This window comes from Lolium perenne, chromosome 1 (genome assembly GCF_019359855.2).
Source record: "Lolium perenne isolate Kyuss_39 chromosome 1, Kyuss_2.0, whole genome shotgun sequence".
Taxonomy (NCBI): domain Eukaryota; kingdom Viridiplantae; phylum Streptophyta; class Magnoliopsida; order Poales; family Poaceae; genus Lolium; species Lolium perenne.
Genome location: NC_067244.2, coordinates 125,971,341 through 126,043,429, shown reverse-complemented (window position 1 = coordinate 126,043,429; position 72,089 = coordinate 125,971,341). Strand labels below are relative to the sequence as shown.

The window sequence follows — 72,089 nt, the reverse complement described above, 5'->3', positions numbered from 1 at the left end:
TGCTTATATGCACTCTTGGAGGAGAAATTTCCTGTAGGTGTTAGCTTCCAAATCAAAGTGTCTTGCCCAATAGCATTAACTATCGGGGTCCGTAGAATATCACTAGCTATCTCATGAGTGAACAGAGAGTTAATAAGATCAGCATTCCAAGCCTTTTGATTCGGTATCCAAAGATCTTTAACATTAGCAGGATAGGTAAAAGGGTGCTCTTGGATAATTAGATGATCATAAATTTCTTTCCATCTCGAAAACCAAGGAGAGCTCCACACAGAACTATTACCATCTACAATCTGATAGGTAGAGGCTGAAATTAAGAGGGGTTTTACCTTGAGAATTGCAGCCCAAAAAGCCGATTTTGGTTTGTTTGATTTGGCTCTCCAGATGGACGTGTCGTGGTGATATTTTGCCTTCAGGATCAAAGCAATATGGCTGTGTGGTTCTTTTGCCAATCTCCATGCCGCAGAAAGAATGAGCCCTTGGTTGATTGCCTGCAAGTTCTTGACACCTAGGCCACCAATTTTCTTTTCAATGCAAATGTCAGCCCATGCTCTCAGACACAAGCTCTTCGTAGTAGGTTCATCTCTTACACCGGTCCACCAGAAGTTTCTAATAATCGATATGAGTTTTGCAATGAACTTCTTTGAGAAAATAATATTAGACATGTAATAAACAGGTATAGAGGCAAAAACAGATTTAATAAGAGTGAGTCTTGCAGCATGTGAGAGCCTATTTGCCTTATAAGCTGAAAGTTTGGATTTAAATTTGTCATAAACAAAGTTGTAAGCTGTAGACCTATCTTTTGCAGGCAAGATGAGAGGATGACCAAGATGAATGGTGTTGGCATCTAAATCTGGTACCTGGAAAATTTGTCTAATATCTTGTTTGGCCAACAAAGTCACATTTTTACTAAATAAAATGGCAGATTTGTTCCAATTGGGGACCTGACCTGAATTCTGACAAAATTGACGTAAAATGTTGGCAATAGTAGATGCCTCCTGCACATTAGCTTTGCCACAAACCAGCAAATCATCGGCAAACATTAAAGAGTGGATAGGAGGGCATTCCGGTCCAAGAGAGATACCTGATAGTTGATTGGCTTGCAATGCATCTTGAAGTGCCAACGAAAGTTCATTCACTGCAAGAACAAAAAGCGAAGGGGACAGGGGACAACCCTGTCGGATGCCTCGACTACTTTTAAAGTGAGCAAAAGATTGACCATTTATAATAACAGAAAATGTTGGAGAGGAGATGCATGCTTGTATAAGATTTATGAAATGACTGTGTAGCCCTTTACGTTCCAAAGCCGAGGTAATGAAGTGCCACTCTAACCTGTCAAAAGCTTTTGCCAAATCTATTTTGATCATGAAATCTTGGCTATCCCAAGAAGATAGAGAGAAAGAATGTGCAATTTCTTGAGCAATGATGATGTTATTTGAAATTCGCCTACCTTCAATAAAAGCTTGTTGCGAGTGATGCACATAATCCGGTAAGTGGCTTTTTAAACGATTTGCAAGAGATTTTGCAATAAGTTTGTAAATCACATTGCACAAGCTAATTGGCCTAAAATCAGAAGGTAAATGGCAAGCCAACTTTTTTGGAATGAGGGCAATATGTGTGTCATTGAGATGAGCTGGAAGATTACCTGTGAGGTAGAAGTTTTTAACCAAAGCCATGACATCATCACCTATCCAGCTCCAGGCCGCCAAGTAGAAGGCCACATTGAAGCCATCTGGTCCAGGCGATGCGTTCTTTTTCATAGATTTGAGTATATCCCAAATTTCTTGCTTACTTGGGACCGAGTTAGTGAAGTCCTGTGATTCATGTGGAAAGGATGTGCTTGGCAATACCCTGTCATTGTTAGAGCGATTCGAGCAGAAAATATTTTTGAAATAGCTTACAAATTCAGATGCAATGTCATTGGGGTCATGAAGAGAATTACCATGGACATCTGCAATAGAAACGATTCGGTTGCGTCTTCTACGCTTAAGAACAGCATTGTGAAAGTAGGAAGTGTTCCTATCACCTTGAGTTGCCCAATGCTTCTTTGCCCGTTGCCTATAGTATTCTGTAAGTTTTGTCATGGTTTGCTCATATTGCCCAATAAGCGTGGCTTCCATTGCGTGATCCTGATCATGTATTGGCTTGATCTGTATGGCATTGATTTGATCTTGAAGTGTATCTAGTTGTTGTTGTATGGGTTTCTTCTTTTTACACCATCTCTTCAATGTTCCTGCAAGGTTAGTGGTCCTAGCATGGAAAGGCTTATTAATAGAGGAGGTCCAAGCATTCTTTGCAATGCCTTGAAAATCATCTTCAAAGGTCCACCAATTTTCAAATTTGAAGTGAAGTTTGGGCCTACGGAATTGAGATTCGGTGGAAACCAAAATAGGAGCATGATCACCAATAATGATAGGCAAATTAAAAACATTAGTGTTCGGAAACAGCCCACACCATTCAGCATTAGCAAGACAGCGATCAAGTCTTTCAAAAATAAGGTTCGAAGAGAAACGCTTGTTCGACCAAGTATAAGCCGGACCGCTGTACCCTAAATCAAAAAGACCACAATGCTTGACATATGAATTAAAAGCACGCATGCGATACTTATTTACATTAACCGAAGTAGTGTCTGCTTCAGACATGATGTCATTCATATCACCTAAACAAACCAATGGCTTTCCTAGATTATCATTTGAAAAAGAGGAAATTTGCTCCCAGATCATCCTAGTGTGGCGATGATGGGGATCACCATAAACACAAGCCAACGCAAAATCCACATTAGTAGCTATATGTCCAACTACTGCTAATATCATATAGTGGTTGAAAAACTTGATGGAGACATTGACTTCATCAGACCAAATCAGCCAAAGCCCACCGGAGAGACCAGTAGATTGAATCACAAAGCTATCAGCACTATTAAAACGGGAATTAAGATGGGAAGATTTATACCTCGAAGATCTGGTCTCTGAGACAAAAGTTACCTGCGCGCCCGTGGAATGCATAAGCCTGGCAAGATATTCCATCTTGTTGGAGTTGTCAAGATCCTTGCCCGCCCCTTGACAATTCCAACCGATGATTTTCATGCTGCCTTAGGGGCTGCACCTGACCGGCTGCCCCTCTTCTTCTTCTACCCGTCCAGCCGGAGAAGCAGTATGAACTGAGTCGTTTGTGTACGGTTTGGGATCTAGTTATGTGAGGATCGAGAGATGGATAGAGGGAGAAAGCCAATTGTGGAGAGATTGAAGATTGTGGAAGGAGGACCCAAGGTAAAATCGGTGAGCGGAGATCCGGCAAAGGCTTAGGTTGAAGATTTGGGATCTGGTTATGTGAGTATCAGCTCCAACAAGATACGTAATGGAATTTTCCTCTTTGTTTCTAGAGTTTCCTGAAGAGAAACTTTTGGGAATTTTGACTATGGAGAAGAAATGAAGGGATTACTCTTTGGGGGAGACACGGATCTAGCTTGAGAAATCAGAAGTGGAAAGGGATTAGGAGGGGATCACCAGTATTCAGGAGGTAGAAGACGGCATATCGCCAGGTTCGGCATGTCGCCAGTCGCCACTCGGGCCAAAGTCACCATCCCTGATTACACGTGGTGCACTCTTCCTGCTGCAACGGATTGAACTGAAATGGCGATCGCATTGGTTAGGGTTTAATCTCCCCTATCCATGATAAGGTGGTTATTTGCTTAATATTTCTTGTTCTCCTTTAGTTACTAAGGACTTGAGAATTGGTTTTATCTGATTCCAATAGACTTCTATTATTATCCTTTATCCATCATTAAATTAAGTAGGGTGGCTATAGTTTTTTATAGTTAACTTTGGTTATAAGGGTGAATGGTTTCTCACCATATAAAGTACAAAGTTTGAATCTAAAGTTTTTCTTATGTTCTTTAATTGAGAAATTAGTGGAACTAGCAAAGTGGCCCGCGCACATGCGCGGGCGGCCATCTTAATATATATGTATGTTATTTTTATAATTAAAAAATCATGCAAGCATGTCGCAACAATTTTGAACATGTATGAATATTGTCTCTTATATTAATTTACCAATATAGGAAGCTCAATTGGGGCACCATGGTGCCCGGGCACCAAACGTGTATTTCGTACATACCTGGAGTGTACGTGTCTAAATTACACATACTTAAGGTTTACATACCTAGCATATACACATACAAGTTACACATATCTAACATTTACATACTTAACATACACACATGCAAGTTACACATACCTAACATATATATACACGTATCAGTGTACGTACACCTTAGGTATGCAATATCTTAGGTATGTATCACTTGAGTATGCATATCTTAGGTATGTATACCTTAGGTATGTGTAACTTAGGTATGTATACCCTCAGGTATGTGTACTACAAAGCAAAAATATGCGTATGTACGTATGGTGCCCGGGCATCATGGAGCACCAGTTAATTTACCTAAGGTGCTAAAATGGTATACCTTGTGATCATCACATGATTTGTAGGAGTTCTCAGCTAAATAGGAAAAAAATCAATGGTAGTATTGGTTGAATTGAGTCCAATTTTTTTACACACTATTCAATTAAGTGGTTACATATAATTGAACCAAGTATTTCCTTATAGTAGTCACCTTAAAACATTATTTGGTTACGATTTCATAACAAATACGATAGCACTGCTCATAGCTACATTGTTCATGGTTATGAATCAAAATGAAAACACATATTGTAGTTCAAAGCAATGATGCAAGATATTTCTGTGAAAACCTCAACATGTTAATTTATTTTATGTAATCATAATTTGCTAGCGATGCATCTTAAAATATCAGATAATGTGCATAAAATGAGAATGAAAGAATGAGTGCATCTTACATGGATCATGCGTTTTTTTAATCCCAACACACAACTGTACATAGCATACACAACATTGATGCATTGTATAAATCTATTATCTATAAAAAAAAGAAACACAGAAAGCTAGATATTCCAGCAAATACTACCTACAAATATCATGCTTGAAACTTATAGTTTCCACGGATTCCCAGAACGATCCGAAAGAACAGAGAGCAAGACTGCAGAGTCTGTTATGTAGCATTCTGAATGAGATAGCGTACTTCATATTCTCGGACTGCTCTCTCAGTTATTCTAATTCCGGTTTCTAGATAGTGCATAAGCTAAATCTAACCATTGGAAAAAAGGTCATGTAAATAGAATTATTTTAATCACAAAATACTACTATTATAATTAAGGAGACAACACCTGTATGCTCACCTTGGTTTTCATATGGAACTGTCAAGCGCTAGATGATTGTATATTAGGACGCGAACTGCTCATAGCTACATTGTTCATGGTTATGAATCAAAATGAAAACACATATTGTAGTTCAAAGCAATGATGCAAGATATTTCTGTGAAAACCTCAACATGTTAATTTATTTTATGTAATCATAATTTGCTAGCGATGCATCTTAAAATATCAGATAATGTGCATAAAATGAGAATGAAAGAATGAGTGCATCTTACATGGATCATGCGTTTTTTTAATCCCAACACACAACTGTACATAGCATACACAACATTGATGCATTGTATAAATCTATTATCTATAAAAAAAAGAAACACAGAAAGCTAGATATTCCAGCAAATACTACCTACAAATATCATGCTTGAAACTTATAGTTTCCACGGATTCCCAGAACGATCCGAAAGAACAGAGAGCAAGACTGCAGAGTCTGTTATGTAGCATTCTGAATGAGATAGCGTACTTCATATTCTCGGACTGCTCTCTCAGTTATTCTAATTCCGGTTTCTAGATAGTGCATAAGCTAAATCTAACCATTGGAAAAAAGGTCATGTAAATAGAATTATTTTAATCACAAAATACTACTATTATAATTAAGGAGACAACACCTGTATGCTCACCTTGGTTTTCATATGGAACTGTCAAGCGCTAGATGATTGTATATTAGGACGCGAACACGCCATGGTCACGTCGTCGGCATCATCGCCACAATTCACCGGACGCTTCTGGCTTCTTTTTCCTCATTTCTAGTATGATGCTTAGCACAACGTATATGGTTCTCTTGATATCCAGCCAAGCTCCCCTATCTTCACCTCCAACACATTCCTCTCGGCTGTCATGATTTATCACCTCAGCTTATCAAATATACACAAAATTATTGGACATGTACTGCCGAAAATTAGATTGACCTTCTATAAAAAAAATTGCATATGCAATCATCAGACCATTAGATCTAACGCTAGATAACTGTGCAAAGTGCCAGATAATTAAGATCGTAGTAGGCGTGCAAACCTGAATTGAGCTTGCCTTGCATCGTGCCCTGCCGAAGCTTCGCACCTGAATGTTCAATCTAATTTTCGTATAAATACGTACACTCCCGGAGATCTCTATATATGAGGAAATCGATCTATGAGGAAAATCATCAGAGTAATCCTGTAGTGTAGCGTCTTGCGTGTGCACCGTGGTTTGATAATTGCAAGTGTAAGCCAGATCGCAACCATGGCCACTGATGAATGCACATGCACTTCGAGGAGGTCAGTTGTTAGACCTTGGTCGATGTGTATGTGTTCTTGGCCGGCCGGAGACACCATGGTGAATTCTACGCATGCACACTTCAAGGAGGTCCGACGTTAGGCATTGATCGATGCGTCGCCAGCCGGCCGGATGCACCAAGGTGATTTCCGCCGTGGCGCGCGTCAAGGTGCTAGGGGAGGCCGTGACCTAGTTTTCCTTTTTTTGATTGATTGATGAGAGGTCTTAGGTAACTGTTAGTCAAATAGATTACTTTTAACATTTATTGGCTGTCATCGGCTAAATAGTATATAGACGGTCAGATGTTTCTGATTTTTTAATAATTGCCTCTTTCTGATATCCTATTACTTACATTTAATTTAATACTCAATTAAAATTAGCTATATAGTATTAGTAATTTTCTGGACCAAAAGCAGAAGTTATTACCTACATAAATATCATGTTGTCAATGCAATAATCATCTAGTACTAATTTCTTATATATGTTAATAGATTACTTTTAACATTTATTGGCTATTATCTGCTACATACTCCCTCCGTCTCAGTTCACAAGGCTTGTATTGCAAAATATATATCATTAGAAAGCTTAGATGTTTTACTTCGATATAATTTTTTATTATGCAAATGATATTATGTTGGCCAAATTGACAACCTAGGGATACGCGCAAGCTCTATGAATTGGGACGGAGGTAGTAGTTATATTGACGGTCAGATGTTTCTGATTTTTGTTGGATTTTCTAGAATAATTGTCTTTTTATGATAGCCCGTCATTTACATTTAATTTAACACTCAATTAAACATTCGCTATAGATTAGTAATTTCATGGATCAAAAGGAGAAATTATTACCTACATAAATATCATGTTGTCAAAGCAATAATCATCTAGTACTAATTTCTCATATATGTTACCAGCATGCGAGACATTTGATATTTGTGTTATCATAAAATAAATTCTATGAAGAAAACACGTGAATTAACATGAGCACATAAAACTAAATATATCTTATGCAATTAGTAAAAAAATGATATCAGTAAACATACCTAATTATGAAGCTTCGATCTTGTGTTTACTTAGCCTAATCATAATATATAGCTTTGTGATCAAGCTCGGAGATTTCATGTTCAATAACCGTTCTCGTGCATCTGCGGGGCTTCTCCCCTTGCGTCCAAATTTGCAGTTATTTCAAATTTTGAAGATAACCAATATACTGGATAGATGGAGATACCTGGAGGTCCTTTTATAGGGACTAAGACAATGAAACTGAAGTGTACGTTCTTCATTTAGAGAAGAAAATAAAAGCAGATATACTGCCTATTCAGTAAAGATAGAGCTGAACACTATCAAGAGATAGACTACAGAGAAGCATATGTAGAATACCAATGAGGCACTGAAGGCCATGGTCGAGCAGGCTAGCTACATGACTGTAGCGTTCTTCAACTGGAAAGTTTGCAATGTATGTCCAATAACAGGTCAGCCAAGAGCAACCTTTGTAATTCAGGCGAACCTCTACCGATTGCCAATTTCTCCCTATGCTCATGGGGCAAGTAAAGTATTGAGTTCATTCATCCAACTCTTGCACCAAAGAAATCTTGTGCAGATGGATCCTATCCCTTTGGTTACTGAAAACTTACTTCACTGCAATGAAGTTTGTACAAAATGGCGCAAAAACACTTATTTTATACCTGCGTTTGTAAGTGAAATAAAATAATATTATTTTAAAAAATAGTGTATGTAAGAGAAATAAAGTAATCTTATTTACATTATATATTTCACAAAACAAAATATATAAGAACAGTTCAATTTTATGTGCCACAAAACTGAAACTTCACAGCAGAGCAATTTATGTCATAATAATTTCTTGCTTTGGGTTGTCCATCTATCTGTGCATGATGCAAGTCTTAATTCGATCCATCCATCCATCCACAATGGCACCATACACCCTAGAGCGAGCTGATAAATTTGTATTCGGCATATATGTGTTGTAATATATAAGGACAATTCAAATTTATATGCTAGAAAATCTAAACTGCGCACCTTTAATGAAAACTCATGTGCAATTACCTCGCTTTGGGCTGGCCGTCTGTGTGCGCACCATGCAAGTCTTGCTCCGATCGATCGATCCATCCATCCAGTATGTATTGTACAGATGGACTGTCCGGCTGGGTCTTGCACAACGCATGTCTTAATTCATTGATCCATCCATACACTGATAATTTTTTACTAAAAAAATAAAGCTCAACTGTATTTATCTGTTTGGACTGCCCCTCTGGATCGTGCACAATGTCTTAATTCGATCGATCGATCCATCCATCCACTGATAAATTTGTAGACAGCACGTGTGTTGCAAAGGAGACTATGCAACACTCAAAGGAAATTAAAGCTCACCTATATTTATCTTCAAATCATCCATCCTGTATGGCTGGAGGCTGCAAGGCGTATGCGGTATAAGATTGAAACCCTCACAGGCACTGAGGTGCATGCACTTAGGGATTGTCGAATTTGAATACCCGGCCGTGTGCATCCATGGGAACCTTGAGGCGGCGGCAGCATGCATGGAGACTATCGGAATACGACGGCCGCGGCAGCGTACGTGTGTACAGGAGGAAACGTAGAATACGTCGGCGGTGGCCGCAAAATCATCTGTTTGCTTGCGATGGGTGATTTGGGTGATTTGTTTTGACGGGGAAAGTCTCCAGCGATCTAGGTATGCTCTACAACGATCTAGGTAGGATTCATATAATTGGACGGCCACGCCGTGGAGAAAATAGGAAAGGTGAGGGAGAGATATTTTTCCTACGTAATGGCAGTGGTGGGTAATTTTCGTTAAGTCCAATCCAATGGTTAGCCTATAAAATCAACGATTAGATGTCTCTGATTATTGTGGGATTTTCTAGTGATTTCTCTATTTTCTGGTGAGCCCGTAATTTACTTTTAATATATAATAGATAGATATAGACGTGGTAAGATTTTACTTGTGATCACCAAGTGATTCACAACTTAGGATTGAGATATAAACCTAGGGTTGCTTACTAGTGATCTCCCTATAATTTCATGTGGTGAATGATATCTACTTATCATATAGGTTTTAACTTATGGCTTATTCTTCTATTTCTCCATAGCATGATCATGGCATTATCATGAGCAAATTATTCTCAATGGCTTCTACTCCCAATTCTTAGCGTATATGATCATTTGGGAAGGACTTCAGTACTAACCTAAGGTTAGGCTCCTTAGAGAATGATGTGATCATCAACATCTATGTTTAACATAAATGGGTTCTCTCTATAGTGAATGTCCTAAATAATATCATAGGGTTCTTCTTGAAGATGATGATTTGAATACATGGATGTATATCCAAGGTTTAGCTAAAGGTTTATCATTGCATCTCTAATAATATAGAACTCTTACTTCTCTAGATTTGATGTATAATAAATTCGAATAGATAAGAATATATACTTCTAGAGTTGAGCTCCTTGTCATGTTTCCAAGAATTAAGTGGAATGAATACCATGAGGTTCATGGTAGGAACATGAATTAGTTTAAGACATGGAAAAGATAAGTGAAGTATAGTTTCTCTATTTATTGTTACTTGATTTCCACTTGAAGAGATGTTCATATGTTGTGGCAAGGAATACCATGTTATGATCTTTAATAAGATCAAGCAATTGATCATTGATTAAAGTGTTGTTGTGTTGGTTTTAATTCCATTTGATCTAATCCCTTAGATCAAATCATTTCTACCCAAAACAAGGTTTTAGCAAAGGTCACACTGAGGTTTATAGCACTTGGCTTGATGATCTACTTCAATTCCATCACGGTCAAGTAAAACTTCAATTACTGTGACTGTTTTACTTTAAAGCGCGAAAATTCCCCGGATTTTCTATGCATGAATGCAATGCACACCTCTGTTTCCTCTCTTTTTGTAACCCCAAATCCTGGGATATTACAGTCTCTCCCCCTTAAACTAAACTTCATCCTCTAAGTTTGCACTCCCTCACGTTTCGGAGTGTGGATCTGACTTGTGCAGACTACATCTTTTCTCGAACTCCGTGATGTTCTCACTAGATATAATTGAATATATCCCTTGTCCAGATTCTTCTTGGAATCCAATAGTGTCTGTCTCTGAGCCATGGCTTCTTACTTTAATTCTTTGATTTCTTCCAACTCTATAAACTTGTTTCCTTTCTCTTTGAGGGTTCAATGATTGAGACTTCTTCTAGTGCTAATAGTCTTAACTGAAGACTAATTTGATAACATACTCCTAATTGGTTATCCAAAAACTTGGTTCCACAAGATTTGTTTAAGGTAGGTTTTGTTTCCCATTACCAGCTAAAGCTACAGTAATGGTAATTAGTAAGGTATTTACCATGGAAATGGTGTTGATGGTTTATTTCCCTAGAAATGGATTAGACTCATTTAGTCTATCCAATCATGGATTATGGTTGATACCTCTAATTATTTTGGTTCCTTTAGGTTTCATGAAAGGAATCTTGGTATTAGTCTTAGGTTTTGGTATGGTCAAACTCCTTCGATCTTTGTCCTTCTTGAACTTTATTTGGTCTCCGATATTTCCTTCGTCCAACTTCATTAATCTTAGCTTACTTGATTTTTCATAATTCTAAGTAAATATACTCACTTTCTCAAGCTATTATTCAATTCTTACTTCCTCGAGATATGAATCTAGTCTTCTGGTCTGACATCCTTCTGAAAGTAGTGTCCAATAATCTTATGAAAATAAGATTGAACTTCCTCTCAGTTCAGACCTTCTTCTTCTATCTTGGTCAAAATATTGAGTTTTGGTACATCCAACTCAATCTTTACTCTCCCCCTTAGAGTTTTCTTATGGTCTTCAACTCCTTTTCTTCCAACTATTGGACTCATGGTTAGAATATTGGTCTAGGTCTATCTTATGGTTTGTATTCTTCTAAAGTTTCACGAAGAATCTTTGTGGTGTATCCACTCAATTGTGGACATCCGACGTGAATCCTTCGACTAAATGATTCTAGGTCTTAGTTAGTTGGTTGTCCAAGTTTTATTTGTTCACAACAATTGGTATTAATTATACCAGCTGTGGCTCTTTGCTATCCAAAAGTGGACTCTATTCTAGGTTCTAGCTAACTGGACGAGACTTCTACTGCTTTATCTCCCAGTACTGATCCTATACCAACTGTGGTCTTCTAATACAAGCTATGGTCTTCTAATACCAGTTGTGGTCTTCTTATATCTGCTATGGTTTCATAGGTCATCTTCCTTCCTTCAGGGTTTATTTTGCAAGAAAACCACTATGAATATAGTATCCAAAGTGATTTTCCTTGCATTCCCTCTTCCATAATGACTATGGTTCTACTTCTACTTCTCCATATTCACCATGTTTCTCACCTTCATGCTTCTTTCGTACTAAAGTAATCCTCTGTTGAGGCTAAGCATGAGTTTTGGTTGGTACTTTATTCAAAGTATTGTGGTTACTTCCCACAACTTTGCTTCTTTTTCTGACGAACCTTCCTCTTGTCTTCAAAATCTTCAGAATTCTTCACTTCCTCACACGAATACCATTACCCTCTAGATCTATAACATCAAGTAAGAACTTGATATTGCAACATGCACTTGCATATCAAATTCAAACTTCATGTATTGATCTAGTCAAACAATGAAAATCCAATAGAATCCAAGAAGATTCAACTTTGTGCTTATAATACACACCATCATAAGCCTGAACAAAAGAAGCCTGGTGACCGGGTGTATACGTGAGCACGCATCCATTGGTTGACACGTGTCACATCTAGCAATCCACTGTTACCATCACTGTTGGGTTAGCAAACCACATCAGCACTAACAACACTTCCAAATCACGTAGGACCCACCTTTTTGAATTCAAATAGTGGGCCAGATGCACTTTCAAATCACGTAGGACCCACGCCAAGCACGCTCAGCGATGGATAAGACAACGTCAAGGCAACATATCCAATTGACGAGAACCGGATCTCAACGCAGATCGTGTGGCATCTAGAGGGTGCTCACGTATACACCTAGTCACCAAATCCCCTCTCTAAGCCTGAATATAATAGTTGAGTAAGACATCTCTAAACATCAGACTGAGATGTGTAGTATACAACACCACATAATTTAGGTTTATATCGTGATACTTAGCACGTATAAATGGCATACTACTAGGAGTCTTGACATTTACCTGAATTGCACAATTGCAATGAGGTAAACTTGAAACAAAGTGGTCTAGGATAATTTAGGGTTAACCTAATTTCCTTTGGAAGTTCCTAGATTAACTTTCATTTTGTTGAGGACTACCTCACATGATATATCTAGATTCTAACATTTCTACTCTAAACGCATATCTATTGGAATATAGCTCCTATACTTCCAAGTGTTTCTATCATGTGGCTATAGTTCTGGTGTACTTGGCACAATTGCTATGGTTTTGGAACATATATCTTAAACTATTATTTAACACTTGGCTTCTTATCGTACTCCTCCTAAATATTTATGATGTTCTAATCCATCACATAATGACTCATAGGTGAATCATATGTGATTACTATCTCTACCATATAAGTAGACATCTTTTATTCCAATCACTCTTCCTTACCTTCCATGATTGACTCATCATGGTCTATACTACCTCATATATCTTATTTTTATCACTTACTATCAGTTGTTTCACAAGTTTGAATTGAATAAATTTTACTTATCCATTACTTGTCTTGGTATACACCTTCTAATAGGATACCTATTTTCTACACATATCTTCATCACTTGATATCATTCCTATTACAGGTCTGGATAACTCTTACTTAATCATAACATGGTTTGGTACACATCTTCCAATAGGATATCTTCCTTATGGTTGTATCCTCTCTTTGGACTACCATGTGTTGTATACCAATTGTGGTCTACTCATATATTATTTTAGGGTCTTAATGGTGTGCTATATACTTGAGATTAGCTTTTACTTAGGAAAGATAGGTAAGAAATGTTGATTCAAGTGTGTCAGGATTATTCTCAAGTGAATATCCATCTCAAGTCATAAGAAGAATTTGGTTTAGCTAAGACAACTTCCTATAGACACTACCAATCCTATAGGTCTCCTTTTAAAGGTTTTTAATCCTATGGTTAAAGCATTTGCTCTGATACCAGTTGTGGTGACCCATCATACCACTGCATGGTGTAATATGCAAGTCTGATATAACACCAATGAAACACCGTTCCACTAGTATTACATCGCTCAGAGTGGTACAACAGAAACATATGCGGGTCCAAGGCATGTCTATAGAATTACAACTCCGATTCTTTACATAAGATCAACATAGCCTCCTCCTTTACAATGAGGTAAGACTGCAAATAAACTCCAGAAGAACGACTCGTAGTCTAATCCAATCACGAACTCTACTTGTAGAGGTTTTGACTAGCTATAGAGGCTATGAATAGATTCTAGCTAAATATGAGCTAGGTTTAGGAAGCTAGTTCCCTTCTATTGCTAACCTAGGTTTTCTCCTTGTTGGATGTGGTGTTTGACTCTTCTGTCAAGGTCCCGTCCCTTGAAGAAGTTGTTGACTCCTCGGCCTTCGAGTTGCACTGTAGATCCTCCTTCGATGCCTCCATATCTAAGCAGGGGATTTAAGAGTGGGACGATTACGAGCGTAGTCAACAAGTTCATTATAGGAAAGAGGTGTTTAATGCACTAGCTACAGCATTAGACCAGAAAGTCTAATACCAATGCAAGGTTTCATAACCATTTCTTCAAAAGGTTGCTTTTATTCAGAAGAACTATGTCCGTCAGCCTTCACCGGTTTACTAGAACTTCATGGAGTTCCTTTCCGGCGGCGTTCGCAGTTCCATAACCCAGAACAGGGAGTGACATGTCACGATTCATCACACTCTGCAGAGGTGTTTTGCTTTACCCATAAGAGATCTTAACCTTGGTGCCAACCGGGCTCGAGTTTCCAGTCAACACTTCCTTTGGTGAGAGGCCCGGTATAAAGGTCCTAGCCAAATTATACTCCTTCGCGACCTCGCACACCCACCCTTTGTTGCAATTCCGACCTTGGGTCCTCGCCGGTCAGCGTATCCATTGGATACCATCCGACCTCGACTAATACCAGGTTCGACGACCTGATACCTTCGCCGGTCGTTGCAAACCATCATAGACCGCATTACCGTGGGGACTTCAACGGGACCCCCACCTTACCGCTTGTCCTTAACTGGATCAAGTGTCTATGGTAAGCACATCCGTTGATGAACGAGATGAAGAAGCACAATTGACTACTCTGTCCCGCTTCAGATCTTATGGTTAACACGAGTTTAACGACACAAGAATCACTGGACGACATTTGTTGTTTAATCCTAGATGGATACAAACCCTTGCGATGGAACCTCCACCATACTCATACCATGGTTCCATTGCCCACCACATAGTCATATTCATAGTTATGAAATTAGCATTTTGCTTTTCGTGCAAGAGTGATAATCATAGTACTTTGCAAGTAATTTGGTAAAAATACTCAAATGACATGAGCAAGCGATGAACTTGCCTTTCTTGACTGCAAGATTATGTAGACAAGGTCTTCGATACGCAATAACTCCAAATTCTGAAAATAGCATCATCGTCCGGTAAGGACGATGTTTAAAAGACCGGCAAGGATGCAATAATGCATAATTATGAGATGCAATCGTTCTAAGCGTGACCTAACCTCGATGATTTAGGATTAGTGAGTTGTTATGATTGATTTAGGGTGTGTTGAACTTTTAGAGTGATTCACAAACAAAGTTCTTATTAGGATTTTGTTACTTGGTATCATAAGTAGAGCAATACATCACAACAATAGTAATAGTGGCACATAACAATATGATTTGGTATAATCTTAACATGTATGAACAGTTGTTGGTTTTAGTACTATATGGCATGGTTAATGGTTACTTGTTATATTCTCCAAAAGAATAACTTTTGAAGAACATGTTCTTTAATAAAGAACAAGTATGACAATTGGGTTGTGGGTTTCTATAGTTTATTATGGTTCCAAGTAGTTTCTGGAGTAAGTATTAGATAGATCACAACAATGTTGGATTCATCGACACCTAGGGCTTGTAAGGGTGAGTTAAGCCTAGGCATCCTAAGCAATTATTTATATGGTTGTTATCAAGGTTGGTTCATCTTGCTGGTGATAGCTAGCTAGGGTTTATAGGTCCTATTAGGTAAGGTTGATGACAATTCTTTGTTTTCTTTAAAAGAATTACTTTTTAAGAACATACTTCTTAAGTATTAAGAAGTATCTCATTTAAGGTTGAGATTGTCCAGGTTTTGCTGTTGGATTCACTAAGTAAACAATAGTTGATTCCTAAATAGGATTGTTTATAAACACCTAACACTATTAGGGTTTAGTGAGTATGGTAAATGATGCAAAATATTAAGCATGGTTGCTATTAGAGTTCATCACAATGGTGTGATGCTAACTAGGGATAAATAAGAAGGATGGCTTTGGTAATAGGATCTAGGGTTTAGACTTGGTTGATCCTATTTGATCATCTAGGTTTGATTTGGATGGGAACATGAAATACCAAATTATTAGTGATAGGTCTCTATTATTTTAGGAAGGCATGACAAGTATTTAGTTACTACTATGGATTTATAAATGTACGGATGAAGCCTGGTGACCGGGTGTATACGTGAGCACGCGGTGAGAGATTGACACGTGTCTAACGGTGTTAGTGTTACCCGTGAGATGATTTTTCTGAATCCCCCACGGCGAGTGACAGTGCGATTCCACTGGAATTTCCGATTCCCAATTCAAGGACGTATGCTTGTGGCTATATATCACACTTTAACACTAACACCAACGAGCACTGCTCATCTCCGATTCCCAAATCAAGGAAAAAAAAAATCAATGTTGCCCCTGACCGTGGCTCCGGAGGAAGGGCTGCTGGCGGCCGGCACCTGCTGCAGCTGTAGGTCGGCGAGCAGGGCCTGGAGCGCCTGCTGCAGCAGCATGTCGACCTTCTTTCCGGTGGCCTTGCGGAGCCGGCGCCGGAGCCGCTCGGAGTCGCCCGTGGCGAGCAGGCGCACCTTGTCGCTGCTGTCGGCTGCTGCTGGTTCGCCGCCCACGCCCTCGCTCCTCCACGCTCTGGGCACCTACGCAGCGCCGCATCTGCGTCCAATCTGTTCGGGCTATTGCCTGCAAGGAGCGGAGAAGACCAGCGGGAGGCGGACGGCCGGCGAGCCCCATCCTCTGCCGCTCCAATGGATGTGCTCGACCTTCCTCGAGGCAGCCGCCCCCGCAGCTCCGTGGAGATCCCCGAGTGGCCGAATCCCTCCTCGTCCCGTGCGGCGGCTCCCGACGAGCTCAATTCCGGCGCGCGGCGACTCCCGACGAGCTCAATTCCGCGGCTGGAACACTACAAACCCCACCCCTCACAGCTCCTGACCATGGCAAGCGGCGCCGCATCCTGCCGGGCGCGCCTCGCCACCCTCCAGTCCGGTGGCGTCCACCACCATGAGCTCGCCTCGCCACCCTCCAGTCCGGTGGCGTGGACCACGCCATCCCCTCCTCTCCCTTCCTTTCTCCAGCAAGGGGATCGCTACAGATGGTAACATTTTCCTTTTAAAATGCAGATCTCTGAATGAACGACAGAGTAAGTGTATTGGAATGCGAACACCGCAAGAACTCACAGAACTACAAAAGGAATAAATATTAGTACGAATCAATGAATACATACTTTAAATATTAGGTGACTGGTAGACTTGTTATATCAGTTACTAACTACTATCCTCAATACATAATAACTTAAGAGACACTTCCAGGGGTTGAGCACACCTCACAACAAACTGTAACAGAAAGAAACCCGCAGCCAAGCAGCAGAGGATGGCATGCCAATCAGAAAATGAAGGCAAAAGGCTAACGGTGACAAAAACACAGAGTATTCTAAACGGCATTAATTGATCATGAGAACCTCATCTCAAATCATATCTTAAACATAATCTCTCTTTTTTCATCCATTTCTAGCTTAGGTGATGACGCCCTGTATCGTGGGTTGACATGTCTGAAGATATGTGAAAAGGAACCAAGCCTAAGTGCTGGTACTATGCAATATTTCACTTGATGCTTTTATTTTTTGTTTTGACTTACTATCATTGGTACAGCTGCTTGACGCAAACTATGATAAAACAAGGATTTGTACTCATGATTCCTTATTTGGGACAAAATTGCTTTCCAGCCAAGGGGCCTGCATTTTCTGATTTGGGATAGGCTTAAACTGGTCGCAACTGGCAGCTGCATGGACATGAAATGGGCTTGGTTTCTGCACTATTGCACTCTAAATGGCATAATCCAACCGGCATCGTGGCATGACTCCACTTCCTTGCAGAATTTTTGCAACAGTGCTGTTGATAGACTAAGATTTTTCTTTTCATTACACAGAGAACAGACCTACTTCCTGATAAAGGGAGAAAAACTAACTTTTGTGTCACCAGGATTTCAGCATTGCATCGATGGAGTGGAGATTTCAGTTCATCCTAATTTCAATCTAACAAAACTAAAATTGTACTGGAAAATACGCGCTCTAGAAATTGTAGGACAATCAACAGGGGAAAAGGACCTTCTGAAGGGGGCCGTCGTGGTCAGGCTGGACATGGTCGCCATGGTCACCCTCGAAGCCGGCAGGAAACGGGGAACGGCGAGGAAGAGAGCCGGCCAGTCGCAGATCCGCCTCACCACCACCCACTTCCACACCGCCACGCCGCCGCCCGCCATGGAGGACAAAGGTGCTTCCCATGGTGGTGCTCGCGGCGTCCACCCCGCGGAGGAGCTCGGCGACGACCTTCCCGCGGCGGCGCTCAGCGGCAGCCTCGCCCGCTACTCCCCATGGTGGTGCTCGCAGCATCCACCTCGCGGCGGAGCTCCTCCGGCGCGCGGCGACTCCCGACGAGCTCAATTCCGCGGCTGGAACGCTACAGACCCCACCCCTCACAGCTCCTGACCATGGCAAGCGGCGCCGCATCCTGCCGGGCGCGCCTCGCCACCCTCCAGTCCGGTGGCGTCCACCACCATGAGCTCGCCTCGCCACCCTCCAGTCCGGTGGCGTGGACCACGCCATCCCCTCCTCTCCCTTCCTTTCTCCAGCAAGGGGATCGCCTCCATTCCCCATGGCCGGCCGGCTACAGTGATGGTCTGAGAGGGAGAGAAAAGAAAGGATGATGTGATGTATGGTTCATAGCGTGGATACTAGTTTGTTTGTTTGCCCCGCGCCGTTTGTTTCCGTTTGTGAGACACGCATCTTAAAGCAAATCCAACGCTAATAGCTGCGTGCTCACGTATACACCCGGTTACTAAATCCACTCTCTATAAATGTAAAGAAGGTAACAAGATCACATACTATAATCTAGGGTTTAGGTTTAGAGGTAATTAGGGTTCACACCTAAAATAAAGGAACTAGGATTCCTATTGGTTTAGGGTTTTAGGGTTTTACATGAAATGATAAGGTTGTAGTTTCATTCAATAAGGAATTAGGATTTCCTAATTATCCTATAGTTCTTAGGTTAATAACTTCATTATAAAGTTAAAGTGATTAATAACTTTTAAATTAAATAATATTGGATTTGACATTTTATTATTTTTAAAGGATTAATATTTAAGATAATTATTAATCATGGTTTAAATTCCAAAAATGGGAATTTAATAAGTTACAATTAAAGAAAATTAGTTTCAAAGTTTTCTTTATTTACTTGCTAGTTTTTTATTTATTTTAGAAACTTTTCTTAATTATTGAATTTTAATTGAATTTAGAATTGAAAGAAAAGGATTAATTAAGAAGTATTAAACAATTATATTTAAAAAATAAAATTTTCATATTATATTTTTTTGGATAGATTTTATTTTTATAGGAATTTTGATATCTCATTTATATTTTTATGAGTTAAAATGAATTTTCTATGAGTTTGTAAAGTTTAAACTATTTCTGGATTTTCAATTAAATGAAAAAGGCTAAATATACCGGTTCATCTCTATCTACAAGGCCTGACCGGTGGGGTCTTTGACCAGGTCCATGGCCATGCAGGCAGCGACCGATCAAAGAACATGGGATGGCCCCACGGCCATGTCGGCCTTGCCGGCGGCCAGTAGGAGACGGCGCCGCCATTTTAAGGCTCACCGGGACGTGGAACAGGCTTTTCCGAACCCTCTCTACGCACTGAAGCTGCTGGTGGTGTTGGTTGTGCGAAGGGACCACCGGAGCTAGCTCCGGCGATGAGCTCCGCGGCGGTGCACCCCGGCGAGGAATCAAATCACACTCTACGGTTGATGAAAGTACCTAAATAAGAGGTCTATGAACGCGTATGCTCACCCTGGTTCTCATGGTATGGTCGATGGCGCCAATAGTTGACGGAGATGACCGGAAAATCGCCAATTCTGGCGAGGTGCTGCGGAAGGGGCTGTTGAAATTGGGCCACTCCCTAGCTCCCCTGGATGCGTGCTTCCTCACAGAGGATCTACACGTCGAGACGCACCTCCTCGACCTCCTCACGGATGCTGGGGCGTCTCCAGCCGTCGGATTCTTGCTCGACACCGGTGAAGGTTTCCAGATGAAATCGAGGAATAGAGAGGGACTCAGAGAAAATGGAATAGCGGAGAAAGTAGCTAGGGTTTCGGCCGTTCTGTACGTGGTTTTATAGACCACGACGAGGTCAGGGGCGACGTCACGGTGATGAGGACGACAGAGATATTCCAGCGATGCCAGTGTGTGATGCGGGTGCGAATCTTGGCAAATTCGGATGGCTACAGACTCGGAGCAACTTCAATCGAGTGCTGGGTATGGTCTTGGCGTCCAGGTTGATCCTTATCGACGACGGTGAGGTGGTCGGCGAAGTCGGTCACTGTGTCTCGGTGGTGACCATGCACATAAGGAAGGATAAGACGGTTTCCTCCCTCACGTATGTTTCACGCGGCCGAAACGGTACTGGGCTCGAATGGTTTGGCTTGTGGGCTGCTCGGTGGGTTGCACCGTGGACTGCTCGCCAGGTAGGTCCAGGTAAATCCTTTTCTCTCTTTTCTATTTCTGTTTTCCTTTTCTGTTTTTATTTCTCGTTGATTTAAATTCTGCTTGAATTCAATGATGTTTTGTACATTTTTATTGTTTGAATTCTTGTGTAATTCACCCAAGATACTTTAAAAATTATTGTTGTGTATTATACACTTTAATATGGGTATTGAAACATTGGTCTATTAATTACTATTTGGCTTTGAATTAAGTATCCATATGGCATGAATTTGAATATCATCTTAGAAAGATTCAAATTAGTTTCCAAATGATAGTGTTCTTATTTGATGATATGTAGGATTTTATTTGGTATTACTTTGTAAGAAACAAGTTACCAAGTAATGTTTGTTTATAGATTTCTATTAAGCAAGTGACTTAATGGCATGATTTCATGTGCCAAAGTCTTTTTAAGTATTTGATCTCTTTCTGAGAATTTGATCACTTGCATATGATCTTATGGGACAACTTATTTATGAAGGTCTTGTAAGTTTTAATATAACTCCCTTCTCAAGTTTAGCACTAACACCTTGAAATACCTAGAGTAGATACTACTCTCGTTATGGTTTGGTTTTAATTATAAGGATAAGTGGTTGATAACCACACATGGGTTTAAATATAGGATTTAGCCTTAGGTGTCTCTTATGTTTAATAATTGAAGCATAGGATTTAATTAATGAACAATTAGGGTTCTAATCATATTCTCCTAATGATACATGGTTTGAATCTCAAATATGGCCTAGGTTTTAATTGTGATCACCCAAGTGATACACAAACTAGGGTTGAGATAGAATTCTAGGTTGTAGATATGTGATGACACCATATTGCATTGGTTAGTGTTTAATCTCCCCTATCCATGATAAGGTGGTTATTTGCTTAATATTTCTTGTTCTCCTTTAGTTACTAAGGACTTGAGAATTGGTTTTATCTGATTCCAATAGACTTCTATTATTATCATTTATCCATCATTAAATTAAGTGGGGTGGCTATGGTTCTTTTTATAGTTAACTTTGGTTATAAGGGTGAATGGTTTCTCACCATATAAAGTATAAAGTTTGACTCTAAGGTTTTTCTTATGTTCTTAAAATGAGAAATTAGTGGAATATAGATGTGGTAAGATTTTACATATGATCACCAAGTGATTCACAAGTTAGGATTGAGATATAAACCTAGGTTTGCTTACTAGTGATCTCCCTATAATTTCATGTGGTGAATGATATCTACTTATCATATAGGTTTTAACTTATGGCTTATTCTTTTATTTCTCCATAGCATGATCATGGCATTATCATGAGCAAATTATTCTCAATGGCTTCTACTCCCAATTCTTAGCGGATATGATCATTACCCAATTTGTAATGATCAAAGGTTTGGCTTCCTAAAGTATCTTATGCATTAAGTTTTCTCATTACCGAGATCAAGTATTGTCTTGATCATCTAGGGTATAGAACTTCATTAGTTAATGGATATAGTCTTATTCCATTTGGTATTTGGTGATCTCACTACTCCAGGATGAAATGGTTTATCCCCTAATTCTTTAGGTCAAAGGTTGTCCTTTATTCTTAAATAGATAAAACTAGGATTGGTATGAATGGTCTCTCATTTGGGAAGGACTTCGGTACTAACCTAAGGTTAGGCTCCTTAGAGAATGATGTGATCATCAACATCTATGTTTAACATAAATGGGTTCTCTCTATAGTGAATGTCCTAAATAATATCCTAGGGTTCTTCTTGATGATGATGATTTGAATACATGGATGTATATCCAAGGTTTAGCTCAAGGTTTATCATTGCATCTCTAATAATATAGAACTCTTACTTCTCTAGGTTTGATGTATAATAAATTGGAATAGAGAAGAATATATACTTCTAGAGTTGAGCTCCTTGTCATGTTTCCAAGAATTAAGTGGAATGAATACCATGAGGTTCATGGTAGGAACATGAATTAATTTAAGACATGAAAAAGATAAGTGAAGTATAGTTTCTCTATTTATTGTTACTTGATTTCCACTTGAAGAGATGTTCATAAGTTGTGGCAAGGAATACCATGTTATGATCTTTAATAAGATCAAGCAATTGATCATTGATTAAAGTGTTGTTGTGTTGGTTTTAATTCCATTTGATATAATCTCTTAGATCAAATCATTTCTACCCAAAACAAGGTTTTAGCAAAGGTCACACTGAGTTTATAGCACTTGGCTTGATGATCTACTTCAATTCCATCAAGGTCAAGTGAAACTTCAATTGCTGTGACTGTTTTACTTTAAAGCGCGAAAATTCTCCGGATTTTCTATGCATGAATGCCATGCACACCTCTGTTTCCTCTCTTTTTGTAACCCCAAATCCTGGGATATTACACGGCTCGCGGTCCGACAGGAAGCCGCGGGCCGGGCGGTACGTCCACATCGAATTCGCGCGCCGCCGCTCGGAGGAAAACTGGCAGGTGCCATGACCGGACGAAAACCTGCCTGGAGGAGGCTGGTACCTCAACTCCAGGCGCGTGAGGGTCCCCCCCCCCCCCCCGTGCCACGCGAGGGCCGAGAGCGCCGTGACGAGGTGCGCCGCCGCCGAGAGATCTCGCCGGCCGATCTCCGAGAAGATCCGGCATACGCGCTGAACTCCTACAACTGGATCTCTTTCGGGACGTGGGAGTTCGACACGCGCCGGCGAGCTGGATACCTCGGCGACCTCGACTAATTCGACCGCGAGATCGCCGGGGAAGAAGAGGAGAACGACGCCGAGGACGAGGACGCGGACGAGGAGGCGGAGCGCATAGACAACGAGCACGATGACGGCGGGCCGGCATGGGATCCACAGACCCAGCCACCGGACATTAGCGAGGACGAGGCCATTTCCATGGTACTGGCAATAGCGAGCTCGACGAGCTCAACGAGCTCGCTATATGGGACGAGTTCACAATCCAGCTTCACGAGTCGGCACTCCGGCTGCTGCTCCTTTAACAGTCTAGGATCTGTGGCCACCTTCACTACAGCCTCCTGCGCTGCTGACGACCTAGCCGCAGTTGCCGCAGAAACCGCTAGAGATGTTCCAAGTAGGAGTATTGGCGCACTATCATGTTTATACTTGGATTTTGTTTCCCCTAATTTAGTAATTTTACATTAAACCCGGTGGATATGTACACTTCCCCTAGTGCAGTATAAAGGCTGCTGGCTTGATGTTGTACACACAACGTGTGCTTAATTAAGGGGTGGCACAATCAGCAACCTAGTAATATCTAGGAACTTGAAATTAATAATACAAGTGGTAGGACATGTTTAATTAAGCTGTGACCTTGGTGCAGTCAAGACTCAAGAGCAGTAGGCCGGGAGTATTAGAAAAGAGAACACAAGTGGCAGCAGCAGCAGCATTAGCCATAGTTGATACGGCGCGGGGTCCGGTCGATCTCCCGACGGCCAGTCCAACACCATCATCAGCCACCTGTAGCTTGCATCATGTTTGAACACAACGCATACACACCCGCCGTGTTTTGCCTATGAATTTCTCGAAGACTAGCGATCACTTACTCAATTGAACTAGTCTTCCATCGCTTGTATTGTATTAGACACAACTGTAATTTTTTAGTATTTACCATCAGAAAATGAAACACGCGTGCATGATTGAGGTGGAAATGGGACACTACCCATACGTCAGTGGCATGACGAGGTGTCGCTAGGCATTTGGTTGGTTGAAAAACCCGTATTATTATTACCACTGATTTCTTCGCGAGTGGTAGCCTTGTCAACTAAGCACGATTATTGGCAAAGCACAGCTACCCGTGCGTCGGTGACTTGACTGGCTTGGGGAGCTTTTTCTGTATCGGAGAAGCGCACTTCAACGTTGGCGTCACGTGCATCATCTTCTTTCAACATTTTCTTTCCATATTGTATGTAGATATGTCTGTATCCACAACAACTAATATGAAATGGAGTGGAAGCATCGCAGGTGACGATCAGAGTGAAGATTGAGGAGGAGCATCACAGATGGTGGCTAGCCAAGCTCTTCCGTGGAACCGCCTTTGGCTTCAGCCGGTTCTCGCACCGTGGCACTGTGAAGAGTGGGCTAGCTAGGGTGTTGGGAAGGAGATGCCACCTTTTGTTGGCAGACCATGTTTAAAGTTGTACTAGTAGATGTCTGGAGTACATCTTTCACGATGTATTCTCGGAAAAAAAATATTGTCAACACAGCTTTCGAATAGATTTAGAGCAAATAATCTCTGTTCAAGATATCATTCCACAATAGAAATAGTTTCAGCAATACTACTTTCTGTTTTAAAACAAATGAAAGACTTCCCACCTTTGCATTAATTTAAAAAATAGAGTTGTCCTGGCGTCCTGTTAATTAACAAGAACCGACAAAAACTAGGTTTCAGTTCTAGTGCTACTCCCTCCGACCAATAAAAGTGATCTTATATCTATTAAAATTTAGATATATCTCGTTTGATAAAAGTGTCTAGATACATTTAAATTTTAATAAAAACCTAGAATAACATTCAAAGGATAGAGGAAGTATTATTAATATAGGCAAAACAGTACTTCAACAGGATAACGTCTGATGTTCATATATATACATTGATTCGACTGTGTAGGTTTAACACACGTATGCTCCAAGGAACATGCCTTGTCCGATCCTACCAAGCCGGCCAGTCGGCCAGTCAAGTCAATGGAGCCCCAAAGCTGGAGCAGCACACTAGGTACCTTCGTCGCCTCGCTTATCTTAATCATCTCTCTGCAAGTCTCCATCAGCCTCGCTTATCCGTATGCCGGCGCTGGGCCCTGCAGGCACCCACTTCTCCATCTAGTCTAGTACAGAGAAGACAAGAGAAAAGCGCAATCCAACACAATAAACATCTCACTTATTCCAGTTAAACAATGATCATACTAACTTATTCTAGTTCTTGTGATACGACTTGAGAGACATGAGCGTTGCCACGGTCTGGCGGTCTATTGGGCGGAGGCCGCGGAGCAGTTGAACGCACATGACTCCACGGCCTAAAACTATCCTAGTACATGAACCTCCCGCTAACAGACGAGCGAGATGTCGCACTCTGTAATCCAGAGCCTGATTTTCTATGCGCTTTTGCATTGCTTGCATGAGTAGTATCCAACTGGAGTCTACGAGCCTGGATGTGTTCCAGAAGACAGGTTCTGTAGCATCTTGGCGTGAATACGAGTTTGCTTACGAACAAGCCCATAAACTTTCTAGCAAGTGAATCTTAGGCTTGTGCTAGCTGAGTAGATGCACTTGACATGTCGCTGTGAAGTTGCACATACTTACGAGAGCAGTTTTTTTTTCCGATAAAAGGTGCTTCCATTACTTTTAGAGAAAAGTATTACATCCGGCCTCTGCATAACAAGATGCATCCAGCCGCACACACACGTAGTATCTGTCTAGCACACACATAGTTTTAGTCTAGTACAAAAAAACTGAATAAACACCAACATGGAAACGCACCTAAGACGCGGAAGGCTCTATCTGTAAATTACGCCGCTATTCATGTTGGAAAAAAATACTCATCCTCCAACCGTGTAGATACCTCCATAAAGAGATCGCGACTCTCTGTGCATTGAAGCAAAGTCCACGAACAGAACCAAGCGGTGGATCGGTAGATAACCTACAAACAAGAAGAGTTAATAATATGGAAAATCTTGTCATTTCTACATAGCCATAGCGATCAAATAATGGCAATTGCCCCCACCCGAATAAAAGTTTTGTACCTGTGTTCCACCCCATTGAGCCAGCTGCCAAAAAGATTAGCAACACTTTGAGGTCCATAAAATGCGTATAAAATGTATTGAATAGTAATTATACCGAATCAACATATGTTATTCTTTGTTAAGAAAACCACGGAACACTCATACCTCAGTCAGTTTGAGAAGTTACGGTTGGATGTCGGTCGGGTCGGTGGTCGTGGCTCCTGTTAGCATTGGTTGTGTTACATTGGAATTGAGGTACCCACCACCATAGAGTGATGTTAAGTATAGAATTAAAGCCAAACCCTTCCTTAGTGTCTTGGTTCCATAGCTCTTTCTTAGATTTGCATTTTTAGTTTGTCTTTTGTATATAACTCTGTCTTTTTTTTGGTTATAATAATATCTTGGTCTGTTTCTGATACATATCGGCGAGAGAAACGAGACCACACCGATGCCGGAGAGAGCAACCGGAGCACCGCGATGGCCAGCACCATCGATGGTAGAGGTGGCAACGGGGCCACCGATGGTAGCCAATATATGCATGTGATTGCGGATTTGTTGTAATATATATATATATGTATGTGATTCTTCTAGTTATTGTGTGATGGGGATACGCCCAAGGGGGCACATCACCAAGCTCACTCGCCAGATGAAGAGAGCCGAAGGCGGTTCCAGTCGGCGGGCGACTGGGCCATGCGCTCTAGCGACTGAAGACCGGAGCGACTGGATCGGCAGAAGGCCCATGAAGCGTAGCGGTCCAAATAGCCTTATACATGTAAACCCTAACTGGCTGCCTATATAAAGCCACCAGGGTCACCCCCTAGAAGAGAGGACCTCAGATAATCTCTCCTTAGATCTAATCTCCCCCTCCGTCTCCGGCGGCTACCACCAAGCAAGTCGCCTAACGCTGGCGACACTATGATCATATAGTAGATTTCTAGCAGGACGTAGCGATCCTCCACCGAGGGGACGTGAACCTGGGTACATCGTGTGCCGACTCGTTTCCGGAATCTCCAACGCCGCCTTGCCCTACATCTCTCATGTGCTACCCCGTAGCATCTGCCGTGGTCAAAACCTCGACAGTGACGCCCACCGTGGAGCATGCGGCGCTTGGAGTGGTGATCCGGGCGGGATCCATCATCATCAACACTGGCCAGATCGACATCAACAAACAAACAGCAGTCAGATTGCATCTGTCTCTGGCTAGACCAGCGCCCCCACCGTAATAAACGTTCTGAATCTGTGATCAATACCGTGTAGCCAATTACCAAAAATATTGGACACACTAGTTGGGGGATACAGATCTGAAGCTATTTGGATGCATGACCATATAGACCTGGCAAAGCGGCATTGGAAGAACAGATGCTTAATTGTCTCATCTTGTTGACAAAAAACGCACTGTGAATTCCCATGCCAATTTCGTTTCAGAAGATTGTCTTTGGTTAGGATTACTCCACGACGCAAATACCAGCCAAAGATCTTAACTTTTAGCGGTATCTTCATCTTCCAAAAATTTTTGTTCTTATCAACCGGTATATCTGGTTGGAGGATGGCATTATATAGTGAACTTACAGAGAATTTCCCATTGGAATGTAAGTTCCAACGAAACTCATCATGCCCTTCCGACAGCTGAACGGATGCCAAACGCAGCAGTAAGGCGTTCCATGCAATAAGTCTCGGACCGATTAAATCTCGTCTAAACGTCACATTTGGTGGTGAGGTTGCCATTACAGAAGCAATTGTATCACTTTTGCGACGGACAATGCTGAAGATTGCTGGATATTGTTCTGAGAGGGGCCTATTCCCTAGCCATGTATCCTCCCAAAACCTTATCTGCGATCCATCCTTTATAATGAAAGTACCAAATTTGAAGAAAAATTTCTTCGCGGCCATTAGGCCAGCCCAAAAATGCGAATCTCCCGGTTTCCAAAGGATTTGGAGATAACGCTTTCTCTCGTATGTACTTCCTTCTAACCAAGGTTTGCCATACGCCATTCTCGGTAAGGAGTTTAAAAAGCCACTTCCCCAATAAGGCTGTGTTCTTGGCCTCGAGGTCATGAACTCCTAACCCACCCATATCTTTAGGTTGGCATACAACAGACCATTTGACTAGTCGATACTTCTTTTTTTCACTATCCCCTTGCCAAAAGAATCTCGATCTATAATAATCGAGTTTGTGTAAGACACCTTTTGGCAGGATGAAGAAGGAAATCATATACAACACCATATTGCTGAGTACAGAATTAATGAGAACCAATCTTCCTCCAAGAGATAGCAATTTACCTTTCCAACTACTAAGTCTCTTCTGTAGTCTTTCTTCGACCAATTTCCATTCAGCTATCGTCAATCTCCGATGATGAATCGGAATACCCAGATAGTTGATAGGAACTATCAACTATCTGGGTATTCTTAATCCTTAATCTCACGTGGTTTCTTATGTGCATACCACGGAGGAATCGATCCATGGAGCGAAGGCGATCCGGCGACTGGTGAGTCTCAATTGCCCCGGTCGAGTTCAACTTGACTGGCCTCCCGCGTACTCGTCTAAACGCGGACTCGCCAACACAAACTCACATGTCGCCGACTCGCCCGTCATGTCGACTCTGTCCAGCTAAGTTTATTAACATTCGTACATGTTATATCAGTCCAAAACAAATCCGCTTGTTGGTACAATATGCAAAGCCGACCACACCGTCGCATACAATCCTCTAAGGAACTACAAAACCATAATTGGTATCGGTTTCAGTTTTGTCTGATGTTTATTCGCGTCCGTCGAAGTAGTGAGGCTGGGTACCAAAAGGCCAACCTTGTCTCTGGGTTCAACGGCTGGCATCGCGTCCCTGTTACCCGGCAAGCGTTTGATGCTGGAGGTCTGCTTACTCATGAAAAGATACGCATAAACCTTTCATAATGTTAACTGATCCATTTAACAATTCATGTTTTATCTACAAGTCGCACGTCTTTACAGTGTTCAATATATTTCATAAATACACCTTATTGCAGTTGTACTTGTTTCTCTTTCTTAGCAAAACGGCCTGGTGTCTTTCTCGCCACTCACCACGCTCGGGGACTTGGCGTGCTCCAGACAGCGCCGCTCGCCGGTCGCCCGAGCTCGCCATCCGCCACGCTCGGGGACTCGGCGCGCTCCAGACAGCGCCACTCGCCGGTCGCCCGAGCTCGCCATCCGCCACGCTCGGGGACTCGGCGCGCTCCAGGACAGCGCCACTCGCCGATCCCCGAGCTCGCCACTCGCCACGCTCGGGGACTCGGCGCGCTACAGACAGCGCTCCTCGCCGGTCGCCCGACCTCGCCACTCGCCACGCTCGGGGACTCGGCGCACTACAGACAGCGCCACTCGCCGGTCGCCCGACCTCGCCACTCGCCCGCTCGGGGACTCGGCGCGCTTCCGATAGCGGCACCTGCCGACCGGCTGTCGCCGACTGGCCCACACCGACTGGCCCTCGCCAACTAGCCCACGCCGGCCAGCTCGACACCGGCCCGGCTCTCGCCGGCCGGCTCTCGTCGGCCCCAGTTCACGCCGACTGGCTCATTTCGACTGCCTCATGTTTCACGATTGTTTCCTCTGTTTCAGGAGCCCGTCGCCGATTCACCTCGACCCATCGCCAAGCCTCTTCACGCCCTGCCTCAAGCCCGCGCCGAATCCACGACGCGCTCGGGGACTACTGATGGGGATACGCCCAAGGGGGCCCATCACCAAGCTCACTCGCCAGATGAAGAGAGTCGAAGGCGGTTCTAGTCGGCGGGCGACTGGGCCATGCGCTCTAGCGACTGAAGACCGGAGCGACTGGATCGGCAGAAGGCCCATGAAGCGTAGCGGCCCAAATAGCCTTATACATGTAAACCCTAACTGGCTGCCTATATAAAGCCACCAGGGGCACCCCCTAGAAGAGAGGACCTCAGATAATCTCTCCTTAGATCTAATCTCCCCCTCCGCCTCCGGCGGCTACCACCAAGCAAGTCGCCTAACGCTGGCGACACTATGATCATATAGTAGATTTCTAGCAGGACGTAGCGATCCTCCACCGAGGGGACGTGAACCTGGGTACATCGTGTGCCGACTCGTTTCCGGAATCTCCAACGCCGCCTTGCCCTACATCTCTCATGTGCTACCCCGTAGCATCTGCCGTGGTCAAAACCTCGACATTGTGTGTTTAATTAGATGCATATATGTATATATGAATCTCATGTATACGAATTTATTGGGGCTTCATTAATGTGAATAGATTTTTTATGCATATATGTGTTTAACTGTCAAAATTGCTGAAATAAGTTTGATAAGCGAAGAAGCAGGACTGGTACCGAGCATGAGAGGTGGGCTGGGTACCTAATAAACAAATAGAAGCGGGTGCAGCCTACACGCGGAAGGTAGTGCGTTACCAGTGGTGCGAGGCAAGCACGCGACTAATAGGTTGGTAGCACCAAGCGGAGAGGGCACGCGACAGATAACGGGCTTACTAGTCGTGTGTCACAGTCCTCCGCGACTATTAGATCTTTACCACTAACGAGGTACCAGTCACGCGTCAGGGCCTGCGACTGATAGTCTAACTTAACATGCAACAGGTAGGCTTTTTCCTACTAGTGTGTTGCAGCTCCGACCTGGCTGCAGTGGAGCCAGGATAAGGTGGTCGGGGATTTAATAGATTCACCTCATGATACATAATGTTTCTAAATATATGACACTTAGAGCATCTCCAGTCGCGTCCCCCCAAACGGCGTCGGATTGAGCATTTAGGGGACGTGTTTTGTTCGTGCCGCGTTTAGGGGACGTCGCTCCCCAGTTGCGTCCCCCAAACAAAATTTCGGAAATTTAAAACTTGAGCGAGATTCGATTAAATTCATCCAAATTTGGCATATATTACATAGATTCGAACGAGATTCGACTAAATTTAAACTAAACCTAATCTAGAAGTACTTGCGGCGACCGGAGGCGTCGTAGTACTGGTGGAAGTTGTACATGTCGTCGGTGACGACCTCTTGCTTGACGCGCTCGTCGGGCTCGTCGATGGGCTCATCCTTCACCAGGCCGCTTGGTCCTGTCTCGCCATTGTCGGTGAGGTCCACGAGTGGTTTGCCAGTGTCGCGGATGGACATGGCGATCACCGTCTCGAGGTTGCCCCTCCATGCGACCTTGTCGTTCAGTAACGCCAAGTACGCCGCTCGCAGCCCTGGGCAGTCCTCGGGGTCATCGTTGCTAGCAATGAGCCGCTGCTGCCGCTCGTACTCCACCAGCAGCGCCGCCTTCGACGGTTCCTCGTTGTCCTGCTCCTCCTTCACCTCCGGTTTCGGGATGAGGAGGGCACCGCCGCGCCTCTCTTGCTGCCGTCGGCTGCGGCTGCCGCCGCGCATCGGATTGACGGGCATCGCGATTGGGGACGATGTAGGGCGTGGAGCGGTATGACGAGGTTGACGTCGATCGGGCCGGTCCTGAGGAGGAAGAGTTGGAGGTGGACGAGTACGTCCTCCTCGGCAACCATTGCGATGTGGGAGACCGTGGCGGTGAGGACGGCGCCTCCAACCTTGGAGCGTCGTTGTGGATGCCGTTGATGACGTTCTGCAGGGTGCGCCCTGGAACGCCCCAGAACAGGGCGCGCCCGTCCCTGTTCCAGCTCTTCGGCCCGTCGACGAGGCCGGTAGAGCTGCGCATCTCCATGTCGTACTGCGCCTGGATGTAGGTGCCCCATCAGGCGTCGTTGTTTTTGGCCGCCCAGGTCGGATCGGCCCGCTCTTCGGCGTCGAGTGCAGCCCGCCGGGCCCTGATGGCGTCCATCCAGCGCTCCGTGCCCGGCATCGGTGGCGGCGGGACGCCTATGCCGTTCACGGCCATCTTCCAGCCGCCCCTGCTTGGCAGGCGCATGTCCGGAGGGACGGGATATCCCGCGCGGTACAACGCCCACGCCTCCTTCACGGTGAGGCTGCCGCGGCCAAAGCCGTTCGCCGCGGCGATCTTGCGGGAGGACAACGACATTGCTTGGAACAGCGAGGAGAAAATCTGGGGGCGGCGAGGAGAAGATTTGGGAGCGGCGAGAGATTGGGATGAACCGCACGGCCTCTTAATGTACAGCGGCGGCAGCGGGTGGTTTCACGCAATAACGCCGACGCGGACGGCCATGCGGCCATGCACGACGAGACGCGTCCCTGCCTGGGAAAACTGGGACGCCATTAACGTCGCTTCACCAAAGGTAGGCGGCGGGGTTTTAGGCTTCCAAGCCGCTGACGCGTCGGTCCCGCCACGCCTCGCCTCGCTTTTCGTTGTGCCCGGAGCGTCTCCTGTGGGGCGGGGATGGGCTCGGAGCGCCAGACACCGTATCGGGCCGCGCCGGACGAAAAACTGTTTTGGGAGACGCGGCTGGAAACGTTTTCTTTGTACAGCGCGCCACAAATCATTTTGGGGAACGGTTTAGGGAAGCGACTGGAGATGCTCTTAGGAAGTTTACAAACGGAGAGGGAGGACTTGTTTGGAAAGCTTCTTCCACCTCCAAGGCTTCAACACCATAATAACTTCCTATACACTATATATACCACAACCAAAATCTAATCATCAAACAACTAGTGCAGTTATGGGCTGTATATTTTAACCCGTTCCCTCTTATGTCTAGGCTGGATAAACAAGAAGGCCATAGGCGTGAGATTAATAGGTGGCTGCAATTATATTTTTAATTAAATAATGCCTTAGCTGGAGTTTCAACTTAAGAACTCCTACTGTTCAAAATAATGCCTTAGCCGGAGTAGCTTTGATACCATATTAAATTAATGCACTAATCATTCAAAAATCCTAACTGTTCAAAAGATTTAGGCTATATATTTTTAACACTATCCACTGTTTAGAACAGAACTTTCCAAGTACTCCCTCCATTCTGATTTATTCTACATTCTATAAAAATAAGATAAATTAGTGTTGCATTTATTAGTACTACTACTTAGATATGTGAGTAATCAATCCAAGCTATATTGAAAATAACAACGTCCAATAAAGAGAGTAAAACCATCTAGTTTTCAGTGTTGTTGCTGACTAAAAGCTAAAATGTAGAGTATTTTGGAACAAATTTTAAAATTAAAATGTAAACTATTTTAGAACGGAGGGAGTACATGAGTGTTGCTCGGCTCGGGTCCTTCAAAGTACAATTCCCTACTAGCCGACTGTGGCAGCTGGTGTCTTACTGGCCGGGTTTGGTACGTGTGCTCGAGCAGCACCAAACCAAAACATGCACGCTACACAAAGGAAGGTAGTAGACATGGCATGGCTAAGAGCATTTCCAGCCGTCTCCCCGACGAGCCTTCAGGACGTCTTTTTTTCATCCTGATAGATGAAAATGACCCAGCCGTGCACCCGGCTCCTCATTTTCGCTCGAATTTGGGCTTTCATCTGTCCGGCGAGCTCGGGCCATCCCCGGCCCCCCGGGGAGCGCTCGGGGACTCCGGACAAAATGAAAGCGCGGGAAACATAGAGAAAACCTCCCGCGCGGATGGTGGTCCAGACTTGTCGGCGACAGAGGCCAATCGTCTTCCGCGCGCTTCAAAAGCCTGCCGCCGGTCAGACTTCGCCGGACGCGTCGCCTCGGATTCACGCGCGGCTCCCTCTTTTTATCGCCGAACCTACCGCGTCCCGCCACATTCACCACCGCCGTCTCCCTCCTCTCCCCAGCCATGTCTTCTCTCCCCAATCCACCTCAACCAGCGAGCAATGGCGGGCCACGGCGCGGCAATGCTCTCTGAAAGATGGATTAGCAGTGGGACCGGCATCTCGCTCTCTGAAAGATGTGGTGATATCTCAAAGAAAAAAAAGCACAACAGTTGAAGTGATGTATATATGCGGATCGGCAGTTCGGCACTCCGTACCCACCATGGCGTGAAAGAAAGATGCATCTCTCTCTCTCTCTCTCTCTCTCTCTCTCTCTAAACGCACGAGATCTTGCACATTACAGTAGAACAATGCAGACCTGAGAGGGAAGCCATGGAAAGTGGCCCGAATCTTATAAGGTTTCATGTGGATTTTCCAGCTGCTGAATTGCCTGAAGCTGCCGGTTTCCAGGTAGCTATGTTGAAATGTAGTGCACGTATAGGGGGTCAACATGACAACATGACACGGCCTGTAGCTGTCTAGTTGCCTTAGCTTCTCTATCTAGTCAACTATGTTTCTCCTAATTCTGCATGGATGGTCGTACTATCGCCGCTTTACCGCAATCATCTGATATCACCACACGTTCAGGGAGGAAACTCCTGTCCAGCTTTTGATCAAAAGAGATCTTGGGAGGATCACACGGGATAAATGGATAAATCAGGATAACATCACCTGTACGATCAAGATGGGAACTTTTAGGATGCCTTGAATATCCCTTCGTAAGGTGGATTTTGTTTTTGTTTTTCTTTTTCGAGAAAATACAAAAGTCCTGCGTCTTGATGCATTGATAGGACAAGAGAGTTACGTGCAACTTGATCAAAACGGGAAACGGTGGGGCAATGGCTGATGCATTAGGGTCCTGATTCTGAGCCACTGTTACATGAGCACACCCACGTACTGCTACCGACGACTCTACGTTACCAAATTGGCGAAGATCCTTGTTGCCCCATCATAGACATTTCAAGAGGTTTGATGTACTTCCGGAGAGAGTATATAATTGAAACAAAAAATTCCATCCTACAACAATCTGTAAACGAACCGGTAGGCAGCGAGCAGCGTACGGGCTCCAGGAGGGAGGCGACTTCTGAAACCCATCTAGGGTTCCATCCTCTCGTCGGAGACGCTACCGGTCTGCTCCACCTCCGGTGGCCTTAGGGCCTTGGAGGTGTGGCGGACCACGGCCTCTCGTCGACGGGAGGTTTCTTGTTATTTTTTTAGGTTCTTTTTCATTGTCTTCTTTGGGATGATGAGGTGGCGGCTACATCTCGATGGCAGAATAAGGTCCTCTTTGCCCTATCCTCGCTCCGGTGGTAGCGAAGGGCGCGTGAAATTTTGTGTCCAGCGGATCTCCTCGGATCCGGCCCATCTTCGTGTTCGTCGGTGTGGTTATATGTTTAGCCTTTCCGATTTACGGTTCTCATCATTGGCGTTGGTTGCTGCTTTGCTGTATTGGTCCTTTGGGGTCATAGCACGACGAATTTCCATCTGTCTACTACAACAAGCTCTGCTTTGACAAGTTTTGCCCAGCTCCGATGATGGAGGGGCGAGGACGGCGGAGCGCCTTCGGCTCGCTCCAGTGTTTGTAGTCTTCGCTAGACAGTTCAAAGATCTTTTTGTAATTTTTATTACTTTTGGTGTTCTTTGTACTGTTTTTGATGATAATTAATAGATTGGTGGTCCTTTTCGCAAAAAAAAATCTATCTATGAAGATGTAAGAACTTTAGATTAGATCTAGATTTTCTCGTGGAGAGTTGAGGACGTTGGAGCATTTCCAAATGCTGCCACATCGACAGCCAAATTTTCTCTCTTTTTATAACAGCTTAGTAAGAAAAGTGCAGCTAACTTGGGCTATGAACCGAAACATGCATCTCGTCCACACATTACATTCGAGGAAATTCAGTTATAACACGAACGCATCATACCTGATTAAACCATCTGAAAGGAAATTTCTTCCGAAATTCTTGCGCTTCGATCGAACAATATATGTCTGTTTTATTGGAACCAAATTAAGAATTAAGCAAGATATATCGAAGAACAACGAAACGGCTACTACTCACCATTTATTTAGAGGTTATATAATTTACATGTATTAAAGATCCCTCGCGCAAACATAATCTTTACATGGGGATTTAATCTACATCGATCGAAGGAGGTTGCGGTGCATGACCGGTACTGCTTCAGTTTGCCACATTCACAGCCATGGCCGGATTCTACTCTACCTATGCTGTACATCGTTCCATTTAGCTAACTATTTCATGCCAAGGCGGCACTTTTGTACGTCTCTTCATCGAAGGAGGTTGCTAGCTTGCTAACTTCGGTACAGTCTTCCGTGCGACCATAAGCGATCGATGCATGGAGTGTGCTCGGTCATGTAATTGTGGCGTCGCGCTGACTAGACGCGGATTGGCGCGGCGGCGCGCAGCAAGCCGCTGTTTTGCTGATCCATGGCTATCTGGCGCTGGTCGGACTCCTGGCGCTGGATGCGCAGGTGCTCGTGCTGCCTGCGGATGAAGCTCTCGGCGCGGTGCAGGAGCTCGTCATGCGCCATCACCAGCACGTCCCTGGTGCGCCACCCCTGCTTCGCCGCTACGGGAGAGGACGACGACGCCACGCTCGGGTGCGGCGGCGAGGGCGGGATCATCGACGCCGACTTCCGCATCTCCCTCCGCACGGAGACGGCCGTGTCGGCCGTGCGCCGCATCCGCGGCAGCTCCTCGCCGCCCCACGTCTCGCTCTTGCGCACTGCCACCGGCCGCGCCGCGCCTCTCCGCACGATGGACTGCCACGCCGAGTCCATCGACACGTCGTCGGTGCCAGCGGGCTCGGACGCAGTCGCAGCGGCGGCGGCGCCTACCTCCTCGATGTGCTCCACCTTGACGCCGGGCGTGGCCTCCGCAACGACGGCTGCCCTTGGCTTGTCCTCGCCTACCGACTGCTTGCGCACGCGGGGGCGGCCGGCCGGGTTCTTGGCTGTTCTTGCTTGCCGTGGCTGCCTCACCGAGACCAGGTCCGACGCCACGACAGCGTCCGGAGCGGCAGCAAATAGGTCAAGTTCAAAGAGGCCGTCCATGGTCGCTGATACGTCGCCGCCCGATGAGGAGGATACGACCGCTCCGGTGTGGTGTCGATAGGAGAATACGAAGAGGCAGACGATGATGACGTTCGCGGTGATCCAGAGAAAGGGAGTTGACAAAAGGAGGTCAGAGGGGAGAGGCGCGGTGGGGCTGAACGACGACGCGCCCGCCGTGGCCGACAGGACGGCCACGACCACGGCGACCGCCGCCGACCTGAGGAGGATGGAGCAGGTCATCTCTGGTAAGAGTAGACTGCGAGGGAGAGGGGGTGGTGTCTGGAGGAGGGGAGCAATGGATGGATGGGTTCATTCGTTTATATAAGCTGATCGAGCCGGCATGGAGTCGGTAGTGACTAGTGCCACTTCTCTAAAAAGCATAAAGCTAAATCTGAAGTTATTTTCTATTTTTCAATCACAGCTAACTCCCAAACTAAAAGTTTGTAAAATACACTTTGGGGCATCCCTAGATCGCAGCACTCAACCCTTACAACATAGCTGCAGCTCACGTGTAACTTATAGGTCAGCAAGTAATTCAATGGTCAGGATATTTGTCTCGGGTGCAAGCCTGCAACTTATCCGCCGCCGCCCTCCACCCTCACCTCCCTTACCTCTCGCCACCGCCAGTGGACGGCGATCCTGTAACATCCTATGATTTAGGGTTACAAAAAGAGAGGAAACAGATGTGTGCATTACTTTCATGCATAGAAAATCTGGTGAATTTTCGCGTCAAATAAAACTTGTCACAGTAGCCGAAGTTTTACTTGAGTTGATGGAATTGAAGTAGATCATGAAGTCAAGCGCTATATATAAACCTTAATGTGACCTTTGCTAAAACATTGTTTTGGGTAGATCTATGGGTTAGATCATATGGAACTAGAACTATTACACAACACCTTAAGTAAGGATTAAATACTAGATCTTCTAAAGAGATCATAAGATGATATTCCTTGCCATAACATATGGATATCTATTCAACTGCAAATCAAGTAACAAGAAAATGGAGAAACTATTCTTAACTTGTGTTTTCCATGTATTTAACTAAATTATTGCTCTTATCATGATCCTCATGGTATCTCTTCAACCCTAATCTTGAACTCATGACAAGGACATCAACAAAAGCCTTGTCTATCATGCTTGTATCTATTACAAATCCATCTACATCAAACCCTAGACAGTAGAGAATTATATACATTCAGTCAGATGCTATCAACATCATCTTTTGAGTTGGAACGCTATGATATAATCCATCTCAATGAGAAGTGGTGAGGCAATACAACTATAATGGAATACAACCAGATTTTTAAAGAAGTAAAGTAGAAACTAACCAAAACGAAGCTAGCCAAGTCGAGACTTAACCTATATACTTAAGGAGATCATGTGAGCACATCATAAACCCTAGAGTAATCATTGCCTATATAAGAGAGCTCGGGATAAAGTGTTACACTCAAGTTAGTTGAGCCAACACTTGGTTTTGAGGGAGAGAACTATACATATATCCATATGATCGTATCATCATTCCTTGATTAGAACTCTAAGTTATTATTATAGTCACCTTCAAGTAAGAGAAGTTATTGATAGTAATCTTAGTTAGGCCTATTCAAGAGAATATAAGAGAAGTGGTATACTCTAGTGTTGGAGCAAACACTTGATCTAGGAGGTGAGATCCCTATGTCACTAAGTGATACCTTAGGAAGCCAAACCCTTAATCATCACAACTTGGTAATGATCATAAACCCTAAGAACCTTAAGCAAGAATCTATTGAGAGTAAGTTGATCATGTTCATTGCATGATTATTCTTTGGAGATATAAGAGGATAAGTTAAACCTTAGTATGATAAGCAGATGTCATCCATCACATGAAATAATATGGAGTCTACTGATGTCTACCCACGCTTCTTTTCCTGTAGACAGTGTTGGGCCTCCAAGAGCAGAGGTTTGTAGAACAGCAGCAAGTTTTCCCTTAAGTGGATCACCCATGGTTTATCGAACTCAGGGAGGAAGAGGTCAAAGATATCCCTCTCAAGCAACCCTGCAACCACAAAGCAAGAAGTCTCTTGTGTCCCCAACACACCTAATACACTTGTCAGATGTATAGGTGCACTAGTTCGGCGAAGAGATAGTGAAATACATGTGGTATGAATATATATGAGCAGTAGTAACGGCACCAGAAAATAGCTTGATGCTACAACTGGCGTGTGGTTGATGATGGTAATATTGCAGGCAGTACAGATGCAGTAAAACAGTAAACAAGCGATGATTGCAGTATTCGGGAACAAGGCCTAGGGATTATACTTTCGCTAGTGGACACTCTCAACATTGATCACATAATAAAACCACTCTACACTCTGTTGTTGGATGATGAACACCACTAATTGTGTAGGATTACACGAACCCTCAATGCCGGAGTTAACAAGCTCCACAATATTCGATATTCATATTTAAATAACTTAGAGTGCATGATAGATCAATAGTGATACAAAACACATTGTAATCATAAAGGGATATAAATAAGCACTTCACTATGCTATTCATAACAGTGAATAAGTATTCTGTGAAATATAGCCTAAGAGACCCACACGGTGCACACACTGTCACCTTTACATACGTGGGACAAGGAGTCTCCGGAGATCACATAAGTAAAATCCACTTGACTAGCATAATGACATCTAGATTACAAGCATCATCATATGAATCTCAATCATGTAAGGCAGCTCATGAGATTATTGTATTGAAGTACATAGGAGAGAGATTAACCACATAGCTACCGGTACAGCCCCTTAGCCTCGATGGAGAACTACTCCCTCCTCATGGGAGACAGCAGCGGTGATGAAGATGGCGGTGGTGTCGATGGAGATGCCTTCCGGGGGCACTTCCCCGTCCCGGCGGCGTGCCGGAACAGAGACTCCTGTCCCCCAGATCTTGGCTTCGCGATGGCGGCGGCTCTGGAAGGTTTCTCGTACCGTGGCTTTTCCGTATCGAAGATTTAGGTCAGGGACCTTTAAATAGGCGAAGAGGCGGAGTCGGAGGGCTGACGAGGCGACGACACAGTAGGGGGCGCGGCCCACCCCCTGGCCGCGCCGGCCTGTCATCTGGGGCCCACAGGGACCTCCTCTGGTGGCTCTCGGGTGTTCTGGAAGCTTCGTGGGATTCTAAGATGTTGGGCGTTGATTTCATCCAATTCCGAGAATATTCCTTACTAGGATTTCTGAAACCAAAAAAAGCAGAAAACAGGAACTGGCACTTCGGCATCTCGTCAATAGGTTAGTTCCGGAAAACGCATAAAAATGATATAAAGTGTGAACAAAACATGTAGGTATTGTCATTAAACAAGCATGGAACATCAGAAATTATAGATATGTTGGAGACGTATCAGCATCCCCAAGCTTAGTTCCTACTCGTCCTCGAGTAGGTAAACGATAACAAAGATAATTTCTGAAGTGACATGCTACCAACATGATCTTAATCATACTATTGTACAACATATGAGATGAATGCAGCGATTCAAAGCAATGGTAAAGACAATGAGTAAACAATTGAATCATATAGCAAAGACTTTTCATGAATAGTACTTTCAAGACAAGCATCAATAAGTCTTGCATAAGAGTTAACTCATAAAGCAATAAATTCATAGTAGAGGCATTGAAGCAACACAAAGGAAGATTAAGTTTCAGCGGTTGCTTTCAACTTGTAACATGTATATCTCATGGATATTGTCAACATAAAGTAATATAATAAGTGCAATAAGCAAGTATGTTAGAATCAATGCACAGTTAACACAAGTGTTTGCTTCTAAGACAGTAGGAAATAGGTAAACTGACTCAACATCTCTACACCTATAGTGTAGCAGTTTTGAATTTGGATTTACCACCTCTATTTCAACTTTCCCGCCGGAGCAAGCCAAACTCAATCCCAACCATTGATTTGCTATCTTTCACTGCTATCCACCCTCCATCGGACGTTATTCTCCTGGATCCAACGGCTAATATTTACCGGATTCGCTGCACCGCTTTCCACATGTGCCTGAACCAGCCCGCACGTTCTAGATAGCTCTTGACTGACTCGGTATGGCGCCGGCCAAATTTGAATCCAGTTTGCCTGCGGAACTCCCGGACACCATACACAGCCAGCGCGCCAAAGCTAGCATCTCCATCCCCTCCACCTATTCTCTACACCCTGCTACGGTTGCATCTTCTTGCTTTGCTTTCGCCTGCATCTAGCCTGTGGGATCTACGGGTGGGAGCTGAAGTGCATAGGCAACAGGTAAGCACATCGCTATCTTTCTTTTCTGTTGGTTCCAGATTTTCTTGGTCATTTATCACATTGGAGTAACGTCACAGTCAGTGCTTCTGGCTAACAACTTCTCTTTTTCTTGTACATTGCAAATCTCCGCTTTTTCTGTCCTTGAGGTGGCTATGTGTGTTTATGCACGTCAGGTGTTTGTGTTTTTGTCGGAACTGCTGATCAGTGATATACCAATAGGAGTAAATGGGATTAGTGTGTGGTTGTGAATTTGCATACCAGACTCGAATGGATAAGTTGATTGGTCCAAATTTTGTACCTTTTTTTGTCAGTTGGTTCAGTACGTGTCTGCCATTTGAGACTCATCAATTTTCTTTCCTTTATTATATCACATGGCATCGTTAGATAAACTGTTCTGATCTGTTCGTAAATTATATGCTCTTACATCTTGGCTTATGTATATGTCTAATACCGAACATGGTGTTCACACTTCTCTATAGATTTGGGTTTTGCAACTTCAGAAGACCAGCCTCGGCGTCCCGCATGACTCTGTGTCAACATTCCGGCCTGAATATCAGCTCATTTGCTTCACATTTATCAGTGTCAGGTACACAATCCTTACCCTAAAAAAAGTGCATAATCTTTAATCCTGGGTCTACTGTTCCGATCACAGTAAATAAATAACTTTGCGGTCTCCTGAGATGTACAGTAATATAAGATGTAAACTGATTTCATCCAGTTATTTGCGCTCATCTTATGAGTGCGGATAGTTACATAGGAGGTCCGCTCAGTTGGAGGTACAAAGTCATTAGAAAAGATTAAACTGATTTCATCCAGTTCTATGTGCTCATCATATGAATGTAGGTGATCACATGTGAGGTCTGTTCAATCGGTATGAGGTCTTTTTTTTTTTTGAATATGTCACAGTAGTGGATAATTCAACATTATTGGAATGGTAGTGTTCTATGTCTATCTAATCTAATCATCTTCTTGAATATAGCTTAATCTTTATTTATTTTCTGGATGGCATATGCTTTGTTATGTGTACTCATACATGGGCTAATTTTACTGAGCTAAATCATCATGTTGTTGAACCAACAGATGTACCGATGAATCCTGCACAGCGTAAGCGCTATCGTGACCGGGATAGATACTTGGGAATGACACCAATTCAAAGAGAAGCTTATTTACAGAGGAATCGTGAGTACAAACGAGCTAAACGAGATAACAATGCAAGTGGTAGTAGTGCACAGTTCATAACTGGGCAAACAAATATCCAGTCAAATATGTGCCACCCAGATAATGGAACTTGTGGCACAGTTAGTCAGTCTGGAGTATATGCATCTTCTACTTCTCTTGAATATCAAGATGCAGATATTGCATTGAAAAATAGCAGTCAACGTAAGCGGCAACGTGGCACTAGCTGGTACTCACACTTGACACCAGAACAAAGAGAAGCATACTTGCAAAGGAATCGTGAGTATAAGAACAGAAGAAAGTCTCAGTTAGCAGGTTGTAGTAATCCACACGATAAGACTGATTGGGTAGGTTGCAGTAATAGAAAAAAATAGAGCTGGACAAAGTGACAGCTTACTTAGTCAACATACTTATATGGAAGTTCATGACCATATGGTTTCTGAATCTGAAGATGCAATCTACGTCCCAATGAATATTTTTCCTGCTAACCAAGGTAATTTCAGCACCAGATAACAATGTTTTTTATAAATTACTTGTACTCATAATTATTGTTAATTATGGCCACCAGTTTTACTAAAATGATTCGTATCATCAGGTAATATCAGTGAAAATGGAGATGACATGACAGTTGAATATGGGCAAACCCAGGATATGCTTGAAGGCGATGATGAAGATGATGAGAGCTATATATTATGTGGACGAGGTAAACGTGTTAATACATATGTAGCCTAATTTTTTTTGTTTTTTTTTTTTTTGCAGACATCGTGATCATTACATACTGTTTTCTCACTTTCCCAAGAAAATGGACAGGTTCTGAATATGCGTCCTATCAAGAACCAAGCCGTGCAATTCGTGAAACACAAGCTGATCCATATGATCACATATATCAGAATTTACCAAGTGGTAATCATGTCTTGGAGGCAGTACCTAATTGCAACCATTGCGGCGCAAAAAGGTTTCAGTATGAGAAACCAACATTTTGTTGTATGGGAGGCAGAGTCACGATAGTAACTCCAAGTGTTCCTGACGAACTGCGTCGATTGTACACAAGTCAAGATCCAGAAGCTAAGTTTTTCCAAGATAATATACGGTACTTCAATTCACACTTTTCGTTTACCTCTCTTGGTGTTATGTTAGACCAGCGATATTGCAATAAAAGGTCTGGAGTTTACACTTTCCGTGCACAAGGTCAAATGTATCATGGAATTGACCAATTGGTTCCAACGGGGGATGGCCCCAAACATCTACAACTATACTTTTATGACACTGATCTGGACTTGCAACATAGATTCCGACACTCCCCTAATCTTGATAGAGTTCTAATCAGAAAGTTGACGCACATACTTTCACATAGTAATCCTTATGCCCAAGCATTTCAAAGCCTTGGTTCAGTCTCAAATCTCGATGAATATCGAATTGAGCTTAACACAGACATTTGTTTAGATCAACGAGTATATAATGCACCCACTACGTCACAAGTAGCAGCAATCTGGGTAGAGGGAAATAATCCACAAGGTCACTTTGAGAGGAGTATAATTGTATATGGTAAATCAGATAAGCCACAATACATAAAAGCATACCAAGGTTGCTACGATCCACTGTCATACCCACTTTTCTTCCCGAATGGGGAAGTTGGTTGGAACCTGAATATACCGAAAGTTGGAAAAAATGCAACTCTTAATAGCCATCAAGTAAATGACCTCGATGAAGAAGGTAAATAGTTATATATTTTGAGGGTGTAGTCATTTCTATTTTTTTTTCATAATTTAATGTAAACATTTTGCGTTGTATAGGGCAAGAGTACAACTCCGGTTCTTGTGTTTCACCAAGGGAATATTATTGTTTCAAATTGCAAATTCGAGACAGAGAATTTAATGTCTTACTTTTTGGAAAACGACTCACTCAACAATACATTGTTGATATGTACATAAAGATTGAATCAATAAGATTGGCATTCTACTTAAAACCATCAAATCAAATTCTCATACGAGCAGATCTGTATCAAGGGTTGGTTGATAGTGTTGTTGCTGGTGAGACCCGTGCATGCATGATTGGAAGGCGCATTGTACTCCCTCCCTCTTTCATTGGGGGTCCGAGGGACATGCGTCGAAGGTATTTGGATGCTATGGCCTTGGTGCAGCGGTTTGGGAAACCAGATTTATTTCTAACGATGACATGCAACCCAAATTGGGAAGAGATAATAAAAGAGCTCGCACCCGGCCAATCGGCGCAAGATCGACCAGACTTGGTAGCACGGGTCTTTAAGGCAAAATTAGAGGATCTGAAGAAGCTTATATTTAAGAAGAAATTCTTTGGGGAAGTTGCTGCTCACGTGTATGTGATTGAATTTCAAAAAAGGGGACTTCCCCATGCACATTTCTTGATAATTCTGAAGTCAAATTACAAAATAAACAACCCTGACCAGTATGACCAGATTATATCCGCCGAAATTCCTGATAAAGTTAAGTATCCAGTGCTGCACGATTTAGTTATTAAACACATGATACATGGTCCATGTGGTGTTCTCAATAGAAAAAATTCCTGCATGCAGGATGGAAATTGTAGATACCACTATCCCCGCCCATTTTCGGAGGCCACGTTGCAAGGAGATGACTCATATCCAATCTACAGACGCAGGGATGATGGTCGTCAAGTACGCATAAGGGGAGCAGTTTTGGATAACAGATGGGTTGTTCCATACAATCCATACCTTCTTATGAGATACAATTGCCATATCAATATTGAAGTTTGCTCCAGTATTAAGGCTGTCAAGTATTTATTTAAGTATATATATAAAGGCCATGATCGTGCTTCTTTTATCCTAGAATCTGCAGGAGATACAGTTATTGATGAAATCCGTCAGTACAGAGATGCCAGGTTTATATCACCTCCTGAAGCAATATGGAGGATTTTTTCTTTTAATCTCAGCGAGATGTCTCCTCCTGTTCTACAATTACAACTTCACTTGCCAAATATGCAAATTGTTCGTTACAAAAATTCTGACAATTTGATGGTAAAGTGTTGTGCTCCATAAAGCCTCCAATCTCAACTTGTAATTTTTTCTGGCACATGAGAATTTGTTGACTGCTCATAAGCCGTGATAGAGCACAAGTCAACTATTGGCTGGCCAGGGCAGACATATGGTCCATGAAAATTTGTTTTTAATTTGTATGTACAACATGTTCTGGAATGTACAAATATTATCTATGAAATACTGAAACTCACGTATCTCCCATACATTTACTCATCTGATGCGTGTAAATCTTGTCAGAAGTAAAAGCATGTTGAGTTTGGCCAAACTTCCAGAAAAACTATGGAAACCTACAATGTCAAATCAATCTTATTAAATATATCGAGGATATTTTCATGTTATATTGATACAGTGTAATAATTTTTTATAGTTTTTTCAGTAAACTTAATCAAACTTTACTTTAGCTGACTTCAGAAAAAAATTTATACGCCATGTTTTAATAAACATAGGTAATATGTATTATTCTCATTTCTTTTGCCGACGTGCGCTGCACGTGCATATGTACTAGTAAAAGTAGAAGAAAGGCCCTTCGCAGAGGGAAGCATGGATTGCTATATTTGTGCTAGAGCTTTTATTTTGAAAACATAAAGAGAGCATAAAAGTAAAGTTTTGAGAGGTGTTTGTTGTTGTCAACGAATGGTAATGGGCACTCTAACCCCCTTGCCAGACAGACTTTCTAAGAGCGGCTCCCATGAAAGATTTTTATTTTTGGGTGGCACTCCTTCCAACCTTGCTTTCACAAACCATGGCTAACCGAATCCTCGGGTGCCTGCCAACAATCTCATACCATGAAGGAGTATCTTTTTATTTTAGTTTTATTTAGATGACACTCCTCCCCACCTTTGCTTTCTCAAGCCATGGCTAACCGAATCCTCGGGTGCCGTCCAACAATCACATACCATGGAGGAGTGTCTATTTTTTTTGTAAAATTATGAAGGTTAGTTAATTTGGGACTGGGAATCCCATTGCCAGCTATTTTTGCATAATTATTGGATAAGCGGATGAAGCCACTAGTCCATTGGTGAAAGTTGCCCAACAAGATTTGAAAGATAAACACCACATACTTCCTCATGAGCTATAAAACATTGACACAAATCAGAGGTGATAAATTTTGAATTGTTTAAAGATAGCACTCAAGCAATTTACTTTGGAATGGCAGAGAAATACCATGTAGTAGGTAGGTATGGTGGATACAAATGGCATAGTGTTTGGCTCAAGGATTTGGATGCACGAGAAGTATTCCCTCTCAATACAAGGCTTAGGCTAGCAAGGTTGTTTGAAGCAAACACAAGTATGAACCGGTACAGCAAAACTCACATAAAAACATATTGCAAGCATTATAAGACTCTACACTGTCTTCCTTGTTGTTCATACCCTTACTAGAAAATATCTAGACCTTAGAGAGACCAATCATGCAAACCAAATTTTAGCAAGCTCTATGTATTTCTTCACTAATAGGTGCAAAGTATATGATGCAAGAGCTTAATCATGAGCACAACAATTGCCAAGTATCACATTGTTCAAGATATTATACCACTTACTACATGTAGCATTTCCCGTTTCCAACCATATAACAATTAACGAAGCAGTTTCAACCTTCGCCATGAAAATTAAAAGCTAAGAACACATGTGTTCACATGAACCAGCGGAGCGTGCCTCTCTCCCACACAAGCATGCATTTATTCAAACAAAAACAAAAACAAAAACAAACAGACGCTCCAAGTAAAGCACATAAGATGTGACGGAATAAAAATATAGTTTCACTAGAGGAACCTGATAATGTTGTCGATGAAGAAGGGGATGCCTTGGGCATCCCCAAGCTTAGATGCTTGAGTCTTCTTGAAATATGCAGCGATAAACCACCGGGGCATCCCCAAGCTTAGAGCTTTCACTCTTCTTGATCATATTGTATCATCCTCCTCTCTTGACCCTTGAAAACTTCCTCCATACCAAACTCAAAGCAACTCATTAGAGGGTTAGTGCATAATCAAAATTCACGTGTTCAGAGGTGACACAATCATTCTTAACACTTCTGGACATTGCCCAAAGCTACTGGAAGTTAATGGAACAAAGAAATCCATCCAACACAGCAAAAGAGGCAATGCGAAATAAAAGGCAGAATCTGTCAAAACAGAACAGTCCGTAAAGATGAATTTCTAAGAGGCACCAGACTTGCTCAAATGAAAATGCTCAAATTGAATCAAAGTTGCGTACATATCTGAGGATCACTCACGTAAATTTGTAGAATTTTCTGAGTTACCTACAGAGAATTTAACCCAGATTCGTGACAGCAAGAAATCTGTTTCTGCGCAGTAATCCAAATCTAGTATCAAACTTGCTATCAAAGACTTTACTTGGCACAAAAATGCAATAAAATAAAGATAAGGAGAGGTTGATACAGTAGTAACAACTTCCAAGACTCAAATATAAAACAAAGTTACTGTAGCAAAATAAACACATGGGTTATCTCCCAAGAAATTTTTTCTTTATAGCCATTAAGATGGGCTCAGCAGTTTTAATGATGCACTCGCAAGAAATAGTATTTGAAGCAAAAGATAGCATCAAGAAGCAAATTCAAAACACCTTTAAGACTAACATGCTTCCTATGCAAAGGAATCTTGTACACAAATGAATTCATGAGGAACAAAGTGACAAGCATAGGAAGATAAAACACGAGTAACTTCAAGATTCTCAACATAAAGAGGGGAAACTTGATATTATTAAAATGCATATAACCATGTTTCCCTCTCTCATAATAACTTTCAGTAGCATCATTGATGAAATCCACAATATACCCATCACTTAAAACATTCTTATCATGGTTCATATGCATAGAAGTATCATTAATTTTGGCATAAGAAGAGTTCTTCTCATTAATAGTAATTGGAGCAAGATTATTATCAAGAATTTTAACATGGTAAACAAGTTGCATATTAAGGGAATTGTTTTTGGCAATCCAATCATAACTATGACAAGTTTCATAAGGATAGTTATAGCCTATATCATAGCATTCTTTATAATAATCATCAAAGATTGGAGGCACAGTGTCATCATAAGAAATAGAATAATTATCTTTCACACTAGGTTCATCTGTGACCATACCATCATTGTTACTAGAAGGAGATGTATCAAACATATAATGATCAGTAGCAAAAGGATTTTCAAACACCTCATCCCCAAGCTTAGAGCTTTCTATATCATTATGGGAGGAAACATAGACAGTACTGATACTATGGCAATTATTAACATCATCATTTTCAGAATTAGTTTCCCAGAGATTTGCAATATCAAAAGTAGTGTGCTCTTTCAAATCATGATCAGTAATGTAGGTAAAGGGCATAGGAAGATCATTGTACTCAGATTCATTATCATAATAATCATTAGGAGCAACATACTTACGGTTACCTAGCGTTATCTCATTCACGCGGGATATGCCGTTACCTCTTTCTCTTTATTCTCCTTCTTCTTCTTCTTCTTCTTCGTTCCCTTCTTCTTCTTATTCTCTTCCTTCTCCTCGTTCCCTTCTTTAGGAGGAAGAGGCTTGAAGGGTGGCTTGTCCGCATAACCTGATTTACTTTCAGAAACAATAGAAGAAACTTGGGAGGATTCCTCCTTTTCATTAATTAGTTCAAAACACACAGCGGTCCTATCATATTTTGGCAAGGTGTCATCTTCTAAAATATTTTGTATGTAAGTATTTGTATGGCTATTATCAATGCAATAAGAAAATCACCCATGCAGGACATCATCAATATCAAGATCACTCATATGTAACAAAGAGATTTTTCTTGATAGCTCTTCACACCACAAAAATAAAGTAAGTTCATCATGCTGATTAGGAGTAATTTCATCATCACAATACAAATTTACAGCACTCATGGGGTTCAAATTATCATTGGAGGAGCATTGAAAATTAAAATGACCCACTCTATGGCAAACTTCACAAATAAAAGGATAGAGGGCACAAACTTTTTTACCAAGATCATCTAGAGCCCTAGCCCACTTTCTAGTTTTTTCATTAATATGATGGATACAATATTCATCTTCGATTTGATTAATTCCACAAGGTCTATGCATTCCACAAAAACTAACATGCTTATAGGAAATAGCAGTCTTAGGAGTTTGAGCATGTTTATTGCAATCATTAACAACAATTTCATTCTTCATGCAAGCCTCTTTAAAAGATTCATGATACTTATCGAAATTCTTCTTAGGCAATTCAAAATGAGAAGCAAAGGCTTTATAAAGATTTGCAGCAACTTGAGAGTCAAGACCATAAGGAGCGCTCATATTTCGAAATTTATCAGTAACCATAAAGGCTTTAATGCATTCATAATCATAATTTATACCTGACTCTTTACCTTTGTTGTTCTCCCATCCTTCAGCGTTCTCCTCAATCTGATCAAGAAGATCCCACCTAGCTTCAACCTCCTTGCTTGTGAAAGATCCCTCCGAACAGGCATCTAGATAGTCCTTGTGATGTACTGAAAGCCTCGCATAAAAATTATTAATAATAACATTACGAGGAAGCTCATGAATGGGACATTTGAGCATTAGTGACTTCAATCTCCCCCATGCTTGGGAAATACTCTCTTCATCACGAGGATAAAAGTTATAAATGTAATTCCTATCAATATGCACTTCATGAGGAGGATAAAATTTAGAATAAAAGAGAGATACAATTTCCTCCCAACCAAGAGAATGACTATTCTTTAGCAATTTATACCAATGCGCCGCTTTACCAGACAGCGAAATAGAGAATAGTTTCTTCCTCACTTCATCCATAGAGATACCTGCACACTTGAATAACCCGCATAATTCATGCAAAAACAGTAAATGATCTCCAGGATGGACAGTTCCATCCCCTTCATAGCGGTTATCCATAACACGTTCAATAATTTTCATGGGTATCTTGAAAGCATTACTTGTAGTAGGTGGATTTAAAATATCACAAGCATCATTAGAGTTATCGCATATGGGAGATAAAGTATTATCAGAGCAAATTTTCTCCCCTAAAGATGGGAAGCTAAAAAGATCATAAAAACTAGCTTCCCCAAGCTTAGACTTCTCCATAGCATTAGTAGTGATTGCGTTCATACTAATAACATTGCTACTAGCATGCAAATGAGGTTCCATAGGTTCTTTAATTTTCGCATCACACAATTCATGTCTTAACTTAGGAAATAAATTAAAAAGCTCATAGTTGTTTTCCATTATGCCTTACTAGTGTAAAACAAGAAACAAAAAGATGCAATTGCAGGATCTAAAGGAAATAGCTTCGAGTACTTACAACGGCGCCAGAAAATAGCTTAGTAGCCGAGATCCGGAGTTTGAGTACCTTTTACCTTTCCTCCCCGGCAACGGCGCCAGAAAATATGCTTGATGTCTACCCACGCTTCTTTTCCTGTAGACAGTGTTGGGCCTCCAAGAGCAGAGGTTTGTAGAACAGCAGCAAGTTTTCCCTTAAGTGGATCACCCAAGGTTTATCGAACTCAGGGAGGAAGAGGTCAAAGATATCCCTCTCAAGCAACCCTGCAACCACAAAGCAAGAAGTCTCTTGTGTCCCCAACACACCTAATACACTTGTCAGATGTATAGGTGCACTAGTTCGGCGAAGAGATAGTGAAATACAGGTGGTATGAATATATATGAGCAGTAGTAACGGCACCAGAAAATAGCTTGATGCTACAACTGGCGTGTGGTTGATGATGGTAATATTGCAGGCAGTACAGATGCAGTAAAACAGTAAACAAGCGATGATTGCAGTATTCGGGAACAAGGCCTAGGGATTATACTTTCGCTAGTGGACACTCTCAACATTGATCACATAATAAAACCACTCTACACTCTGTTGTTGGATGATGAACACCACTAATTGTGTAGGATTACACGAACCCTCAATGCCGGAGTTAACAAGCTCCACAATATTCGATATTCATATTTAAATAACCTTAGAGTGCATGATAGATCAATAGTGATACAAAACACATTGTAATCATAAAGGGATATAAATAAGCACTTCACTATGCTATTCATAATAGTGAATAAGTATTCTGTGAAATATAGCCTAAGAGACCCACACGGTGCACACACTGTCACCTTTACACACGTGGGACAAGGAGTCTCCGGAGATCACATAAGTAAAATCCACTTGACTAGCATAATGGCATCTAGATTACAAGCATCATCATATGAATCTCAATCATGTAAGGCAGCTCATGAGATTATTGTATTGAAGTACATAGGAGAGAGATTAACCACATAGCTACCGGTACAGCCCCTTAGCCTCGATGGAGAACTACTCCCTCCTCATGGGAGACAGCAGCGGTGATGAAGATGGCGGTGGTGTCGATGGAGATGCCTTCCGGGGGCACTTCCCCGTCCCGGCGGCGTGCCGGAACAGAGACTCCTGTCCCCCAGATCTTGGCTTCGCGATGGCGACGGCTCTGGAAGGTTTCTCGTACCGTGGCTTTTCTGTATCGAAGATTTAGGTCAGGGACCTTTAAATAGGCGAAGAGGCGGAGTCGGAGGGCTGACGAGGCGACGACACAGTAGGGGGGCGCGGCCCACCCCCTGGCCGCGCCGGCCTGTCATCTGGGGCCCACAGGGCCCTCCTCTGGTGGCTCTCGGGTGTTCTGGAAGCTTCGTGGGATTCTAAAATGCTGGGCGTTGATTTCGTCCAATTCCGAGAATATTTCCTTACTAGGATTTCTGAAACCAAAAACAGCAGAAAACAGGAACTGGCACTTCGGCATCTCGTCAATAGGTTAGTTCCGGAAAACGCATAAAAATGATATAAAGTGTGAACAAAACATGTAGGTATTGTCATTAAACAAGCATGGAACATCAAAAATTATAGATACGTTGGAGACGTATCATCTACTAGCGAGCAACACTTAATCATTTTCCACATTTTAAGCAGAGAGATAAATGAAGGACAATAAGACCTTCTGTAGCCAAGCATCTACATCAACCCTAAGCATAGCTTGAAGTAATCATCCTACCCATGGTGAGGAAGAGCACACCCTAGCCTATCCTCCACATTTCCATTCTACGTATGCCTCCATTGGTAAGCATAAGAAAATGTCCAGTAATAAAACCGTATACTCAAACCCAAATAGTAATATCAATCACTCATTCTGCAAACTAAAGACCAAACCATGATTGAAGTGACAAATTAACAAATGTCTTACAACCTAAATCACAATTTCATGAGATACATGAACCATGATGAGAATAGGATCTACTCTAGGCATTTCAACCAAGGTTTAAGAAAGCCATATTATGAGTTTGGCATAAACCTACACTAAATTCCAAACCCTTAGAAATAATCAAGCACATGAAATCATGCCTATGAGATCATATTCTCAAATAATTTATGAATCCTTCCATGCCAAAGAAAACACAACAAACATCCTATCTATTATTAGGTACTCTGAAAAATACTATAAACATATCTTGGATTCCAAAATAAAGAAAATGACAATAATGGTTATCAACATACCCGCAGAAATATTGAGTATGTTTGAAAATACCATCATGATTAGTACTCATAACAAGATTCCTCAAATTATAGTTCTTATTTGGAATACATTATCAATAATACAAATCTTTATAAATAGTTGTGAGATAGAATTGAATTCAAACAGGAAATGTAAAATAGCAAATGAAATACAAAACAGAAAATACAAAACAGAAAATACAAAACAGAAAAGAAAATAGAAAGAGGCTTACTGGCCATAGCAGCCCAGAACCAGCCCAGGAGCAAAGCCAAACCACACCAGCCCAACCCAGCCAAGCACACGCCTAGTCCACCACAACTAGCAAAGCCACAGATACTGTTTCGGTGTAAACACAGAGGCCAAACAGAGTCATCGTCCTCCCCGAGCTCAACAGCGTGACGCCGACGGAGTGATACGTCTCAAACGTATCTATAATTTCTTATGTTCCATGCTACTTTTATGATGATACTCACATGTTTTATACATACTTTATGTCATATTTATGCATTTTCCGGCACTAACGTATTGACAAGATGCCGAAGAGCCAGTTGCCGTTTTCTGCTATTTTTGGTTTCAGAAATCTTACAAAGGAAATATTCTCGGAATTGGACGAAATCAACGCCCAGGGTCTTATTTTTCCACGAAGCTTCCAGGAGACCGAAAGGGATACGAAGTGGGGCGACGAGGCGCCGCCACGCCAGGGCCGCGCGGCCAGGGTGGGGCCCGTGCCGCCCTGTTGTGTGGGGCCCTCGTGTCGCCCTAAACCTACCCTTCCGCCTACTTGAAGCCTTCGTCGCGAATACCCCAGTACCGAGAGCCACGATACGGGAAACCTTCCAGAGACGCCGCCGCCGCCAATCCCATCTCGGGGGATTCAGAAGATCGCCTACGGCACCCTGCCGGAGAGGGGAATCATCTCCAGGAGGACTCTTCATCGCCATGATCGCCTCCGGAGTGATGTGTGAGTAGTTCACCCCTGGACTATGGGTCCATAGCAGTAGCTAGATGGTCGTCTTCTCCTCATGTGCTATCATGTTAGATCTTGTGAGCTGCCTATCATGATCAAGATCATCTATTTGTAATGCTACATGTTGCGTTTGTTGGGATCCGATGAATATGGAATACTATGTTATGTTGATTATCAATCTATCATCTATGTGTTGTTTATGATCTTGCATGCTCTCCGTTGCTAGTAGAGGCTCTAGCCAAGTTGATACATGTAACTCCAAGAGGGAGTATTTATGCTCGATAGTGGGTTCATGCCTCCATTTAATCTGGGACAGTGACAGAAAGTTCTAAGGTTGTGGATGTGCTGTTGCCACTAGGGATAAAACATCAATGCTTTGTCTAAGGATATTTGTGTTGATTACATTACGCACCATACTTAATGCAATTGTCTGTTGTTTGCAACTTAATACTGGAAGGGGTGCGGATGCTAACCCGAAGGTGGACTTTTTAGGCATAGATGCATGCTGGATAGCGGTCTATGTACTTTGTCGTAATGCCCAATTGAATTTCACACTACTCATCATGATATGTATGTGCATTGTTATGCCCTCTTTATTTGTCAATTGCCCAACTGTAATTTGTTCACCCAACATGCTATTTCTTATTGGAGAGACACCACTAGTGAACTGTGGACCCCGGTCCATTCTTTTACATCGAATACAATCTACTGCAATACTTGTTCTTACTGTTCTTTGCAAACATCATCTTCCACACTATACATCTAATCCTTTGTTACAACAAGCCGGTGAGATTGACAACCTCACTGTTACGTTGGGGCAAAGTACTTTGATTGTGTTGTGCAGGTTCCACGTTGGCGCCGGAATCCCTGGTGTTGCGCCGCACTACACTCCGCCACCATCAACCTTCACGTGCTCCTTGACTCCTAGTGGTTCGATAACCTTGGTTTCTTACTGAGGGAAAACTTGCTGCTGTACGCATCACACCTTCCTCTTGGGGTTCCCAACAGACGTGTGCTTTACGCGTTATCAAGCTCTTTTTCTGGCGCCATTGCCGAGGACGTGAAGGAAAATTACACCACAGAGATTTCTAACTCCCACGTCAACTGCGCGCCAGCAAATAAATTTCTGGCGCCGTTGCCGGGGAGATCAAGACACGCTGCAAGGGGAGTCTTCCACTTCCAATCTCTTTACTTTTTTTTTGTCTTGCTTTACTTTATTTTATTTACTGCTTTGTTTGCTTTCCTATATCAAAATACAAAAAAATAGTTACTTGCATTACTTTATTTACTATCTTGTTCACGTTCTCAATATTAAAAACACAAAAAACGTAGTTATTTGCATTTACCTTATTTTTTTATCATGAATAGTCCCGTAGTTGTTACTCTATCACCTGAGGAATCGATCTTTACTTTTAAACAAGGGGGTGAGGAGAGTTTTAAAGAAGCCTGGTCTAGAATTTTTGAGTCTTATAGTAAAACTGAACCTAAAATGACGCTAAGTTTGCTTCTTAGTAATTTTTATTTTGGGCTTACTCTTCGTTATAGATATGCCTTAGATGCTATAGTGGGAGGAGATTTCCTTCACTGTGATGGGGATCAAGCTTTTAATGCCATAAAAAAATTGGTTACATCATCTAGCTCCGCTAATAAGTTTGATCCATCTCTTGTTAGTATTTACAATAGATTGAACACTCTTGAGACAAGTGTATCTTGCTTAAAAGAAGGGTATGGTCGGATTCGTGAGCATTTTGATTATGTTCCAATAAACTTTGAACCTTCAATGTTGGACCCTACTATTAAAGTTACTATTGATGGTAAAAAATTTAATGCCCGTTGTGATATTATGACTGAATTTTGCCTTATGCCTGAAAGTATTTATGAATCTTTGACACTTTGGGGACTTACTGAAGGTGGAGAAGGAATAACTCTTACTGATAACTCTGTTATAATTCCTAAGGGAATAGCTGAAGGAGTATTCACAACCCTTCTTGGAAGAACGGTATCCACTGATTATCTCGTTATTGAATGTGTAGGGACAGGACAAATCACACTTGGAAGATCCCTGCTGAAACTCTTGGGAGCAACCATAGATGTGGGGAAAGACACTCTAAATTCCTCTATACCGGGATGTGGTCATATATTCCCTAAACCAAAGAGTGAGAATAAGAGTAAGAAGGGTAGGCGCAAGGCCCCTGGTAAGAATGCTAACGCTTCATCTCTTGATAATACTTGATTCACACTTTCTGCACCTAGCTGAAAGGCGTTAAAGAAATGCGCTTATGGGAGACAACCCATTATTTTACTTCTGCACTTTTGTTTTATATTTGAGTCTTCGAAGTTGTTACTACTGTAGCAACCTCTCCTTATCTTTATTTTATTGCATTGTTGTGCCAAGTAAAGTCTTTGATAGTAAGGTTCATACTAGATTTGGATTACTGCGCAGAAACAGATTTCTTGCTGTCACGAATTTGAGTAGTATTCTCTGTAGGTAACTCAGAAAAATCTGCCAATTTACGTGCGTGATCCTCAGGTATGTACGCAACTTTCATTAAATTTGAGCATTTTCATCTGAGCAAGTTAAGTGCCCCAGAAAAATTCGTCGTTACAAACTGTTCTGTTTTGACAGATTATGCCTTTTATTATGCATTGCCTGGTTTGCTATGTTTGATGGATTTCTTCATTCCATTAACTTTCAGTAGCTTTGTGCAATGTCCAGAAGTGTTAAGAACGATTATGTCACCTCTGAACATGTGAATTTTTGATTATGCACTAACCCTCTAATGAGTTTGTTTTGAGTTTGGTGTGGAGGAAGTTTTCAAGGATCAAGAGAGGAGGATGATACAATATGATCAAGGAGAGTGAAAACTCTAAGCTTGGGGATGCCCCCGTGGTTCATCCCTGCATATTTCAAGAATACTCAAGCATCTAAGCTTGGGGATGCCCAAGGCATCCCCTTCTTCATCGACAACTTATCAGGTCATCTCTAGTGAAACTATATTTTTATTCCGTCACATCTTATGTGCTTTACTTGGAGCGTCTGTTTGTTCTTGTTTTTGTTTTGTTTGAATAAAATCGGATCCTAGCATTCTTTGTGTGGGAGAGAGACACGCTCCGCTGTTGCATATGAACACATATGTTCTTAGCTTTATTCTTAATGTTCATGGCGAAGGTTGAAACTGCTTCATTAATTGTTATATGGTTGGTAACAGAAAATGCTGCATGTGGTAATTGGTATAATGTCTTGAATAATTTGATACTTGGCAATTGGTGTGCTCATATAGATCATGTTTAAGCTCTTGCATCATATACTTTGCACCTATTAATGAAGAAATGTTGTAGAGCTTGTTGACATTTGGTTTGCATGATTGGTCTCTCTAAAGTCTAGATATTTTCTGGTGAGGGTTTGAACAACAAGGAAGACAGTGTAGAGTCTTATAATGCTTGCAATATGTTCTTATGTAAGTTTTGTTGTACCGGTTCATACTTGTGTTTGCTTCAAATAACCTTGCTAGCCTAAGCCTTGTATTGATAGGGAATACTTCTCGTACATCCAAATCCTTGAGCCAAAAACTATACCATTTGTGTCCACCATACCTACCTACTACATGGTATTTTCTGCCATTCCAAGTAAATACTTCGTGTGCTACCTTTAAACAATTCAAAAGTTATTACCTCTTATCTGTGTCAATGTTTTATAGCTCATGAGGAAGTATGTGGTGTTTTATCTTTCAATCTTGTTGGCAACTTTCACCAATGGACTAGTGGCTTCATCCGCTTATGCAATAATTTTGCAAAAAGAGCTGGCAATGGGGTTCCCAGCCCCAAATTAATTAACCTTAATAGACACTCCTCCATGGTATGTGATTGTTGGAAGGCACCCGAGGATTCGGTTAGCCATGGCTTGAGAAAGCAAAGGTGCGGAGGAGTGTCATCTCTAAATAAAACTAAAATAAAAAGACACTCCTTCATGGTATGTGATTGATGGAAGGCACCCGAGGATTCGGTTAGCCATGGTTTGTGAAAGCAAAGGTTGGAAGGAGTGTCACCCTGATGTCTACGCACGCTTATTTTCCTGTAGACAGTGTTGTGCCTCCAAGAGCAGAGGTTTGTAGAATAGCAGCAAGTTTTCCCTTAAGTGGATCACCCAAGGTTTTATCGAACTCATGGAGGAAGAGGTCAAAGATATCCCTCCGAAGCAACCCTGCAATCACGATACAAGAAGGCTCTTGTGTCCCCAACACACCCAATACACTTGTCAGATGTATAGGTGCACTAGTTCGGCGAAGAGATAGTGAAATACAAGTGGTATGAATGAATATGAGCAGTAGTAACGGCGCCAGAAAATAGCTTGCTGGCGTGCAGTTGATGGTAGTAATATTGCAGGAAGTAAAGATGCAGTAGAACAGTAAATAAACGATGATTGCAGTATTTGGAAACAAGGCCTAGGGATCATACTTTCACTAGTGGACACTCTCAACATTGATCACATAATAAAACCACTCTACACTCTCTTGTTGGATGATGAACACCATTAATTGTGTAGGGCTACAAGAGCACCTCAATGCCGGAGTTAACAAGCTCCACAACATTCGATGTTCATATTTAAATAACCTTAGAGTGCATGATAGACCAACGCAATTATACCAAGTACTAACATAGCATGCACACCATCACCGACAGACTATGAAAGGAGGAATAGATCACATCAATACTATCATAGTAATAGTTAACTCCATAATCTACAAGAGATTACAATCATAAACTACGCCAAGTACTACATGATGCACACACTGTCACCATTACATCATGGAGGAGGAATAGAGTACTTTAATAACATCACTAGAGTAGCACATAGATTAATAGTGATACAAAGCTCATCATATGAATCTCAATCATGTAAGGCAGCTCGTGAGATCATTGTATTGAAGTACATGGGAGAGAGATTAACCACATAGCTACCAGTACAGCCCTTAGCCTCGATGGAGAACTACTCCCTCCTCATGGGAGACAGCAGCGGTGATGAAGATGGCGGTGGTGTCGATGGAGATGCCTTCCGGGGGCACTTCCCCGTCCCGGCGGCGTGCCGGAACAGAGACTCCTGTCCCCCAGATCTTGGCTTCGCGATGGCGGCGGCTCTGAAAGGTTTCTCGTACCGTGGCTTATTCGTTTAGGGTTTTCGCGACGGAGACCTTAAGTAGGCGGAGAGGCGGAGTCGGAGGGCTGACGAGGCGGCCATACAACAGGGGGGCGCGCCCCCCCTGGGCTGCGCCGCCCACACGTGTGGGGCCCACAGGGCTCCCCTCTGGTGCCTCTCCGGTGTTCTGGAAGCTTCGTGGAATTATAAGATGCTGGGCGTTGATTTCGTCCAATTCCGAGAATATTTCCTTACTAGGATTTCTGAAACCAAAAACAGCAGAAAACGAACGCACTTCGGCATCTCGTCAATAGGTTAGTTCCGGAAAATGCATCAAAACGATATAAAGTGTGAACAAAACATGTAGGTATTGTCATAAAACAAGCATGGAACATCAGAAATTATAGATACGTTGGAGACGTATCAGCATCCCCAAGCTTAGTTCCTACTCGTTCTCGAGTAGGTAAACGATAACAAAGATAATTTCTGAAGTGACATGCTACCAACATAATCTTGATCATACTATTGTAAAGCATATGAGATGAATGCATCGATTCAAAGCAATGGTAAAGACAATGGTTAAACAACTGAGTCATATAGCAAAGACTTTTCATGAATAGTACTTTCAAGACAAGCATCAATAAGTCTTGCATAAGAGTTAACCCATAAAGAAATAGATTCAAAGTAAAGGCATTGAAGCAACACAAAGGAAGATTAAGTTTCAGCGGCTGCTTTCAACTTGTAACATACATATCTCATGGATAATTGTCAATGCAAAGTAATATGATGAATGCAAATATGCAAGCATGTAAGAATCAATGCACAGTTAACACAAGTGTTTGCTTCTAAGACAGAAAGAAATAGGTAAACTGACTCAACATTAAAGTAAAAGAATGGCCCTTCGAAGAGGGAAGCATGGATTGCTATATTTGTGCTAGAGCTTTTATTTTGAAAACATAGAGAGAGCATAAAAGTAAAGTTTTGAGAGGTGTTTGTTGTTGTCAACGAATGGTAGTGGGCACTCTAACCCCCTTGCCAGACAGACTTTCAAAGAGCGGCTCCCATGAAATTTTTATTTTTGGGTGGCACTCCTTCCAACCTTGCTTTCACAAACCATGGCTAACCGAATCCTCAGGTGCCTGCCAACAATCTCATACCATGAAGGAGTGCCTTTTATTTTAGTTTTTATTTAGATGACACTCCTCCCCACCTTTGCTTTCTCAAGCCATGGCTAACCGAATCCTCGGGTGCCGTCCAACAATCACATACCATGGAGGAGTGTCTATATTTTTTTGTAAAAGTATGAAAGTTAATTAATTTGGGGCTGGGAACCCCATTGCCAGCTCTTTTTGCAAAATTATTGGATAAGCGGATGAAGCCACTAGTCCATTGGTGAAAGTTGCCCAACAAGATTGAAAGATAAACACCACATACTTCCTCATGAGCTATAAAACATTGACACAAATAAGAGGTAATAAATTTTGAATTGTTTAAAGATAGCACTCAAGCAATTTACTTTGGAATGGCAGAAAATACCATGTAGTAGGTAGGTATGGTGGACACAGATGGCATAGTTTTTGGCTCAAGGATTTGGATGCACGAGAAGTAATCCCTCTCAGTACAAGGCTTAGGCTAGCAAGGTTGTTTGAAGCAAACACAAGTATGAACCGGTACATCAATGCTCACATAAAAACATATTGCAAGCATTATAAGACTCTACACTGTCCTCCTTGTTGCTCAAACCGTTACCAGAAAATATCTAGACCTTAGAGAGACCAATCATGCAAACCAAATGTCAACAAGCTCTACAGTATTTCTTCACTAATAGATGCAAAGTATATGATGCAAGAGCTTAAACATGAGCACAACAATTGCCAAGTATCAAATTATTCAAGACATTATACCAATTACCACATGTAGCATTTTCTGTTTCCAACCATATGACAATGAACGAAGCAGTTTCAACCTTCGCCATGAACATTAAAAGTAAAGCTAAGAACACATGTGTTCATATGAACGAGCGGAGCGTGTCTCTCTCCCACACAAGCATTTATTCAGAGAATGAAAATAACAAAACGAAAATAAAAGCACACAGACGCTCCAAGTAAAGTACATAAGATGTGACCGAATAAAAATATAGTTTCAAGAGAAGAGACCTGATAAGTTGTTGATGAAGAAGGGTATGCCTTGGGCATCCCCAAGCTTAGACGCTTGAGTCTTCTTGAAATATGGAGGAATGAACCACGGGGGCATCCCCAAGCTTAGACCTTTCACTCTTCTTAATCATATATCATCCTCCTCTTTTGACCCTTGAAAACTTCCTCCACACCAAACTCAGAACAAACTCATTAGAGGGTTAGTGCATAATCAAAAATTCACATGTTCAGAGGTGACACAATCATTCTTAACACTTCTGGACATTGCCCAAAGCTACTGGAAGTCAATGGAACAAAGAAATCCATCCAACATAGCAAAAGAAGCAATGCGAAATAAAAGGCAGAATCTGTCAAAACAGAACAGTCCGTAAAGACGAATTTTTTAGAGGCACTGGACTTGCTCAGATGAAAATGGTCAAATTGAATGAAAGTTGCGTACATATCTGAGGATCACGCACGTAAATTGGCAGATTTTTCTGAGTTACCTACAGAGAACCCTGCCGAAATTCGTGACAGATAGAAATCTGTTTCTGCGCAGTAATCCAAATCTAGTATCAACCTTACTATCAAAGACTTTACTTGGCACAACAATGCAATAAAATAAAGATAAGAAGAGGTTGCTACAGTAGTAACAACTTCCAAGACTCAAATATAAAACAAAAGTGCTGTAGTAAAACAAAAACATGGGTTATCTCCCAAGAAGTGCTTTCTTCATAGCCATTAAGATGGGCTCAGTAATTTTAATGATGCACTCGCAAGAAATGGTAGGTGAAGCAAAAGAGAGCATCAAAAAGAAAATAAGAAACACTTTTAAGTCTAACCCACTTCCTATGAAAAGGAATCTTGTAAATAAACAAATTCATGAAGCATAATGCAACAAGCATAGGAAAGCTAGACAAGCGCAACTTCAAGATTTTCAGCATATAGAGAGGTGTTTTAGTAACATGAAAATTTCTACAACCATATTTTCCTCTCTCATAAAGATTTTCAGTAGCATCATGAACAAACTCAACAATATAACTATCACATAAAGCATTCTTATCATGAGTCTCATGCATAAAATTATTACTCTCCACATAAGCATAGTCATTCTTATTAATTATAGTGGGAGCAAATTCAACAAAGTAGCTATCATTATTATTCTCATCAAGTGTAGGAGGCATAGTATAATCATAATAAAATTTAATCTCCATAGTAGGCGGCACCAAAAGACCACTATCATTATAATCATCATAAATAGGAGGCAAAGTATCATCAAAGTAAATTTTCTCCTCAATGCTTGGGGGACTAAAAATATCATGCTCATCAAAACCAGCTTCCCCAAGCTTAGAATTTTCCATATCATTAGCAACAATGCTGTTCAAAGCGTTCATACTAATATCATTGCTACTAGCATGCGAATAAGATTCCATAGGTTTTTTAATTTTCGCATCAAAAATCCATGTCTTAACTCAGGAAATAGATTAAAAAGCTCATAGTTGCTTTCCATTATGCCTAACTAGTGAAAAACAAGAAACAAAAAGATGCAATTGCAGGATCTAAAGGAAATAGCTTCAAGCACTTACAACGGTACCAGAAAATAACTTAGTTACCTGGGACCAGAGTGTGAGTGCCTCTTACCTTTCCTCCCCGGCAACGGCGCCAGAAAATAGCTTGATGTCTACGCACGCTTCTTTTCCTGTAGACAGTGTTGGGCCTCCAAGAGCAGAGGTTTGTAGAACAGCAGCAAGTTTTCCCTTAAGTGGATCGCCCAAGGTTTTATCGAACTCAGGGAGGAAGAGGTCAAAGATATCCCTCTCAAGCAACCCTGCAATCACGATACAAGAAGTCTCTTGTGTCCCCAACACACCCAATACACTTGTCAGATGTATAGGTGCACTAGTTCGGCAAAGAGATAGTGAAATACAAGTGGTATGAATGAATATGAGCAGTAGTAACGATGCCAGAAAATAGCTTGCTGGCGTGCAGTTGATGGTAGTAATATTGCAGGAAGTAAAGATGCAGTAGAACAGTAAATAAGCGATGATTGCAGTATTTGGAAACAAGGCCTAGGGATCATACTTTCACTAGTGGACACTCTCAACATTGATCACATAATAAAACCACTCTACACTCTCTTGTTGGATGATGAACACCATTAATTGTGTAGGGCTACAAGAGCACCTCAATGCCGGAGTTAACAAGCTCCACAACATTCGATGTTCATATTTAAATAACCTTAGAGTGCATGATAGACCAACACAATTATACCAAGTACTAACATAGCATGCACACCGTCACCGACAGACTATGAAAGGTGGAATAGATCACATCAATACTATCATAGTAATAGTTAACTCCATAATCTACAAGAGATTACAATCATAAACTACGCCAAGTACTACATGATGCACACACTGTCACCATTACATCATGGAGGAGGAATAGAGTACTTTAATAACATCACTAGAGTAGCACATAGATTAATAGTGATACAAAGCTCATCATATGAATCTCAATCATGTAAGGCAGCTCATGAGATCATTGTATTGAAGTACATGGGAGAGAGATTAACCACATAGCTACCGGTACAGCCCTTAGCCTCGATGGAGAACTACTCCCTCCTCATGGGAGAAAACAGCGATGATGAAGATGGCGGTGGTGTCGATGGAGATGCCTTGCGGGGGCACTTCCCCGTCCCGGCGGCGTGCCGGAACAGAGACTCATGTCCCCCAGATCTTGGCTTCACGATGGCGGCGGCTCTGGAAGGGTTCTTGTACCGTGGCTTATTCGTTTAGGGTTTTCGCGACGGAGACCTTAAGTAGGCGGAGAGGCGGAGTCGGAGGGCTGACGAGGCGGCCAGACAACAGGGGGGCGCACCCCCTGGGCCGCGCCGCCCACACGTGTGGGGCCCACAGGGCTCCCCTCTGGTGCCTCTCCGGTGTTCTGGAAGCTTCGTGGAATTATAAGATGCTGGGCGTTGATTTCGTCCAATTCCGAGAATATTTCCTTACTAGGATTTCTGAAACCAAAAACAGCAGAAAACAGGAACTGGCACTTCGGCATCTCGTCAATAGGTTAGTTCCGGAAAATGCATCAAAACGATATAAAGTGTGAACAAAACATGTAGGTATTGTCATAAAACAAGCATGGAACATCAGAAATTATAGATACGTTGTAGACGTATCACACCCAAAAATAAAAATAATTATGGGAGCCGCTCTTTGAAATTCTGTTTGGTAAGGGGGTTAGAGTGCCCACTACCATTCGTTGACAACGACAAACACCTCTCAAAACTTTACTTTTGTGCTCTCTTTATGATTTCAAAACTTGAAAAGCTCTAGCACATGATTTTATCCCTGCTTCCCTCTGCGAAGGGCCTTTCTTTTACTTTTATGTTGAGTCAGTTTACCCATTTCTTTCTATCTTAGAAGCAAACACTTGTGTTAACTGTGCATTGATTCTTACATACTTGCTTATTTGCATTCATCATATTACTTTTTGTTTACAATTATCCATGAGATAAACATGTTGAAGTTGAAAGCAACCGCTGAAACTTATATCTTCCTTTGTGTTGCTTCAAAACTTTCTACTAAGAATCTATTGCTTTATGAGTTAACTCATATGCAAGTCTTATTGATGCTTGTCTTGAAAAGTACTATTCATGAAAAGTCTTTGCTATATGCTTCAGTTGTTTAATCATTGTCTTTACCATTGCTTCGAATCACTTCATTCATTACATATGCTTTACAATAGTATTGATCAAGATTATGATAGCATGTCACTTCAGAAATTATCTTTGTTATCATTTACCTACTCGAGGACGAGTAGGAACTAAGCTTGGGGATGCTTGATACGTCTCAAACGTATCTATAATTTCGTATGTTCCATGCTACTTTTATGATGATACTCACATGTTTTATACACACTTTATGTCAAATATATGCAAGTTCCGGCACTAACCTATTGACAAGATGCCGAAGAGCCAGTTGTTGTTTTCTGTTGTTTTTGGTTTCAGAAATACTACAAAGGAAATATTCTCGGAATTGGACGAAATCAACACCCAGGGTCTTATTTTTCCACGAAGCTTCCAGAAGACCGAAAGGGATACGAAGTGGGGCGACGAGGCACCGCCACGCTGATGGCGTGTAACTCACACGTTCGTTGGGAACTCCAAGAGGAAGGTATGATGCGCACAGCTGCAAGTTTTCCCTCAGAAAGAAACCAAGGTTTATCGAACCAGGAGGAGCCAAGAAGCACGTTGAAGGTTGATGGCGGCGGGATGTAGTGCGGCGCAACACCAGGGATTCCGGCGCCAACGTGGAACCTGCACAACACAACCAAAGTACTTTGCCCCAACGAAACAGTGAGGTTGTCAATCTCACCGGCTTGCTGTAACAAAGGATTAACCGTATTGTGTGGAAGATGATTGTTTGCAAAAAACAGTAGAACAAGTATTGCAGTAGATTGAATTTCAGTAAAGAGAATTGGACCGGGGTCCACAGTTCACTAGAGGTGTCTCTCCCATAAGATAAACAGCATGTTGGGTGAACAAATTACAGTTGGGCAATTGACAAATAAAGAGAGCATGACCATGCACATACATATCATGATGAGTATAGTGAGATTTAATTGGGCATTACGACAAAGTACATAGACCGCCATCCAACTGCATCTATGCCTAAAAAATCCACCTTCAGGTTATCATCCGAACCCCCTCCAGTATTAAGTTGCAAAGCAACAGACAATTGCATTAAGTATGGTGCGTAATGTAATCAACAACTACATCCTTAGACATAGCATCAATGTTTTATCCCTAGTGGCAACAACACAACACAACCTTAGAACTTTCTGTCACTATCCCAGGTGTCAATGCAGGCATGAACCCACTATCGAGCATAAATACTCCCTCTTGGAGTTACAAGCATCTACTTGGCCAGAGCATCTACTAGTAACGGAGAGCATGCAAGATCATAAACAACACATAGATATAACTTTGATAATCAACATAACAAGTATTCTCTATTCATCGGATCCCAACAAACGCAACATATAGAATTACAGATAGATGATCTTGATCATGTTAGGCAGCTCACAAGATCCGACAATGATAGCACAATGGGGAGAAGACAACCATCTAGCTACTGCTATGGACCCATAGTCCAGGGGTAGACTACTCACACATCACACCGGAGGCGACCATGGCGGCGTAGAGTCCTCCAGGAGATGATTCCCCTCTCGGCGGGGGTGCGGAGGCGATCTCCTAGATCCCCCAAGATGGGATCGGCGTTGGCGGCGTCTCTGGAAGGTTTTCCGTATCGTGGCTCTCGGTACTGGGGGTTTCGTCACGGAGGCTTTAAGTAGGCGGAAGGGCAAGTCAGGAGGGGGCACAGGGGCCCCACACCATAGGCCGGTGCGGCCAAGGGGGGGGGCCGCGCCGCCCTAGGGTTTGGGCACCCTGTGGCCCCACTTCGTTTCGTCTTCGGACTTCTGGAAGCTTCGTGGCAAAATAGGCCCCTGGGCGTTGATTTCGTCCAATTCCGAGAATATTTCCTTACTAGGATTTCTGAAACCAAAAACAGCAGAAAACAAAGAATCGGCACTTCGGCATCTTGTTAATAGGTTAGTTCCAGAAAATGCACGAATATGACATAAAGTGTGCATAAAACATGTAGATAACATCAATAATGTGGCATGGAACATAAGAAATTATCGATACGTTGGAGACGTATCAGCATCCCCAAGCTTAGTTCTGCTCGTTCCGAGCAGGTAAAACGATAACACAGATAATTTCTGGAGTGACATGCCATCATAATCTTGATCATACTATTTGTAAAGCATATGTAGTGAATGCAGCGATCAAAACAATGTATATGACATGAGTAAACAAGTGAATCATAAAGCAAAGACTTTTCATGAATAGCACTTCAAGACAAGCATCAATTAAGTCTTGCATAAGAGTTAACTCATAAAGCAATAATTCAAAGTAAAGGCATTGAAGCAACACAAAAGAAGATTAAGTTTCAGCGGTTGCTTTCAACTTGTAACATGTATATCTCATGGATATTGTCAACATAGAGTAATATAATAAGTGCAATAAGCAAGTATGTAGGAATCAATACACAGTTCACACAAGTGTTTGCTTCTTGAGGTGGAGAGAAATAGGTGAACTGACTCAACATTGAAAGTAAAAGAATGGTCCTCCATAGAGGAAAAGCATCGATTGCTATATTTGTGCTAGAGCTTTGATTTTGAAAACATGAAACAATTTTGTCAACGGTAGTAATAAAGCATATGTATCATGTAAATTATATCTTATAAGTTGCAAGCCTCATGCATAGTGTACTAATAGTGCCCGCACCTTGTCCTAATTAGCTTGGACTACCGGATCATCACAATGCACATGTTTTTACCAAGTGTCACAAAGGGGTACCTCTATGCCGCCTGTACAAAGGTCTAAGGAGAAAGCTCGCATTGGATTTCTCGCTATTGATTATTCTTCAACTTAGACATCCATACCGGGACAACATAGACAACAGATAATGGACTCCTCTTTTATGCATAAGCATGTAACAACAATTAATAATTTTCTCATTTGAGATTGAGGATATATGTCCAAAACTGAAACTTCCACCATGGATCATGGCTTTAGTTAGCGGCCCAATGTTCTTCTCTAACAATATGCATGCTTAACCATAAGGTGGTAGATCTCTCTTACTTCAGACAAGACGGACATGCATAGCAACTCACATGAAATTCAACAATGAATAGTTGATGGCGTCCCCAGTGAACATGGTTATCGCACAACAAGCAACTTAATAAGAGATAAAGTGCATAATTACATATTCAATACCACAATAGTTTTTAAGCTATTTGTCCCATGAGCTATATATTGCAAAGGTGAATGATGGAATTTTAAAGGTAGCACTCAAGCAATTTACTTTGGAATGGCGGAAAATACCATGTAGTAGGTAGGTACGGTGGACACAAATGGCATAGTGGTTGGCTCAAGTATTTTGGATGCATGAGAAGTATTCCCTCTCGATACAAGGTTTAGGCTAGCAAGGCTTATTTGAAACAAACACAAGGATGAACCGGTGCAGCAAAACTCACATAAAAGACATATTGAAAACATTATAAGACTCTACAACGTCTTCCTTGTTGTTCAAACTCAATACTAGAAATTATCTAGACCTTAGAGAAACCAAATATGCAAACCAAATTTTAGCATGCTCTATGTATTTCTTCATTAATGGGTGCAAAGCATATGATGCAAGAGCTTAATCATGAGCACAACAATTGCCAAGTATCACATTACCCAAGACATTTATAGCAATTACTACATGTATCATTTTCCAATTCCAACCATATAACAATTTAACGAAGGAGAAACTTCGCCATGAATACTATGAGTAGAAACCAAGGACATACTTGTCCATATGCTACAGAGGAGCGTGTCTCTCTCCCATAAAGTGAATGCTAGGATCCATTTTATTCAAACAAAACAAAAAACAAAAACAAACCGACGCTCCAAGCAAAGCACATAAGATGTGATGGAATAAAAATATAGTTTCAGGGGAGGAACCTGATAATGTTGTCGATGAAGAAGGGGATGCCTTGGGCATCCCCAAGCTTAGACGCTTGAGTCTTCTTAGAATATGCAGGGGTGAACCACCGGGGCATCCCCAAGCTTAGAGCTTTCACTCTCCTTGATCATGTTGCATCATACTCCTCTCTTGATCCTTGAAAACTTCCTCCACACCAAACTCGAAACAACTCATTAGAGGGTTAGTGCACAATAAAAATTAACATATTCAGAGGTGACACAATCATTCTTAACACTTCTGGACATTGCATAAAGCTACTGGACATTAATGGAACAAAGAAATTCATCCAACATAGCAAAAGAGGCAATGCGAAATAAAAGGCAGAATCTGTCAAAACAGAACAGTTCGTATTGACGAATTTTAAAATGGCACCAGACTTGCTCAAATGAAAATGCTCAAATTGAATTAAAGTTGCGTACATATCTGAGGATCATGCACGTAAATTGGCTTAATTTTCTGAGTTACCTACCGGGAGGTAGACCCAGATTCGTGACAGCAAAGAAATCTGGAACTGCGCAGTAATCCAAATCTAGTACTTACTTTTCTATCAACGGCTTAACTTGGCACAACAAAACACAAGACTAAGATAAGGAGAGGTTGCTACAGTAGTAAACAACTTCCAAGACACAAAATAAAAACAAAGTACTGTAGGTAAAAACATGGGTTGTCTCCCATAAGCGCTTTTCTTTAACGCCTTTCAGCTAGGCGCAGAAAGTGTGTATCAAGTATTATCAAGAGACGAAGTGTCAACATCATAATTTGTTCTCATAATAGAATCAAAAGGTAACTTCATTCTCTTTCTAGGGAAGTGTTCCATACCTTTCTTTAGAGGAAATTGATATTTTATATTACCTTCCTTCATATCAATGATAGCACCAACAGTTCGAAGAAAAGGTCTTCCCAATATAATGGGACAAGATGCATTGCATTCAATATCCAAGACAACAAAATCAACGGGAACAAGGTTATTGTTAACGGTAATGCGAACATTATCAACTTTTCCCAAAGGTTTCTTTGTAGAATGATCAGCAAGATTAACATCCAAATAACAATTTTTCAGCGGTGGCAAGTCAAGCATATTATAAATTTTCTTAGGCATAACAGAAATACTTGCACCAAGATCACATAAAGCATTACAATCAAAATCTTTAACCTTCATCTTAATGATGGGCTCCCAACCATCCTCTAACTTTTTAGGAATAGAGGCTTCGCGCTCTAGTTTCTCTTCTCTAGCTTTTATGAGAGCATTTGTAATATGGTGTGTGAAAGCCAAATTTATAGCACTAGCATTAGGACTTTTAGCAAGTTTTTGTAAGAACTTTATAACTTCAGAGATGTGGCAATCATCAAAATTCAAACCATTATAATCTAAAGCAATGGGATCATCATCCCCAATGTTGGAGAAAATTTCAGCAGCTTTATCACGAGCGAGTTTTAGCTTTAGCAGTTTCTCGCGCTTTGCATTAGAAGTGGAAACATTGCTAACACCAATTATTTTATTAGTATTAGTAGGAGGTGCAGCAACATGTGTAGCATTAGCATTACAAGTGGTGGTAATAGTCCAAACTTTAGCTACATTCTTCTCTTTAGCTAGTTTTTCATTTTCTTCTCTATCCCACCTAGCACGCAGTTCAGCCATTAATCTTATATTCTCATTAATTCTAACTTGGATGGTATTTGCTGTAGTAACAATTTTATTATGATGATTCTCATTAGGCATAACTTTCGATTTCAAAAGATCAACATCAGAGGCAAGACTATCGACTTTAGAAGCAAGTATATCAATTTTCCCAAGCTTTTCTTCAACAGATTTGTTAAAAGCAGTTTGTGTACTAATAAATTCTTTAAGCATGGCTTCAAGTCCAGGGGGTGAATTCCTATTATTGTTGTAAGAATTCCCATAAGAATTACCATAGCCGTTGCCATTATTATAAGGATATGGCCTATAGTTGTTACTAGAATTGTTCCGGTAAGCATTGTTGTTGAAATTACTATTTTTAATGAAGTTCACATCAACATGTTCTTCTTGTGCAACCAATGAAGCTAACGGAACATTATTAGGATCAATATTAGTCCTATCATTCACAAGCATAGACATAATAGCATCAATCTTATCACTCAAGGAAGAGGTTTCTTCGACAGAATTTACCTTCTTACCTTGTGGAGCTCTTTCCGTGTGCCATTCAGAGTAGTTGATCATCATATTATCAAGAAGCTTTGTTGCTTCACCAAGAGTGATGGACATAAAGGTACCTCCAGCAGCTGAATCCAATAAATTCCGTGAAGAAAAATTTAGTCCTGCATAGAAGGTTTGGATGATCATCCAAGTAGTCAGTCCATGGGTTGGGCAATTTTTAACCAGAGATTTCATTCTTTCCCAAGCTTGAGCAACATGTTCAGTATCTAATTGTTTAAAATTCATTATGCTACTCCTCAAAGATATAATTTTAGCAGGGGGATAATATCTACCAATAAAAGCATCCTTGCATTTAGTCCATGAATCAATACTATTCTTAGGCAGAGATAGCAACCAATCTTTAGCTCTTCCTCTTAATGAGAAAGGGAACAATTTTAATTTTATAATGTCACCATCTACATCTTTATATTTTTGCATTTCACATAGTTCAACAAAATTATTAATATGGGCAGCAGCATCATCAGAACTAACACCAGAAAATTGCTCTCGCATAACAAGATTCGATAAAGCAGTTTAATTTCAAAGAATTCTGCTGTAGTAGCAGGTGGAGCAATAGGTGTGCATAAGAAATCATTATTATTTGTGGTTGTGAAGTCACACAACTTAGTATTTTCAGGGTTGGCCATTTTAGCAACAGTAAATAAAGCAAACTAGATAAAGTAAATGCAAGTAAACTAATTTTTTTGTGTTTTTGATATAGCAAACAAGATAGCAAATAGAGTAAAACTAGCAACTAATTTTTTTGTATTTTGATTTAGTGCAGCAAACAAAGTAGTAAATAAAACTAAGCAAGACAAAAACAAAGTAAAGAGATTGAGAAGTGGAGACTCCCCTTGCAGCGTGTCTTGATCTCCCCGGCAACGGCGCCAGAAATCTAGCTTGATGGCGTGTAACTCACACGTTCGTTGGGAACCCCAAGAGGAAGGTATGATGCGCACAGCAGCAAGTTTTCCCTCAGAAAGAAACCAAGGTTTATCGAACCAGGAGGAGCCAAGAAGCACGTTGAAGGTTGATGGCGGCGGGATGTAGTGCGGCGCAACACCAGGGATTCCGGCGCCAACGTGGAACCTGCACAACACAACCAAAGTACTTTGCCCCAACGAAACAGTGAGGT

At 41.9% G+C, this 72,089-nt stretch overlaps 2 protein-coding genes across 3 annotated transcripts; one reads left to right on the top strand and one right to left on the bottom strand.

Moving 5' to 3' along the window:
• Nucleotides 1-35,925: 35,925 nt before the first annotated feature.
• LOC127301378 (uncharacterized) lies at nucleotides 35,926-37,240 on the bottom strand. Its single transcript, XM_051331610.1, has one exon. The coding sequence runs from the start codon at nucleotides 37,201-37,203 to the stop codon at nucleotides 36,286-36,288; it is 918 nt and encodes a 305-aa protein (XP_051187570.1). The 5' UTR covers nucleotides 37,204-37,240; the 3' UTR covers nucleotides 35,926-36,285.
• Nucleotides 37,241-40,998: 3,758 nt separating this feature from the next.
• Nucleotides 40,999-45,366, top strand: LOC127292922 (uncharacterized). Of its 2 annotated transcripts, XM_051322554.2 has the most exons (6): nucleotides 40,999-41,226; nucleotides 41,706-41,812; nucleotides 42,307-42,895; nucleotides 42,998-43,105; nucleotides 43,213-43,492; nucleotides 44,954-45,366. In XM_051322554.2, the coding sequence occupies exons 3-6, from the start codon at nucleotides 42,817-42,819 to the stop codon at nucleotides 45,063-45,065; spliced, it is 579 nt and encodes a 192-aa protein (XP_051178514.1). In that variant the 5' UTR covers nucleotides 40,999-41,226; nucleotides 41,706-41,812; nucleotides 42,307-42,816; the 3' UTR covers nucleotides 45,066-45,366. The 2 variants fall into 2 exon arrangements, with proteins under 2 accessions (XP_051178514.1, XP_051178458.1); XM_051322498.2 differs by lacking the exon at nucleotides 44,954-45,366 and having other exon boundaries at nucleotides 43,213-44,565.
• The last annotated feature ends 26,723 nt before the right edge of the window (nucleotides 45,367-72,089 follow it).

Bases quoted from the DNA above. Each gene is read 5' to 3' on its own strand.
- LOC127301378 (XM_051331610.1), bottom strand. From the start codon at position 37,203: ATGACCTGCTCCATCCTCCTCAGGTCGGCGGCGGTCGCCGTGGTCGTG.
- LOC127292922 (XM_051322498.2), top strand. From the start codon at position 42,817: ATGGAAGTTCATGACCATATGGTTTCTGAATCTGAAGATGCAATCTAC. The intron at 42,896-42,997 runs GTAATTTCAGCA...TCGTATCATCAG, and splicing joins TATTTTTCCTGCTAACCAAG to GTAATATCAGTGAAAATGGA. The intron at 43,106-43,212 runs GTAAACGTGTTA...GAAAATGGACAG, and splicing joins CTATATATTATGTGGACGAG to GTTCTGAATATGCGTCCTAT.